Here is a 70,443-nt window from a genome sequence, read left to right as displayed (position 1 = left end):
AAGGGCAGACCAGGTGTGGACCTCTCAGGGCAGGGCTGGAAGGTAAAGAGCTTTCTGTCACCGTGGAGTGCCATCCACAGAAGCTGGCAGGCCCCGGAGGGAACAGCAGAGAGGGCTTCTGACCAGGATGAGGGAGCTGGACAGATGAGGCGCTCCTTGAGGCTGGGGAGAACCCAGTGGCTGGCACCAAGTAGGTGGTCAATACAGCCCGGCTGCCTGGACAGTCACAGAGAAGGCACTCCTGGGACTCCGCCAGCATCAGGGAGCTGCAGGGTCACAGGGCATCTGACCCAGAGGTGCCCTCAGGTGCCCCCTGCTCTGCCAGGAATCCCTGCACACCTCTGCACCACCTCCTCCTCTCTGCCGGGTCCTGGCCCAGCTCCTGTCTCTGCAGCCCCAGACCTCCCCACTGGCCTGCTCACCTCAGTGCCCCCATACCGGAAGCACTCCACCCCATCCACCACCCTGCAAAGCTGCCAGAAACACCACCCTTTTGCCCCCCACCCCACAACCCCCTAAGGTTCCCTGCTAGTGGCCGACCCCTTGGCTTGGCATTCAAGGCCTCCAGCTCTGGGTGTGGCTGCCTATGCCTCCTGCACCTGCCTCCCCGGGCTCTAGTCCAGGGCTTGCTTCTCGAGCTGTGCTTGCTGGAAGAAGGTTCAGTTAAGCCCACTCCTCCAGGAAGCCCTCCTAGCCCCCCTGTGCCAGTGCCTTACAGCCCGCCTGGCAATGTTCATTGGTCCCCCGGCAACCCCTCATTTGTGGCTGGTGTCACCATCTGCGTGGACGCAAGGCAGTGTGGGGGGACAGACAGCACCAGGCCTCCATCAGACACCCCACCAGGCTGCTCCAGAGGTGGATGGAGCTCACGTTGCCCACCCTCGTACCCAGCAGGTGAGGCACGCGGGCCCCCACCTGCCCGGCTCCAGCTGGACCGCATGCTCCTGGAGGCTAGAGCTGGTGGGGCATCTTGCACATGCGAGGCCCCGAGTACACGCCTGCCAGATGTTTGTCGGCAGACAGCCTTAGCATCTGCCTGCTCCTCCCCAACCACAGTGTTCAGGGCAGGCCTGCAGGGGAGCTTTCTCAGCTCGTCCCTACACCCTCAGCATTACCCTGTATCCCATGGCCCGGGACGGCAGGTCTGGGGACAGGCAGGACAGCCGTAGCCTCCTTTACAGCGAAGGGCACTGAAGTTAACCGGACGGTGGCGGGGGGAGCATGGGGCCGGGCTTGAAAGCCCACACCGGCCTCCAGCTCCAGTGGGGCAGGTGAAGGGGGTTTCTTATCTGACTTTTTTCTCCTAAGTGCGGCAGGACGGCAGGACGGTCCCCGCAGCAGGCTTGGGGATGGGAGGCACAGGATCAAATCCTGGCTCCTTCACTTAGGACTGGCCGCTCCATTTCCTGAATAGCTGTCGTGCCCTGGCCGCCAACTGGCTTCATGCTCTGCGTCTCCTTCAATCCTCACCGCCACCTGGGGAGATGGTCTTATTTTGCCCATTTTGCAGATGCGGAGCCCTAAGGCTCAGACAGAAGGTGCCGTGAGGCTACCTATAGCTGCGTACCCCCTCAAGGGCACCGCTGGGGATTCACAGAGCGGAGCAGTTGTGAATTGGAGTGCTGTGCGGGGGTCACAAGCAAGGAACAAGGGGACGGACTGGTCAGGCAGTCGCCTTTGCAAGTCACCCCCCACCTGCCCTGCCCCTGCCCTTAGCTCCGCTTCTCCAGGCACTGGATGTTCTGGGTCTCTGGGGGGGGGGGGGCTTCATGGAGGGGAAGCTTAACAGACCCTTGGGCCCTCCGGGCTCAAGGAAGGCAACTGTGGGGAGGAAGAGAGGAAGAAGAAGCTGGAGGGGAGGAGGGAAGAGGGGAAGGAGGGATGTTGTCCCCTCCTGATCCCACCAGCCCACCTTTCCCCTGCAAACTGGAGCCCTGAGCACCAGGGGGCCGCCTCCAGCTGCATCACACAACCCCCCGCAGGTCGGCGTCCCTCACCTCCAGATCTGGAGACCTCAGAAGCAGCCTGTCCATCAGTCCAACCTGCTTGCCCGAGCTTCCCAAGGTCTCATCCAGGTTACCGTTTGGTGGCTCTGTGTCATGAGTTTGCTCTCCTGGGACCTCCCTGACCTCTGGAGTCTATCTTTACATTCGAGGTCCCCTCTTCCTGCATGAACCTCACCTCCTACTCTGGTGCCCCAGTCCTCTCTCCTGGCCAAGCTGGGTCCTCACTGAGTTCTAAACATGCCGCCTCCAGTGCTCCCCACCTCTTCCTGCGATGAGCTCTCCAAAATGAACAAACATGCCCTTGTGCGCGGGTGCTTATTCTGTGGCCTTTTCCCTTCCATGTGCCGTCACGTCTCCCTGCTATCCTCGTCCCACCAACGGCAGCCTAGCCCTCTCCAACTCCTCCTCCCAGGAGTGGGCTGGGTCAGGAGTGCGTGCAAAGTAAGGGTGACGTGACAAAGGCCTTAGCGGAACAAGGCCGAACCTGAGCCAGGCATTTGGCTGTCCAGAGGCCATTCCTGTCTCCCCGTTGCTGGCTGGCTGGAAGCGGCATCAGGATGCCCCTGAGGGGCCTTGGGTCCCAGCCATGGTGCCCACAGGCCGCTCTCACGACTGAGAGCATCTGTGGTTCCAGTGTCCAGCCTGTCCCTCTGCGGCCCTGTGTGTGCTGAGCCGACAGCTGGCTCCCAATGGGTTCTCAGCTAGGCAGGTTCCCCATTTCCCACTGGCCCCCCTACAGGCCACTCTCCACCGGGCAACCAAAAGCAACATCTGACACGCAAATCTGGTCTGGTCACCCCTCCCCAGCTCAGAATCCCTTAGTAGCTTTCCCTGGCCGGTAGGGAAAGGGGCCCAAATTCCCTGTGGCCTGAAGGCTCAGGAGGGCCCCCCTCCACTCTAGGGTGTCATCGTCGCTCCCCCGACCCTGCCTACCCCCCTCCAGCCCCACCAGCTCCCTCAAAGCCTTCCCTGACTTCCCTGACCAGGTAAAGAGCCCTGCTACTGGCTCTCTTAGGCGCACCTGCTGGGGTTTCTGGATCGCTGTGATTATAGCTTTGGGTTCTGCCACCAGTGGGGGGCTCCCCGTGGAGGCAGCTGGTCCACAAGGCAGGACCATGTCTGTTTTGATCAACAATGTGGTGCCTGGTAGCTACTTAATAAATGTTGACTGAGTGAACCAAAGGTCCTTCTAAATTTTCCCCTTAAAATTCTCTAAGTCAGTTGTCCTTCCAGTGCAACTTTCTGTGTTCCCACCTACGTCAGAATCCAGGGTAGAATGTGCAGGTGGGGTGGGGGTGAGCCCTCAGCTCTGAGTGGACACTGGGGTCAGGCGAGGTTTATTCCTCTAGTCTCTACCTCCCTCCCTGACCATGTCCACGCCGGAGTCCTCACCAACGAAACGCTGAGTCCAACCCCGGAAACAAGTCCTCAGGGCCAATCCCTACTTGGGGTTATAATGTGTCTGATGGGTTTATAGCGCTTGGTGCTGATAATGTAGCCGAAACTCTGGGATCCAGTGATTTGTCTTTTGAAAAGCTGCCCCGAGAAAACAATCCCACATGTGGAAACCTTTATATCCAAGGATGCGTATTTTGCATAACTGCAGACTGAAAACAACCAAATAGCTCAGCACGGGGGCTGCTGGGGGTTGGAATATCACCCAGTCTCTCGGACGAGCGTTATAAAGCCTGGGTATGAATGTGGAAAACGGCAGCTGGCATAACGAGCAAAGGGAACGGAGGACCCCATGGTTTCATGTGAGGAATCACACAGCAAGAAGCACGAACATGGACACGCCTGTGAGACCTGGTGGAACCTGGGGAGATCTGTTCTCCTCTGCTCCCCCCGAGAAGCTTTCTGGACTGGGTCATGCCAGCCTGGCCCCAGGCTCCCACTTGGGGTCTGGGGCTGCTGGCCCTGTCGTGGAGCGCTTTCCTGAGGGCAGGGGGCCCTCGTGTTCCGCTTGGCACCGACTCCCTACCCTTGTTCCAATGTGCGCACAGAGCCCGGGCCCTGGGACACCGCCAGGAGGAAGGGGACGCGGGGCAGAGGAAGAAGGATGGTGCTGGATGCTCTGGGTGCCCAGACGAGGCAAGGCCTATGGTCAGGGCTGGGAGAAGACTCTGGGAATGAATACAAGAGGAGGGCCAGGGGACAGAGACAACATCCTAGAATGGGTAAGAACCCCGAAGTGGGGATGGTGGCAGTGACCCCATTTTGTAGGATCCGGGGGGGGCACCCCAAGCCAAGAATCCAGAGACCGACTTCAAGGCTCTGACAACAAAGAGGCGGGAGGCGGGGACCCTGCGTGGTCATGTCTGGGCAAGTGAGGCAAGTCAACACTCTGGCCCCACTTTGGGGGTTCGCTAGGAGCACATTCTACCCCGGATTCCTCAGGGCTCGGAGTTGGGGGGAGGGTGACTCCAGCAGCAACAGCGGTTCCAGAACCCCTCCCCCAGCCGAAACATGGCTGCTGGAACCAGCCTGGTGGCGACGTCCTACACCAGCTCCCTGCTCTCTGCTGCCCCCTGGGTAGTAATGTCCTCTCTGAGGCTTTCGGGGCCACCTCCCTAAGCTGAGACTCCCAGGGTCTCTGGCCCCAGCCCCATCCTCTCCAGTGACCCCAGGCCCCCAACTCCCTGCCTGAATGCTCCAGTTGGGTCCCCAGTGGCCACCAACCTCAAACTCAGGAAGTCTACTAAGTTCGCCTCCCTGCCTGCCAAGCCTCTCATCTCCCACAGGGCAACCCATCTCCAAGGGGCCCAGCATCATCCTGGACTCCTGCCTCCCCAACCCCTTCAACCAGATACCTCACCCAGTGGGCTAACCCTCCCACCCCTGAAATCGTCCTCACGTCCTCTCCTGCCCCTTCTTGTCACACGCAGGATGGCCATCCTCCCGGTGGTCTCCCTGCCGGCCTGGCCATTCTCTACCTAGCGGCCGGTGTGACCTTCCCAAAACAGCGATCCAATGCTGCCATTCCTGCTAAATCTCTGCCACTGCCCACTGACCCGCAGGCCTGGGCTCCCCTGGGCCTCTGGCCTCAGTCACTGTCACACTGGCCAGCCTGTCTGGTAAGGCCTCGTCTGTCTGACTCCCCTCTACACCTGCATGACAGTCAGGCCCCCGGCTGTGCCTCTGGAGCATCTGTCCAGGGAGCCCGCCGAAGTGCAAGTATTTGTGGAGGGAAGTGAAGCAATGGCCACGTGTATACGATCCCGTGAAGGGACAAACGAGGAGGTCTCTGCGCCTCTCGGTGGCCACATCTCTCATCTGCAAGGCAGCTTGGGGAGGTCGAAACCACACCATCCGGGCAGTCACGAGGCCTGGGGTCTGCCACTCATGCGCTGTGTGTTCTTGGGGAAGCCACTCACCCTCTCCTGCCTCCTCCTCAGTAAAGGGGAGGGGGCGGTCGGGATGAGCCGATTTCTGGGGTCCCCTCATCCACAGCTCTCCTCCCCCACGTCCAGAGCAGACGGCCCCCCGTACTTTCCCTGAGCATCCTTCGTCCCTCCCATATGGCCCGTCCCACCATCCCTCCCCTTTATCCCACCCCGCCCCCAGCTCAGTGTAGCCAAAGGCTATGTTTCTAGTCTCTTTTCTAGAGTTTTCCTTCTAATGAACATGTATCACTTGAATTTTAAATTCTCTCTTCTATTTTTGTAAGTTACACAAGTAACCTATGCTCCTTGTAGAAATAAGTCAAATCATAACAGCAGTGTGTCAAATAAGTGAAATCCCTCCCCCAGTACCACATCTACAACTATAGGTAACTGACTGGAGTGTTTCTATCATCAGAAGGGAAAAAAAAAAAAGAAGAAGAAGAACACCTATCTATTTAAACCAACTAGCAACAAACGGATGCTCTCTCTCCAGCCTCCTCGCCCACAGTGTGCTTACTCCCTGCACACACTCTCCCCCTACTAGTCCCGGGCTCTCTTTTCAGGGTGGCCCCGAAATCAGACTACCTGCATCCAAACCCCAGCTCTGCCACTTACCTAGCCTCTGGAGGCCTCAGTTTCCTCAGCTGCAAAGTGGGGATAATAGTAACACTCTGTTTATATAGCTCTGGTGAGGATGAAACGCTCTTGCGCAGAAAGCCCTTGGAGGGGCGCTGGGCAAAGTGAGCGCCTCCCAGGGACCGGCGCGTCCCCTCCTTATCCTCTGACAGCACAGTCTGTTACTCTCTGAGCTCCAGGAGGCCCTCGCACACCTAATCCTGGCATAATCAACCAGTAAGGCATTCTTGAGCACCGACTCTGTGCCGGGCACTGCGCAAACCAAAATTTAGGTATTGTGTCCTCTGCCTTCTGGAAGCGGACAGAGGTGCGGGGGGCGCACGCGTAGTAACAACCACAGCCCTGCACGAACGCAGCTCTCCACAGCCCTCGAGACAGCCAACACGTGCTGTCCCATCCGGGTCCCAGGACCGTCCTGAGCGGGAGCCAACCCTGGCATCGTAGAGAAGAAACAGGGGCTCAGGGGGTTAAGTGCCCAGTCTTGGGGCACACGGCCAGGAAGGCTGAGCCAGACTGCAAACCCAGGCCAGTGGGATCCATGACCCCACCAAAGAGCCGTGAGAGAGCAGTAACCGCCCAGGGTTAACCCGAGCTGGGTGAAGGGCTGTGCGGGGCAGGACAAGGGAAAGGTCAGCGGGGGCTGCTGGAGCAGGCAGGGCGGGCCATGTGGGGCTGGAGACACTGCCCTTACTATTCCCAGAAGCTGGCCTTGTCCCCACAGCCAGGCCACGGTGTCCTGGAGGGCTGGCCCACGCCTTAGCCTTGGCGCACTGCTGTTCTCGCCCACCTGGCCCCGACTGAACACTCTCCCTGGCTGGTGTCCACTTCATCGGTTCCCCTCACTAAAGCATCCATGATAACCTGCACCGTCACTGGGGATCTGGAAGCAGGTAGAGGGAGGCAAGGCTGTCCTTTGGGCCCGAGACAGGGCCTGGAGGCTGAGGGGCCTGAACACACACAGACAGTCCCAGGCTCTGACTTCCTCTGGGGCCCTCAGGCAAGCCACTGCCTTACTGAACCTCAATCTTGTCATCTACAAAATGGGCAGACTGATACCCACGCCCATGAGGGTAAACGCGCCTGCACTGGGAATGTTCTGAACAGGAATGAGCTAGATAAATGCTCACCAGCATGGAGGGCAGACACTTGAACACCGACTTGATGCACGCTAAGGAATCAATGTTAATTAGCTCACCTGACAGATGGGACTGGCGGGTCACTCAGCTAGAAAGTGGTGGAGCTCAAATCTGAACCCAGGTTCTTCTAAGCTGTTCCACTGCAGAGGGGCCTCCTGGTAGGCAGACAATATTTGCCTCTCGGCATTGTGGGTCATGCCGGGGGAACCTGTCTCAGACCTCAGCCTCATGACCCAGAGCACCAACCACAAAGGCCCCAGCCCCAGAGCCCTCACGCTTGGCCTCCTCCATCTGGTCCCCTCCCTCTGGTCTTCCCGGCTCCTCAGCTCAGGGCCTCAAGGGAGGTTTCCAGCGCTGATGATGCCATTAGAGATCCCCAGGGGTCCCTACCCACCTGAGGGCCAGGGAGCCAGCAACCCCTTGGTCAGAGAGGGGCTGGCGCCAGAGCCCAGCTGGGACCTGGCTGGGGTGAGGGTCCCAGGAGAGGGGAAGGCGCCAGCTCATTAGATGGAGAAACAATGGGGTAAGTCTAGGCCTCCTCTTAGGCTCTGGAGCAGTTACATCCTCGTCTTCCTCCTCTCCAAACGGGGCCAGGATTATGATGGAGGGATATCCATCCCTTCCCCACAACATCCACTGTCCACTTCTCTAAAATCCACCTCCCAATACCAGATAGTGGGCAGAGAGAGGGGTGAAGAGGAGCTCAGAGCATGGTCCTGGGTACTTGATCCAGCAGGAAAACCTTCCACCCAATGTCCTTGGCTACTCCTGGGCTGTCCAAACCAGACTTCCCCAACCAGAGCTGGGCGTGGAGTCTCCTGGTTGAGACTGAGCCTTCTGCACCTGCACACACCTGACCAGGTCAGTGCTTGCTCAAATCTACAGAGCGTCCTGGCCATGCCAGTCTTGGGAGTTAGGCCCCTCTGACCAGACAGGGCTGGGGGAGGGGCCCACGACTTCCTCCTTCCAGCACCAAGGTTGTCAGTTGCCCCGAGAAACTGGGACCCACGAGGCACCCCAGCTTGCTCCCATCTCTATTCAGAAGCTTTCGGACTGGGCATAAGCAAAGCCTTAGCCTGTCTGCCTCCTCCGGGATCTCAATCCAGACCCCAGGCCCTGCCGCAGTCCCAAAGTGGGGGAGAAGGAGGCCTCGGCGCCCCCTCCTCCAATTCCAGCTCGGAATCTCCTAGCCTAGGACATGGAATGGCGGAAAAGAGCTGCACCACTGGCTATGCAGCGGCTATCAGCCTGGACTTGAGGCTGAGGGGGGTTTCTGGGGACTCTGTCCAGGGAGGAGACCCCATCCCCACGCCGCCCTCTCGCTCTCGGGATCGGTGTGTGTGTGTGTGTGTGTGTGTGTGTTGGGGGCTGGGGGCTGGGGGCCGGGGTGGGGGGCGGCGCGGAAGCCGGAGCAGATCAGCCCGGGCTGAAGGGCGGGGCGCGGCGGCCGGGGACTCTCACCTGAAATTGGGCGGCGACGCGATGTGCAGCCCCAGGAACGGGGAGGCGGCTGGCGGGGACGCGGCCCCCCCGCGCAGGCCGCCGCTCTCTCGCTCCGCCATTCTCCGGCACAGCCCTGGCCATCCGGGCGGAGCGCGGCGCAGAGGCGGCGGCGGCGGCGGCGGCGGACGGGAAGGCGGCGGGGGCGCGGCGAGAGGCCGCCGCCGCCGCGGGGCTCCGGCTGGGGCGGGCGCGGCGGGCGCACCTGCGCAGGGCAGGGCGCGGCTCCGGACCGCGCGCCGCTCTCGGGACTGGCGCGAGCTCGGCCGCGCGCCCCCGGGCCCTCGCCGGGGTCTGGTGCGCTCCGCCCCCGCTCCGCCCCCGGCCCCGCGAGCCCCGCCCCGCAGGCGCTCTCCGAGGTGCTGAAGTGGCGGCCCCAGCGGCCCCTGGGCTCGGCCCAGCCCGGCTCTGAGTCCCACACTGACTCCTCTGCCCTCTTCCCCATCCGGCAAGGCCCTCGTGTCGTGCGGGTTCTGCCCCTCGGGTGGGCCTAGCGCCCGGGGAATAAGGGAACTAATGGCGCGACCCTGGTTTCCAGGGCCGGAGTTGGTCCCCAGCAGCAGACAAAGAAGGCGGACAGGAAAGGAGGGCCATTGGAGGAAGGCAGAGAAAGGCGAGATGGTGTCGGGTGTGGGCTCCTAGAGCAAGCCAGGTTTGGAGTCAGGTGGTGTGAAGCCTGGCTTTCCAAGTGAATAGGTGGTGTGGCCTTGCATTAGTGACTTCACAGACTTAAGTTTGGTTTTCTCATCTGTGAAATGGGGACGATAATGGTCCCTCTCATGGTTGTGGTGAGGATGAAAAGTGATACAAGCATGTTGTCACCGGAGGCAGGGAACACCCCGCCTCCTGCTAGGATCCAGGTCTCACCCAATCCTGTCCCCTTATCTTGAGGAGACCCTCTCATGGTCTTTCCCTAGCGGGTCTTCTCGCTAAAGATTGACCCAAGCGCCCCTTCAGCCCCTTCAGCTATTAATGGTGAACTGAACCCTTCCTCTTGGCTTCTCTCAGTTTCTCCTCCCTCACACCAGGACCTTCCCAGATTTCTCTCACTTTTCACTTAGCACCTCAATTGCTTGTCGCAGAGCACCTCTCTTTTGCACCCACAGACACCCCATGGCTGGCTTCTCACATTCTAAGACTGGGAGCCAGCCTTTCTTCCTGCTGCCATAGTTGACGTCTTCGGATTCTTCTTGTGGTTTTTGTTCCCTCCAGCATGTCTAACCTCTGCCAGTTTCGGCCATGGGTCCCTTCTGGTCTATCCCCTAAGAGGGCTAAGCCCGTGAGTTCTTCTACAGAGCATAGACTGCTGGACACTCAAATTGCTGGCCAGGGCTAGGGCCCCAGCTTTGGTGGGTCAAGAGCCTCTGACCAAACCTCACTGGTCTCTCTGGCCTCCCGAGAACTGCAGAGGCCCTGTCCTTACCTCTCTCTGAAGAAGGGGCAGAACAAACTGTTTCACAGCTTGTGGGATCTTATTTGCAAATCTGGACTGCTTACTAATGTCACCCCCTTTTCCTTCAATGTAGCACCCAGAAAAGAGCTGCAGGCACCTGCCCTGCAGGAAACAGCTCCCCACCTCCAACCCAGAGAACATCCTATTACCTAGTGCCAAAGGCTCTTCTCCCTGCCTGTGGGCCCAGAGGAGTGGCCACTTTACCTTTCCTGCTATCCTGGCTCAGCCCCCCCCCCTTTTTTTTTAAAGATTTTATTTATTTATGTGAGAGAGAGAGAACGAGAGAGAGCATGAGAGGGGGGAGAATCAGAGGGAGCAGCAGACCTCCCGCTGAGCAGGGAGCCCGCCGTGGGACTTGATCCCAGGACTCCAGGATCATGACCTGAGCCGAAGGCAGTCACCTAACCAACTGAGCCACCCCGGTGCCCTCAGCCTCCTTTCACTAGGACCAAACAGTAACCACCTTCTGCTCAGATGCCTGGCTTTTGCTCGCAGGAAAGCAGTCTTGCCACTGTGGCTAATAATTGTTGCTTAAGAATGTGTGCTCGCCTCAACTAGGAGCATCCTCAGGTCAGGAGTGTGTAAGACAACTCCATTTTCCAGAATCTTCTGCTCAAGAACAAGGCTATTGTAGCTCCTGAGGCCAAGCCAAAGCCACATTAGAGAGAAGCCAGGAGAAGCGAGAGGGAAGGACAGGTCCAGGTCTTGGTGGGAAGGAGCTTCAAAGCAGAGCTAAGAATGAGATGAATCCCAGGGCCCAGTTCCTCCCTTTTCCCCCCTTCTCACTCTGTGCAGGGCAGTTTGTGTATTCTTGGGCCCTGTCTGAGCCCCTGCCCACATGAAGTTGGGGTGTGGTGTGAGCTAACAAAACTCTTCCAGGGATCCAAGGCTAGAAACCATCGTAGAAAAGCCCACATACACTGCAGAGAGAGGCCACTCTCTGGCCAGATGCCATGAGACTCCTCCATCCAGCCAGCATCCAGGCCCTGGGCTTGGCCGTGGGCAGATCTCCAGGCACCTAGCTAGAGTCAGTGTTTGCCGCTTGCATCCCCTCCACACCACACAGTGCTCGAGTGGCCGAGTTGAGATGAAGGATGGCTTGAGGGCCTGGAGAGAACCCTGCCGCTGACTGAGGTCGGCCCTGGGGCTTTAGGTGGCCCGAGAGGCTGAGTCACTGCAGGATAGCACTCAGGAACTTCATCCTGGGCCTGCAGTGCTCTGTACCATTCTGACTGACTGACCCCCCCACCTCTGGCCAAGCTCTGGAGCTGCCACTCGTCTGTCCTGCCTGCTCACCTAGGGGCCTCCTGCTTCCTACATCTCTATCCATCCCTCTCCTCCCTGCTGAGTCTGAGGAGGGGTGAGAAGCTTCTGGCTCCAGCAGAACCAAGATGGTCTGGCATAAGGCTTCATTCAGGCTCAGCCTTACTGACTCCTTCCCAGACCTCCCACAAGATTGACGACAACACAGCTTTGCTCAGACAGGATCAGACATTTATGAAACAACTGAATATTCACAAACTGTGGGAGAAACACACCTTCCCAGTAATAAGAAAATCTCTGTATAAAGTGCATTTTGCCTGCGACCATCTCTTCCCCATGCTGGCCCTTGGATTAGGATTTGGGTCAATGTTCTGTGGCAGCCCCGGGGACACCTGGGCCAGAAGAGGGGAGGCATGAAGCCATCGTGGAGCTCTGGGCCACTGGATGCACCCTCCCCTTACCCCGACCCTCCCAGCTCCGGGAGTGGACCGCTCTATTCCACTGGGAATGGGCCAGCTTGCCAGGGATGGTGAAGGAGGGGGAGGTGGTCCCGCCGACTTGTACTTCAGGGAAAAGGGCCATCATCTAATAGGCAGGAAAAGGGAAACATCCTGGTATTTGCAGGTGCTGCTAAACAAATCTTGACTCTGGCCCAAGCCCTCTGGCATTCTCAGTTTCTCAAAATAGCCCTTCCAGATTCGCTCTTCTCCTCTTCTGGCAACAGCCCCCAATCCTCTTTCTTCCTGGTTGGGGCTACGGGAACAGAGAAGCCCCCAACTCAATGCTCTGAATAGACACCATCACCCGTGCCCTGCTTCCCCCACATGATTACAGGACATTTCTAGTGGGGGTGACATACATACAACAGTTGGACTCTAAAGGCAGCTTTCTGGCTGAGAAAACCTGAGGACATCTCAGGAAGAAGCCTGTCAAGGTGCTGGACAGCTGAGGGAACAGAGGCCTGACCCCAAGGTTCTGGTCCAAGGACAGAGGAGGACAATGAGGGACAGGGCAAGGGCCAAGGGAGTTAACAGCTATGAGGCTAGGAAAGGTCACAGGGGAGGTAGAGAGGAAAAGGCCCAGAGGCCAGCTTAATGTTACACATGAGGACAAAAATCCAAAGAGGAATGAGCCTCTCAGTTACACACGCACTTGTACGTACACACACACACACTTTGTGGATCAAGTGCAGGCCACAGGGTGGAAGGAAGACTTGCTCTAGCTGACCACACAGTCCTTTTCATTATGTCTTTCTCAACACAGGCCTTCAACAGTGGGAGGGTTGAGGTGGGAGGCCAGGCCACTCCGGGAATGCAAGGCCTTGGCTTCTCTGGGTCAAACCTCCCACCTGCTGCCTCTGGAAGGGTTGGTGTGCTGGGTGAGATCTCAACTCGGACATTTCCCAACTGTCCCTGGCAGTTCCCACCCGCATGCTCCGGCCGGGGTCCTTGGTGTCCAGCTACTGGGAGAGCTGACACGGCAGCTTGGCTGCTGCTCAGTCCCAGGCAGGCCCCAGAAGCCTACAGACCACGGGACAGAATGGCTTTCCCGGCTGGGTGTCAGCTGACCTCCGTGGCAGCGCTGTGGTGTGGCCAGGGGGGCCAGGGGGCTTTCTGCCACCAGGAACCTGGCTTCTTCCTGGTGGAGGCACGGAGTCTCCACAGTCAGCGCTGAGGCTGGCGCTCAGCTTCTGAGGAAGAAACAGCAAAAGCTGGGATTCGATTCCTAACCTGAGGTTTTCAGCCCCAGAAAGGCGGACGCACTTTTCAGGCTAGCGTCTTCAGTACGGTGCATATGGAACACTAGTCAGGTATCTGGGTGTGCCTCCTGACCACGGTGGCAAGTTTTCAGATCTGTTTACAGCCTCACGCTCAGTCCCAGGTGCCTGAGAGGGCTCTGGAGGACCCAGTGGCAGGACATTTTAAAATAAGGAAGAAGCCAGACCAGGTGATTGTATCTGGACAGCATCTGTCCCCTCCAGCCTGCCCAGCCTTCCGCATCATAAAGCAGGAACACTGCAGGGCCCTGGCTGCTTCTAGAATCCTATGCTCTGGACAGAAGCCGGCAATGTTGCCCTCCTGCTCCTCAGTCTGCTGTGATGAGAGAGGGATGGGGTGGGGTGGGGCAGATGCCAGAATCCCAGCTAGGGTCCCGCTACTCTTCTATCCAGACAAGGCAGCTGGCTCCCAGGGGCAGGTCTGGCTGAAAGTCACCGCCAAGACCTCCAGCCTGGTGTCTGGAGGCTGAGGTGAAGCTGCTACATGTACCCCTCCAGCCCCAGCAGTGTTCAGAAGCACAAGAGTGTAAACAGATGCATGCACACGCAAACAGGCACACCTTCCCCCGCACACGCGTACACACACGCACACATGTTCGCTCCGTCTCCGTTGGTGATCAGCTTTGCTGCAGGTCGCACTCCGCTGCCGCGGCGGCTGCTCGGGCTCCCAGGCTTCGCTCACGGAGCTACAGTGCTGTGGCTGAAAGAGAAAAACAAGTGCACAAAGGAGCGCTCAGGAGGCTGCTCGGTTGCCCGGGGACACAAACTCCTCGGGCCGCTTCTCCAGGGACACTCAGACCGGGAACTAGGAAGAGCCTGGCGTGAACTGCATGGGCCACAGTACCTGGGATGCCACCGGAGGCCTGACCACTGCCCCTCAGAGGCAGTGACGCAGGACCAGCTCTCCCTGCAGGCCCTCTGAGCCTCCCTGGCTCCAGGGCTCAGGGCAGGAGGAGGAGGCCATATGGACTCACCTGAGGCCTTGGGTGATACTCGCTCAGAGGACAAGGGCAGTTTTCAAATCGAGGCACAGTGGCGGCTGCCAGAGACACTCAGAAAACAAGCCGGAGGAGAGAAGCCAGCTGGGACCAGTAATTTGAAGATAAAGGCAATGACTGAGTTTAGAATCAGCAGGTGAGCACATTTCCCCATAGAGATAAAAGAACCCTGGCACTGTGTGAGAATACTGGAGGGGGTGGGGGGGAGAGGAGGGGGGTATCACGGAGACACAAGGAGGAGTCATTTTCAGTATTTATAACATCCTGAACTTGGAGCAGAGGGAAGAAATGGCCTCATGCCTGATAACAGAGGACAGGGTAAGCCAGTCATAATGCTGGGTTGCCTGTTTAAATGGTTCTAGTGTATCTCAGAGTGTACAGAGACATGCGGGGTTCCATTAAAGGTTTGTAAGTTTAAATGATGGTGAGGCAGATGATAATAAGGCTCACTGTACATAGGGTCGGTCAGGCACTATACAGTTGCATTTTTTTATTTTTATTTTTTTCAAAGATTTTATTTATTTGACAGAGAGAGACACAGAGAGAGAGAGAACACAAGCAGGGGGAGTGGGAGAGGGAGAAGCAGGCTTCCCGCCGAGCAGGGAGCCCGATGTGGGGCTCGATCCCAGGACCCTGGAACCATGACCTGAGCCGAAGGCAGACCTTAATGACTGAGCCACCCAGGCGCCCCCCCCTTTTTTTTTTGTATTTTTGTATTTTTAAAGATTTTATTAATTTATTTGACAGAGAGAGAGGGCACAAGCAGGGGGAGTAGCAGAGGGAGAAGGAGAAGCAGGGAGCCCGATGCGGGGCTCGATCCCAGGACCCCGGGATCATGACCTGAGCCGAAGGCAGACGCTTAACCGACTGAGCCACCCAGGCGTCCCTATACAGTTGTATTATGGCTCAACTGTGTCCTCCCCCAAATTCATATGTTAAAGGCCTAAGCCCCAGTGCCACATAATGTGACTGTATTTGGAGAAAGGGTCTTTAATGAGGTAATTAAGTTAAAGTGAGGTGATTAGGGTAGGCCCCAATCCCATATGACCGGTGACCTTATAAGAAGAGGAGATTAGGACACAGGCACACACAGAAAGAAGGCAGCCATCTACAAGCCACGGAGAGAGGCCTTGGAGGAAACCAACCTGCCAGCACCTTGCTATGAGATGTCGAGCCCTCCGAACTGCAAGAGAATACATTTCTGCTGTTGAAGTCCCCCAGTCAGTGGCACCTTACTATGGCTGCCCTCGCAATCTAATAGAGCTTGTGATCCTGTTAATCCTGAAGATATGGTCTCCATTTTTACAGATGAGAAAACAGAAGGTAGAGAGGACAAGTGGCCCAGGATGATAGCACCAAAAGTCGCCGAGCCAAGCCAGGAAACCCAGGTCTGATGCCAGCACCCGTATTTTTACCACAAAGCAATCTATCATAGTATTGCTCATCAAGATGTACAGAGGATATAAAAGGAAATTCAGCGTGGTGGCATGAAGGCCAATACACATCCGAGCAACAACGGAACTTCGGAATTTAACAGAAGAGGGAAAAATGCTCTGAAGAGTCAAAGACACTGGAGTCAGAGATTCAAAATCAGTCTTCTGACACATGCAACCCTTTGAAGACAAATGTGAAATCTGAAGAAGATTTTATCTGGATCATGATAAGTTATCTAGAAGCTAGGGAAAATAAAGAGCAAACGTAAGGGCGGGTACCTGAATGGGTTAGTACTGAGTGCCTCATTCTTTAACATATGTATTATTATTATTTTTTTTAAGATTTTATTTATTTATTTGAGAGAGAGAGTGAGAGAGAGAAAGAGCACAAGAGGGGGGAGCAGGAGAGGGAGAAGCAGACTCCCCGCCGAGCAGGGAGCCTGATGCGGGACTCGATCCCAGGACTCCAGGATCATGACCTGAGCCGAAGGCAGTCGCTTAACCAACTGAGCCACCCAGGCACCCTAACATATGTATTATTTTCAATAAATTTTTTCCTTTAAGCTTGTACCATAATAAGCTAGCCATGTTTTTCCTATAAATAAATGTATCAGTTTCTAAAACACGCACATGTTTATTGAGACACGCTGTGATATATATTTCACACATGGGTCTTGCTCTGGCCTCTGTTAAGCCAGAGATGACTTTGCTTCTGAAACTGCAAACTTCAGGATTGGAGAGCATACCGGAACAGGTCCTTTTCCCGATACCTCTGTTTATCGTGTTTTCTCCACCTTTTGGGATGGGGGAAGATAAAGAGTGCATAAAGATTCCTTAGAACACAGGCTCTTACTCTGGGGTTCTTGGACTCTTTAGTGGTCCAAGGATAGGCTTAAGGGGCAATCCATGAGGCCCTTGAAGATTGGTGCACATTTTCCTGTGTGTGTGAATAGCTACCACTTTCTGGGGAGGCTCCACCCTTTTTCAGACTCTCCGAAGCAAGGGTAACACCAATAGGGTTTGCGAGCTAATGCCTACATATGGTTGGAAAAAAATATATTACTAAATTAATTTCACTTATTTCTCAATTTAGTTACTAGAAATTTAAAATTATACTTGGGGCATGCATGGTAAATCTGACAGGGCTGATCTAGAGTTTGAAGCAATGAAGTCTTTGTAACTAGGGAGAGAGAAAGCCTCCTCTTTTCCAGATTCTCTGATCAAACACCTGGCAATCTAATTGTGTAGGCAAATTGTTTAATTGTAGCCAGTGATCTTCAAACCTTCTGGCAAATTTGTCTCTAAGTGCTTCCAATAGTTGCTTATAGAGCTAGGGCTTAGCAACAGAAGATGAGTGGCTCAGAGGATATTGGGTATGTGTTAACAGACTAAGGATTTCCAGGCTCCCTCTCCATCTTGATCCTACAAGGGAAGAGACGTGCACTTATTTCATTGGGCAATGGCACTCCACGGTGGCTGTCCAGGGTCTGTATGGGGCCTTTATGGAAGAGCGGACAAGAGGCCTGCCTTCACTCCTGAGATCATGTGAATAATGGATCCATGTACTTGCTAACAGCATTGGCTTGCTTTTGGTTAAAAATGCCCTTTTCACGGACAGGTTTAATTCAAATACTTAGATGGTCTTTTTACCAAAAAGCATCAAAATCCTTTCTCTCTCTCTCTTTCTTTTTTAGCTGTTCATCTTCATTATGTTTTCTTGGGGGATGGCCTAAGACTTCCCAGGTCACTGAATGTATAGAAAACACTATTTTTTAATCAGGTGACTTTGTGAGCATCTTTAATCAAATTTATACGATTATTTTCTAATATGCTTTGCCTGTCAACTTTCTTGGTGATTCTTGTACACCCCACAGTGAAAATGACCCATCATACAATCTGTTGACGGCATTCACTGAATTTGAATTAGGCTTATAATGAATCTCATGTACTTTAAAGTATGATAATCAAGAGGCTATGCTCTTTCATGTGCAGCATGTCCCTTTTCTATCTGGCATACACTGGTAACGAGTCGGAATTCCAGTCTACTACGAGAGCCTAAGATATACCTGGTTGCCTCACATCTAAAATCCGAGCAATGCATTTGTCAGCTCCTCAAGTATTCCGCATCACAATTCAACATTTTCCAAAGAAAAACAACAAATGCCTAAACTGAGAAAGGAAGCAGTCAGGTGGCTATAAGGCTAACACTTCAGACCCATGCTGACTTGGGCATAATTGTGTTACGGGGCAGGCTCGGGAAGGGAGCTGACAGTGTGTGGCCATGGATAAGCCCCTGTGACCCAAGTCCCTCTATGACCGGTTCAAAACCACAAACACAGAACACCAAGGTTTGGAAGAACCAGCTTGTTCTTGTCCACAAAGTTAGTCAAAGGCCTAGTCAACTAGTTCCTCAAGCTGCTTGATCAGCAGATAACTAGACAGTTCTGTGCTCTTGTTCTCAAGCCAGAGCATAAGTCTGCAGAAAAAAGGGGCTGGGGAAATGAAATGAGGCCCTGCAGGAAAGTGATGACAGCAGCACTAAAAGAAAGGGAAGAACAGCTTGGGGGAAGCACCAAGGGAAAAATCAACTCATGAAACATGCGCTGAAAAATCTCTCTCTCAATTGTCCAACTCTTTCAACCTGTCACTAAACACAAGAGCCCCAGAAGCAGCTGCTGGAACACAGAGTGAGTTAATACTGCCTCCCTCAGTGCACCCAGTGTTAAGATTACCCCCCGGGGACCTGTGTACCAGATGCTAACAAGAAAGCCCAGTGTGTGAGGCCACCGTGCCCCTGATCCTGGCCTCGGACAGGTGTGCGGATGAAGTGCACGCAGGAGCTTGCGTCAGCAGAGGATACGCAACAGCTCAAGGTTGGCGGAAACTTCGTTTGGAGCCTGTAACCAAGTCTCAGGGCCCAGGAGCTTGAAAGGGGCAGAAGGCTTGCGACAGGCTCCCAAGTTAGGAACGGGGAAGAAGAGAGGTGCAGCTGGGCCCTGATGGGCCAGGATGGGGTACAAAGCTGGGCTCTCAGCTCCGTCTCTGTCCTCATGTCAACGACACACTTTCCCTTCCTGCACCATACAAATCCTACAGCAACAGGCAGGCGGCATCAGTCAGCCAACAGCTGCTGGGGACGGGGTGGGGGGCAGTGCAGAGGGACACCACCATGCGTCCCAACTTCTCATTTCCAGGGTGAGAAGTGGAGAGGAGAGGCAGCTTGGCGGGCAAAGGCTCCCAGGCCATAAGCGGCAGGACGGCTGCGCACTGGCTGGCCTGAGCGGGAAGCCCGGACACCACACTGTGTCCACTTCCACTGTGTTGGGTTTCAGACTGCCCACTGCCTTTCACACATGCTGGTTCACATAAGGAGGGATACACAACTGAAGAAGTGCCAAAATGACGAGGTGATCCCAGAGGTCAGGCTTTCTGCAGTCAAGCTCCAGGGCTAACCCAGCTCTGTGAACTGTGGGCAGGGGAGGGGAGGGGTGATCCTTGGCCAGGAGCCTTTTGCATTCAGTGGGGCTTCTCTCAACAGATCGCGGTGTACCAGCTGACGGGCAAATGGATCATGTGAGCTGGTTCCCCATGGTAAAATGTTTGGACCAATAAGAAAAATCTGTACACAATTGGAGGCTAATGGAATCCTGGGCAGTCAGCAGCTTTGGGTATTATGGGGAAGCCTCTGAAATGATAGCTATTTGGGGACTGGCTTATTTTTCTGTTTAGTGAACACTGTACAATAAAATCAGATGCAGAACAGACATCGGTGTGGGTTTTAGGTAAGCATGAAACCTACTGATATCAGGGCGTGTTTTACACTGTAAATCATTGTCTGCCCTGTGAACTGCCACAGGTCTGAGGCACTAGAAATAACAGAACCACGAAACGATAGAGCTCAGAGCTAAACAGGGCCTCAAAAGGTTCAGGATGGAGCCTTCAGGCTGGTAAAGACTGATTAGTCACACTTTACAGATACAGCGTCTCAGAAAGGCTGAGTACCCTGCTCCAAGGCACACAACTAAAACTGACTGAGAGACGAGGGGAGAAGGGGCAAGCCTGCTTCTCAGTATAACACGGTGTCAGCTTAGGCCATGTGGTCACAGCTGCGTGGTCCGCTTAGCCCAGAGTGCTGCCTCTGACAAACGTAACAAAAATACAATCCAACACGCCCTTAGAAGCGTGGGCAAGATGGGAACGTGATTTCATCTCCGTGGTGCATTTATTTGTTCAAAGGCTTTGCGTGCGTATGGTTTTGCATTTTCTTCCCCTGCCGTGTATGCTCGATGCAGGGCAGGCGACGAGATGCTATTCTCACTGTTTTACTGATGGGGATGCTGAACGCCCTGAGGGCCAGGCACTACCAGCAGCGGACCCTGAAACACAAGTATACTCTCTTTGTTCGGGGTTTCCAAAGAACACATGACTTCCTCTCCAGTCTGTCTTGTCCTCTGGCCTCCTGGCCCTCACTTCTTTGCAATTAGCCATGATGAAGGGCACAGTAAGCCTTGAGACTCAGTCCTTAAGATCCCAATAGGCCGAAGAATTATTTCCTGGAGAGCAAGGCCAGAGACAGGCTGACCTCCGCACCCTTGTAATGTTTTCACTTGGGGCCATGGCTATCGCCTCTCAGCTGGCGCCCCCGCTGCCGCCGTTTCCTCTGCAGGACGCAGCCCAATGCTTCCAAAATTCCAGTTTGATCATTTCACTCTCCTGTTCCAAAATGTTCCTTAGTGTCCAGAGTACACCAAGGATTCATCTGCCTGACATTTAAGACCCTTCATGATCCAACCCAATGGTAGCTTTACATTCTTCTAAAATTATAATGATAATAATACCTGAAATAATAATACTGGATACTTATGAACTTATGAGCCAGGCATTGGGCTAATTGCCTTGCATAGTACCTAGACACTGTTACCAGTATCCATACTTCCTCGGTACCAAAACCTAGATTTTATTCAGTGGCTCATGGGCCTGACACAGACAATGAATCATGATTGCTCTAAGTCAGTGATTCTCAAAGTACAGGCCCAGAACAGCAGCATCATCAGCTGCTGGGAACTTGTTAGAAATGCAAATTCTCAGGCCCCACCCCAGACCTACTGAATCAGAAATTCTGGAGGTGGGGCCCAGCAATCTGTGGTTTAACAAATCCTCTAGAGGATTCTACTGCTTACTCAAGTTGGAAAACCAATGGTCTAAGCCAATCCTGACAATCTGGATCCCCACTTCCCGCAGTGGGGGCGGCTTTGTGACTTAGTCTGGGCTCATGAGACCAATGTGCAAAGCGGGGGGAGGGGTATTCTGGGAAAGCTTTTATTTTCTTGGTAAAAAGGAAGAGAGGCATCCCTTGACAATCTTCTTAATAAAAATTGCAAACCTCCACTGTGCCCCAACCTTTACTATCTCCTTATCAACTTTAATTTTTCTTCATCCCACTTAGAGCCTCTTGACTCTACTTGTTTATTGTCTGTTTCCTCCACCAAGATGTACCCAAAAGGGAAGCCCTTTGTCAGTCTTGTTCAGCATGTCCCAATAGCCCAATGAGAACAGTGTCTAGCAAACTGTGCTCAAAAACTTGTTGTGTTGATTGATGAGTAAGTGCAGCTGTCTCTGCTATTCCTCTTCTTTCTTGCTTTGAATGAGGAATTGATGGCTGAGGCTATGGCAGCCACCTTTAGACCACGAAGCAAGAGAATCGCAGAAAAACTGGCTCTGACATTGCTGAACCACCAAGCAATGCCCACCTCAGGGCCTCTGGTTAGGGAAGAAAAATAAATCCCTATTTGCTTGAGCCACAGCAGTCAGCTCTCCTACTCCTAACAGCCCACGCATTCCTATGTGACAGATATATTTAATAAATTTAACTTTTGCAACAACTGAATTTAGAGGTGAGGAGCGAAGTCTCATAGCAGTTATTTGTATAAGATCATGTGATCCTGAAGCTATTTTTCTTGTCTGAAATGCCCTCCTTGTGGCCTAAATCCAACTCACCTTTCAGCCCCAAGTATAAACATCTGTGTCGCATTCCCTGATCACCCCAACCCACCAACAGCCAGCTTAAGGTAAGCGTGTGCAGTCTAGATCATCAGTCTAGGAATTATAAGTTATTTGTCTTCTTTTTCTAAGCAGACTGTTAAATGCTTGTGGATGGGCATCATAACACATCTTATATGCTTACGTTCTTCCTTACACACCTGCTGGCAACAATTTCATTCTGAATTGGATGCCATTAGCTTACTGAGCAACTTTGACCCAGACATTTAACCTCTCTATTCTTTGATCTTCTCACCTGAAAGTCAGAGTACCAGCCTGGCAAGCTTCAGATTTGTAAGACAGAATGAACTTTGCTTAGTATTACAGAGCTAAGAGATAACAAAGAGAGTAGTAGTTCAGATACTATCTAGTAGTATCTAAGGCTGCCGGTGTTTCTAGAACAAACCAGTACAAATCTATCAGCAATGTCTATGACAAAGAGCCTAGTAGGGTAAAGGACACAAGCATCAAACACTCGTTGTCTTACCCAGCACTCAAGCTTAGACACTCAAACCAGATGGCCCCACCTGGCCCTGAAATGGAAGGGTCGGGGCGGGCCGGGGGGAAGAATCAATTGGCTCCACAGAGAAAAAAATCACTCTCCAGTCTAATGACGCAGACATGGTACATAAAGAACACCTGAGATGACTCAGAAGAGTAATTTAAATTTCCCCAAGAAAGGCATGAAAGTCCCTTCCTCCTCTGTGGAAGGAGCCCGTTTTTATTTTTGTTTTTTTTAATGCCATTCAGGGGGCTTCCAAGCAAGCTGAGTGCTGACAGGGAAGTGCAGAGCCACGGCCACGAGGAAGGTGAGAATGGAGGAGTGGCTTTAAGAGGCACAGATGAGGGGCAGCCAGACTCTATTGGTCCTCAGCTGGGGCTGGGCCTACTGCCACACGCAGCCCTCTGCCTTTCTTCCGAAGGTGAGTGCTGCCCTCCGCTGGCCTGCCCATGGGACATAGCCTGTCCCCGGTAGCAGCCGGTCCTGGAGCCTCCTCAGACCCTGCCCCGGGGCCGTTTCTCCCACAGCTTCACCTCCGAGGCTCTGCTTTCTTTTTGTTGGATTTGACTCACTTTGATAAGTAGAAAGAGCCAAAAAACATTTTTTTCCTTCGTTGGTAAAGAAAGAAAAAGGCTTTACTTTTAAATTTCCTTTGAAAATTTAAAAGGTATACAAGTCAGGATGGTAGAAATTTAAAGTTGAAATCCTAAAAAAAATCATGCAATGCCCACCCGGTTTTAATCTAGTTTGCTGGGTTTTAACCTTCAGCTCCGAACCCACCCCCACCTCTCCCACCTTCCTTCCCAAAGGTGAATCTAAGCTGCTGTCACTCACTCTCAGACATCCCTGCTCGGCAGCTCTGGGGCGGGCACCTCTGCCACCCTGGCCCGTTTGCTGAGTTCTTCACCCGGTGGCTCCTCGGCTGCTTCCAACTTGCGCTTGGGGGACGCTGGGCCACTGGGTAGTGTTCTTGGGCCTGCAGGGAAGCAGGTCCAAGTGTCACACAGACTGTGCAGCAAGCCAAGACGACCTGAAACTGGGCAGTGGCAGCTCCTTAAGGGGCAGGGAGCCTGCCTCGAAGCTATGCCAACATGTTCCTCCTCAGGCCTGCCCCTCGGCCTTCCTTTCAGCAGTGACCTTGCCCAGAAATGTCTAAGGAGAGCACGACCCGGCCTGCTGGCAGTATGGCCAGCTTTTGGGCCCCAAGCCCCACAGGCTCCAGGCCAGAGACGGAGTTGGCGTGTGTGCTGCCCTTGCTCCAGAGGTCAGGCATTCCCTCCATGATGCCGATCGGCCTCCGGAAGCAGTACCCTCGTCTGTGGAGCCGCCTGGCTGGGCAAACTGGAAAAAGCCCTGGAGTTCTTGCTGGTCTCATCTTACTGATATTTATCCCAGAGCCGAGGAGTGGGGGAGGTTAAGAATTCAGCCCCACCACCGGCCTGTGCTGCCACCTCCTGCCTGGATGACCACGGCTGCCTCCTTTCTAGCCTCTCTGTCCTTGCCCCTGCCCACACTGTCCCCTCCACACAGCAGGCAGAGTGAGCTTTTGACAACCTAGATCAGATCCCCACACCTCCACCCTGCTCACGAGCCGGCAGTGCCTTCTCAGGGCACTGACGACAGAATCCTACTCCTCCTCATGGGTGTGGAGCCTGGGGATGCTGCTCTGGCCACAGCTCCTCTTACCCAGTACCTCTTACTCATCGTCTCATTCTAGCTCCTCCCTCGAGACATGCCAGCCACACTGGCTCCCTTTCTCTGTTCCTTGCATTAGCTAAGCTCATTCTGTCTCTTGTCTTTTCTTGCTATTCCCTTTGCCTGGAATGCTCTTCTCCCAGTTCTCGGAAAGCCGGGTTCTGCTTGTGACTTGGGTCCCTGCTTAGACTGGTGTTCCCTCACTACTCCAATCTAAAGTACCATCCCCCTTCCCCGGCCCCTCTCACATCAGGTCATTCAATTTTATTTTCCCCAAAAGCACTTTTTATCTGAAATGATCTTGTACGGTTCCTTTACTGTTTGTCTCTCCCAAGCGGAATATAAGCTCTATATATGGGGCACAGACTCATTCCAGCCTTTGTCCTCAGCCCTCAATGACTCAAGTGGCAGTAGGTCTGTGGTGTCCTCTGCACGGACATAGGCCACAGGAGGCCAGCTGCTACTCACCTGCACTGCTCATGCTCCCAGTCTGGCCCGAGCTGGGCTCTGCCACCGGGTTGCTGAGGTCTTCCACACAGGAAGGGACGGACGCCAGCAGACCTGGAAGAGAGGCAGGGGAGCAATCAGAATGCCATCTCACAAGACTGCAGAGGGCCACAGGACAGTTGAAGACAAGATGGGGTGGCGGGGGACAGGGGGTGCTGGGCCATGACTCTGACGTTCCACCTCTCCCCACTGGCCACAATTAAGAGAGGCCTGATCCAACCCAGCCTGCAGTGCCCTGTGCCGTGGGAAGTCAGGTCAACTTAACAGCTGAGAAGAGAGCACCTGGTCTCCCTTTGCAAATGTTGGGAAATCCCCACAGAGCCCACAGGTACGTCCTTCCCTTCAGTGAGCTGGGGGGTGGGGGATGGGAGTAGTGGCTCCTTACAGAGTCCCCGGTAGCGGGAGAGCTGCTGGTAAATCTGCTTCATTCGCTCAATGTTGAGCCGGCTGGTCTCAGCATGGTTGACGATGGGCCGGGGGTAGTCCACACCAATGATGCACTTGGCTGCCTTCTGAATGGACTCGGGGGCATTCCAGGGCTCATAGATGTATCGAGAGGGGAATCCTTTCAATATGGGCAGGTATCGCCTGAAACACACACGTTGGACAACCGGTCAGCACACGGCGACTCTCCTTCAAAGGGCCACGGGTATCTTATCTTAGGAGCCGGCCCCAGCAGCCAGGAGCCAGAGAGCCTGGACCGCAGCCTCACCTGATGTAGTCTCCGCTGGGGTCTGTGCGGCGGCCGAAGCCCACAGGGCAGTAGCAGTGAAAGAACTGCTGGAAGAAAGCACTGCAGGACAGCCACATCCAGCTGCCTGCATTCACGCTGAAATCCGCATCCAGGAGCAGCTCATCAAATACCTACATGGGGACAGGGTGAGACAGTCAGCCTCGATGGGGACCTACTGCCAGGTGCTCCCCAAGATACCACATGCCCCATGGAGAAGAGAGAGCCGAAGCCCTTCTGCTGAGGGCAAGCCAAGAAGGATTTGGAGGGGACCCCCTGGATCCAGGGATCCCACCCCAGGCCTCAGGCCAGAAGAAGGCTGCCCTTGCTGGGCCTGATGAGAGGGTACGGGCTAGCTTCCCCTGAGAGCGCACTCACCCGGACCCCGCTCTCCCAGCTGACCCAGAGGTCCCCGCGGGTGAGGAAACAGGCCACGGCATGCCGGGCCAGATGGTGAATCCAGCCCTCCTGCCTCAGCTGGGTCATGATGGCGTCGATCCAAGGGAAGCCTGTCTTGCCCTCGGCCCACTTGGCCAGGGCTTCGGGGTTGCGGTCCCAGGGGATCTGGATGCAGATGGGGTTCCCTTCCATTCGGTCAAACCTGGGGTTGTTGGTGGCTGCCGTGTAGAAGAACTCTCGCCATAGGAGTTGCCCAAACAGGGAGAGGGGGGGCGTGCTGTTCCGCTTCACCTGGGGTGGGGGCAGCACACAGATGTAACACTGGCCCAGCTCTCAGCGCCATGTCACTCAGGTCTCTCCCACAGAGCAGTCTGGAGCTGCTACCAATGTGGTGGCTCCCCCCCTGGACACTTGGAGGGGACTATGCCCTAGCAGTGGCCCAGCGTGCCCGCAGACTGAAACCCAGAGCACTCCCTGGCTGTGTGCACCGGGAACCAAACTCCATAGGCCTGGCCCATGATCCTCATCCTCAAGGGTGCCTGTTTGGCTCTACTTTCTAGAGTCAAAGGGAGTTTACCCATCAGCATGCATAAAAAATGCTCAGTTTAGATTCTGGTTAAATAAGTGATTACAACAGCCTGGATCTGGGGCCTTGAGGGAATTAAAAGATCAGACCAGGCCTCCAAGCAAATAATGACTTTCCTGAAATCACAAGATTCCAAACTGGCAAAGCCACCCCATGCCACAAAATCCTGCTACAGGCAAGGACAGGGAAACAGCGTGAAACGACACAGATGTAAGGATGACCTGCTGAATGCGGATAGTTGGATGTGTCGCCCTCTTTCCTTCTGGGGGCAGGTGCACTACCACAGGGTTATTTGCCTGTGGTCCATACAGGACAGCCCTGCATTCAGCCCGGGTCACTTCCCTGTTACTGGTAGGCAGGTTACTGCTCCTGGGCTCCCCCGTTAAATGCTCCGCGCCAGCCCCACAGAGGGCTGCTGTGCTCTTCCGCTTGGGACTGGTTCCAGCCTTGCCCTCCCTGCCTCCCAGCCCGAGTGCTTGCCTGGCAGATCTGCCACCTGGAGGGTCACACCCTGAGGTCAGCTTTTTGGCCTGTCCTGTTCTGCTTGATAACCTGGAGTTTATTTAGATCAGCAGTTTGGGTGGCGCTGGGTTCTGCCACCTCTTGGATGTGACTCCTCCCTACCTTCTCTGGACTGTACACAAACATAAGCACCCCCAGAACCCACAACCCGGTCCCCACCACCAGGGCCAGCGGGGAAGGCCTCTTTGCAGGGTGTCTGGCCTGCAACCGGGGGCAGGGCGTGTTGCCCTCGCCGCGCCCTCACCTTTTTATACAGGTCCCACAGGCGGTAGTAGAAGAGACGGCTCGAGAGGCAGCCGAAGCGCAGGTAGGGGCTGAGGCCCGTGGGGCTGGCCAGCAGGGAGTTGGCGTTCATTCGGGGTCTCTCATAGTTGGCAACCCAGGCCTGCAGCAGGAAGAGAAGGCGAAGAAAGGAAAGGCCTGGACGTTGCAGAGAACAACCCCAAGGCACTGGCATAGTGCTTTACCTCGTGGCTCACCGTGGCTTCTCCCATGGGGAGACAATCCTCTGGGCCAGCACTTATCTGTACCTCCTTTTGAAAACGAACCACAAAGCTCAAAGGATTATGTGGCTCTTCTGGGGTTACAGAGGTGCTAAGAGACAGGGCTGGGCGGACTTTGCTTCTAACTCCAGATTCCACCTACAGCTGATAACTGTTTCTACCTCAACTCCTTGCACCCTCTTTTCCTCTTCGTGATGCCTCTTTCACAAACTTTACACCCTCTGCAGACCTCCTCCTCCACACTTCCCCACCACCCCTCAGCAGATGACTTCCCTTCCTTACTGTAAGGAAATGCAAGCCTTCGGCTGAAAAACTCCTCAACTCTTAGCCACCAAATCTACAAACTCACCTGGGTCCACACCTCCCCATCTCCTCCCCACCGCGTCTCTGGTGACTCTGCCCAAGGCCAAGGTCTCCCCTGGCTCTGGAGCTCTCCCCTCTTCCTTCCACTGCACCTTCCATCTCTCCCTCTCCAGTTTCCACTCCAAGAACATTGGGAAAATCATCTCATTTCTTTGCAAAGGAAAAAAAAAAAAGAACCTCTAGGAAGCCTGTGGACCTCTATCCTGTCCACTTTCTTCTCTCCACAGCCCATGTCCCATAGCCACCTGCACTTCTTGGCCCACCCCAGCATGGCTTCTGCCTTCACTGCTGCCTCCAAGCTGGCTCCCACAGAGTGCCTGTGATCTCCGCGCCACTGAGTCCTGCAGGTGCTTGCCTACCATATTTTCGGACCTCTCAGCATACCTCACCCTGCTCTAGTCTCCACACCCTCTGTTCCCTTCGCCTCTGGACTCCACACACTCCTGGCTGCCTCCCACGTGGCTGGCTGCCTCCCCTCCCAATCTCTTCAATGTTGGCATCTCAGGGCTCTGTGCTGGGCCCCTACTCAACTGTGTTCCTGGGAAAGCACGTCCAGTCCCATGGCTCCCAATGCCACCTCTGTGAGGATGATCGACACGTTGGTGGCTCTAGCTCAGACTGCTTAGCTACTGCTTAGCTAGACTCCCAGATCACTCCATCCAACTCCCTGCCAGGATCTCTACCTGATTGCTATCCAGGCCCCTCAAAGTGTAACAGCTCTTTTCTCCAGACCACCCTTCCATGGGCATTTCTAGCTCAGAAAGCGCACAGTCATCTACCTGGGTGTCCAAGCCAGAGGCCTGGCCATCACCTTTGACTTCCTTGTCACCAAGTCCTGTCAATTCTACTGTTCAAATACTCCTCAAATCTGTCCTTTTCTTCCCCTCTTGCTACCAACCTGGTTCAGGCTAAGATGTAGACTAGACAACTGTGACAGCCTCCCAACTGACCTCCCTGCATCTCTTCTCATCCCCCCTGTAATTCCATCTCCACAGTGGGAGCAGAGCAATGGCTTAAGAACACCATCCTGCAGGAACAAACGTGCACTGGGATTCCTGTTGCTGTTAGGATAAAGTCCCAATCTTAAACATGGCTTACAAGCACCCCACTGTCTGGATGAGCCTGTCTTTCTCAAGCTTCATCTCTTGCCACTCTCTTGTAAGCGCCACACTCTTGCGGGCCTTTGCACACGCGGCTCCCTTGGCCTGGAATGCTGTCCCGCTTTTCACTCACTTTCCCTTGGTTAACTCTGACTTTTCCTTCAAGTCTCAACCTAACAGTCACCTCCTCTGCAGGTAACCCCTCAGGTATTAGGTTAAGTGTCTCTGACAAACATTAGGTATATTTGCCTGCTCACGCCCTTACGCACCTCCCTCTGAAAGCCTTTTTATTTTAAGTGAAGTACAGATACGGAAGTAACACCGGTGTGTGGCTTAATGAATTATTCTAAGGCAAACACTCATGCAACAATCACCAAAGTTCAAGAACCGGAACTTTGCTGGCCACCCCAGAAACCCTAGTCACAGTCCCTTCCTGGCCCCACAAGTGACCACTCACCGAACTTTTATAATAATCACTTCCTTGCATTTAAAAATGTTGATGTTTTCCTATTTTTGCAAAGCATATTTGGGAGGGAGGGCTTTATCTTTTTAGTTATTCCTTGCATTTTTTAGAGGGGGGAGGAGCAGAGGGAGAGGGAGAATTTTAAGCAGGCTCCATGCCCTGCAAGGAGCCTGACTTGGGGCTCAATCTCAAGACCCCAAGATCATGACCTGAGCCGAAATCAAGAGTTGGACACTTAACCGACTGAGCCACCCAGGTGCTCCTATTCCTTGCATTTTTAAGTGGGTTTTTTTCCAACCACATGTGCATCCCTAGGCACTATAGTTTAGCCCTGGCCATTTATAGGGCTTTGATGTGTTATTTAAGTTTCTTTTAATCTATGTATCTCCGGTCATTTCTTTCTTTCCCTTGCTTTATGGAAGAATCCAGGCCATTTGACTTGTACTGATTCTCACAGTCTGCATTTTGCTGATTGCACACTGATGGTATACTGCCTGCAAATTGGTGGCTGGGACCAGAGACAGGATTGGACTCAGGTTTGATTTCTTTGGCAAGACTATGGGGGGACAGAATGCCTGCCTAGCTCTCTTCATGGAGTTAGCAGTCATTAACGTACAACATGTCATCATTGAAGGCTACAAAATGCTGGTATTCTAATTCTATCATTCCGTTTTCATTTAAAAATGGGGATACTTGGGCGCCTGGGTGGCTCAGTCGTTAAGCGTCTGCCTTCAGCTCAGGTCATGATCCCAGGGTCCTGGGATGGGATCGAGTCCCGCATTGGGCTCCCTGCTCTGCAGGAAGCCTGCTTCTCCCTCTCCCACTCCCCCTGCTTGTGTTCCTGCTCTCGCTATGTCTCTCTCTGTCAAATAAATAAATAAAATCTTTAAAAAAAAAAAAAAATAAAATAAAAAATAAAAATAAAAATGGGGATACTTTTTTTTTTTTTAAAGATTTTATTTATTTGACAGAGAGAGACACAGCGAAAGAGGGAACACAAGCAGAGGGAGTGGGAGAGGGAGAAGCAGGCTTCCTGCAGAGCAGGGAGCCCGATGCGGAACTCGATCCCAGGACCCTGGGATCATGACCTGAGCTGAAGGCAGACACTTAACCATCTGAGCCACCCAGGCTCCCCAAAAATGGGGATACTTTTAAAAAGAGATGCTTGCCCTCATCTACTATTTTGGGTAACCCAGTAGTAAAGATCATATGGAGTCTCCCCTTTTTGGTGACAGCACCTAATTTTCTTGTGGTGATCCAGCCTTCCCTAATCTCAGTCCAAGTGGGTGAAGTGCAGCTAAGCTCACCTCTGACTCTGGGAGTAGGCTCAGGGTGCAAGTCTGACCAGGGAGAGCACCCCTTCCTTGGCCATGATGACTGAGTCAGGGACTGTCGCATGACCCAAGCCAGGCCAATGAAAACACTCCTCGGGACTTTTCCTGGAGGTTTTGGAAAGAGGCATACCACACTTCCGCTGGTGTGCTAAGCAGATTGAAAATAAGCTGCTGGTGACCACTTTGCCACTGTTTAAGGAAAGCCTACCCGAGAATGAACTAACAGAGACAAAAGCCGAGCTCAGAGATGGAGAATGTATTCCCGGTAGCATTATTTGGACATCTGAGTCCAGCTGTGCCTAAAGGCTACACCTTAGACTCTTAGTTACATGAGCTCAAAAACTTTTCAAAAGTTTTGAAAAGGTACTTTTTCAAAAGCCAGCTTGCAAATACAAACTGATTAATGAAAAAAAACTCTCTTGCTCTTTGCTCTCCTAACCCTTTGAACCACTCCTTTCCTGACCCACAGTACATTGTAATTTCTTGTTTCATGTCTGTCATCTGCAATAAACTACTCTCCTGGAGACAAACTCCATACTTGCCTCATTGGGCAGTCTTTCCAGCAGCTAAGCCATCTTGACATGAGTAGACAGATGCTCACTTCAGTGTTAGAAAATGGAAGACTGAAATAAACCTCCTCAGAGCAGGTTACACTCCTGCTCACAGGCCCCTTTTCCTCTCCCAGTCGTAGGACACAACGTTCCCGTTGGCCACCAGGGAGTCTGAAGGATCCTGACACAAGGCCCTATGACAGACCAGACCCAGGGATATGTGGAAAAGGACCCCCTGACTTGGTGATAGAAGGGGCAGCCCTCCACAAAGTGCTTTTAAGGTGATGATAATCCACAAGGCTATAAGTTAGCTCTTTATACTTGTCAGTCTTATTCTACTCCTGCCATCCTGTTTGTCACCTCCACCACTCTGCCCCCTTGGCCTGGCCTGTGTCCCCAAACTGATCCCAAGAATCTCTGGGTAAAGCTCCTGATGTGGACAAGGACAGCTGGTCCTCCCCAAAGCCCTTGGACATCAGTCTCATCCTTTTCAGTTGGTGGCACTGGCTGAAGGTAACACCCAGATAGGCCTATGGGTCTAAGGGAGGTGGGATCTGACGCACATTTTCACCGCTGGTGAGGCACCTCCAGGGCTGGGAAGCATTTTTCCTATGTAGGTCTGCCTATTTTTCCTTGTTCCATAGTTATCACCTGGCTGCTGGGCCAAATGCTTACTTATCTGAGAATACAAAAGGTTGTGAACTGGTCTACAAACCAGCAACACCGGGCAGAAAACCAGCAACTGACTCAGTCATGAGAACCTTCTCTGCTCCTCTAGCCCCAGGGTCATGGAAGCCATGTGACCTTGTTAAGGAGTGCCTTTGGGGCCTCCGCCTCTTTCCTTCCCCTTGCCAATCCCCACTTCACTGGGAGTGGCTATTTGTTCTCTGTGTCCAAACAAATGGAAATCAATGCCTTGGAGGGGACCCAGCAAAAGGTGAGGAGGGGACACATAAACACAAAGAAATTAATCTTATGGACTTCATTAACCAGATACCCTCTCAGTAAGGGGAGCCTGCATAGAGATGAAAGAAAAGCAATCTAGGGTAAGTTCTGGAATCACACAGAACAAGATCTAAGTCTACTATTTCCTAACTGTGTGACCTCAGGCAAGTTACTTATCCTCTCTAAACCTTAATTTCCTAATCTGTCCAATGGAGGGCTTAACACCTACCTGGTAGGGATATTGAAAAGACGACAGGAAATCGTGCAAGTAGGTACTTTACCCAGGGACCAACATGTGGTAAGCACTCACTAAATGGTAGCTACTATTACTGCTGTTACTGCCGCCAGGAAGGTTTTTCACTTTCAAGCACTTTGAGCTAAGAGGCACTAAAAGCCGTGAAGCTGACCCTCACATCCCCTGCCACCTGGGCGCTAGCACCCGAAGTTCTGTGTCCCAGAAGTGGTGGCCATACCTTCCGTTCCAAATGCTTATCCAGGCGGGCCAGAGCTTCTGTCTCTCCTCCTTGCCAAACAGCTGGGCCCAGTCCTTCGGTAGGGAACCCTACGCGAGAAGGAAGAGAAGGTCACAGGACCAGAGGTCAGGCCATTTCAGTGATAGCTCAGCAAGTCTTGACACATCGGTATGTTCTTTGAGCTTCGTGGGAACTGAACCCTGTGTTCTTGGTGCTGCTGGAGCTGAGATCATCTTAACATTTCAGCGTTTGCCAGGTCATTCCAGTTCTCTTTCCGACGTGACTTTTTTTTCTGTCCTCTCCCTTGCCTTCCCTAACCCTGCCACTCCTCATTCCAGGCACACGAGAACATTCCTGTCCTGCCCATCCTATCGGGTTGGCTGGCAATGACTGCTGTTTTCAGGTGAGAAAGGTTAACTTTATTCAGATAAAAAAATGGGGGGTGGGGAGGAAGGGGAGAAAGGGTTCAGTCAGTAACCTGAGGGGCTGACAGACCCCCTCTCAGTGGAAGCAACACTAGTTAACTTGGTATTGAGGAGCCCATTGATGCCAGCACTATGCTGGGCCTGTATCTTCTGAGAGAGAAAGGTACAAAAACAGGAGCAGGAATTAGAAACATAACATTATGTACATGAGTAGGAACAGAAAAGAGACTGGGAAGACATGCTCCAAAATAAGTAGTGGCTATCTCTGGGTGGTGGGGTCATAGTTATTGTTATTCCGATTCTGGTTTCACTGTATCTTCAACACCGGGTATAATAACATGCATCACTTTGACAAAGCAGAAAAAACCTGGTCAGTTATTTTACAAAATAGGGGGCTCTGGGCAGGAAGTACGCACCCAGCTCCTCGAGGGAGGGCACGCCATAGGTGTCATCGTGGTTCTCCTGGATGTCGGCCCTGCAGCTCTCCATCTGCTGGCTCGTCACGGAGCCCACGGGCTTCTTGGGCAGCTCCATGCGGCTGATGATGGCCTGAAAGCGCTTGTAGGTAAGGGGCGGCTTCTGCCCATTCAGCTCAATAATCCTGGGAATCCCAAAGCACACCTAACGTCATGCACGAGGCCCTTCATTTCAGGTCCCTGCCCGCCCAGAAAAGAGCCCAAACTTTGAAGGCTTGGAGGGTGGCTTTCCTCCTCCACTCACAGGTCCCACCCCTAAGTGGAAACGAAGGGGCAAGGGAGGCTACATCTCCATTTTACCAAGAGGGAAAATGAAGCCCAGGGAGCTGGAGCAGGTGCCTCGGGTAATGGAGCAAGGCAGGGCCAAAGCTGGGACTCAGTTCCAGGTTCCCTGGTGTCGCCGTGGAGCCTCCTCAAGACAGAGACTGACCATATCTCTCTAATCACAGAAAAATCCCCACTAGCCTTCTTGGTACTCAGCCTGTGTGTCCAAGTCATGGGAATCCCCATGGCGCCTTCCTCTCTATCCCAGCGTAAGCCTTCAGGAAGTTCTTTGATAAGAACTGCAAGCAAGTTCCCTTGTTGAAAAATCATTGCCTTCTTGGCCCCAATTTATTAGAACAGAGAGGTGGAGAACAGCCTATCCTTCCTAGATCAGAGACTGGGACTGGGATTAATAGCAACAACTATTTAAAGGGTGTTTGGCAGCTTACAAAATCTGCTTTCATGATCAAGGGAAACAGAGCCGCATTCAGGTAAGAAAAGAAGATACAGGACTGAGGAGGAGAATCGAGGCCGTTTCTATAGAATGCCTTGGGGTGGTCGGGAGCCAGATTCCCAGGGCTTTTCTTGTTGGCCGAGCGGCAGCTTACGCAAGACCTGGCTGGCTGGGTGAGTTCACTGTGGGGATATAAGGTTGGCGGCAGCCCCTGCGGTACCTCCCCCGTCCTCTGGCACGCGGCAGGAGGAGGAGCTCCACACCCAGCAGCTCCTCCGGAGAACTAGCTCACGTGCAGAGACGTGTGACCTGGCCTCCTGGCAGCCACCACTGGGTCTGGGAGAGGGGGGCAGGGAGCAGTGACGGCTGCCGGCTTGGCAGCAACAGCAGCAAGAGGGTGACAGCTCTGCCAGGGAAGGGGAGGAGAGGGTTTCCTCCTAGACGCTCTGAAAGCAGAGGCCTGTCCCTAGGGAAGGAGGCTAGTCTGTAGTGATGGGCCCCCTGCAGGGAGCTCTAGAGCCTCCTGCACAACATCTAAATGCATGGCCTGGAAACCCAGATAGGCAGAGGAGCCCAGGGAACCCGTATTAGGTACAGAAACAGGACCTATGAGAACAGAGCTCTGTCGGGAAGGGCATAACAGGCAGGGTCCACTGAGGTCAGAAGACAGCCTTTCAGGAGCAGGACAGAAGTGGAAGCATGAGGAGGGGATAGGACAGCAGATCCTAATCTAATCTGCTCCTAAGCAGATCTATGAAGATCTTGCATGGGGATCCTCACTGTTCTCACCCCTCGGCCCTAGTAAGCCTCTTTGCACCCAAATTGGGTAAAGCTCTTTGTGATCTGTTCCACAGGCCCCAACTCTGGCCCATTCCCCTCCAGCTTCTAGAAAATGCCATACTTCATGTGCCAGGTGGCTCTATTGGTAAATCTCCCAAAGTTCTGCTCAGCAGGGGCCCAAATCACCAACTCCCACAATTGGCAACCTGACCCCTGGGACCCATGTCTTACTTGTCCAGGTCATAGAGAGTATGAGAGTTCTCAGTCACCACCTCCACACCGGCCTCCTTGGCCATCTTCATGATGGCTGCATCCCGTTCTTTCCCAAAGGGTTCGGAGTCATATTCAAAGGTCAAGCGGGTCACCCCCCATTCCTGTGGGGAGAGAATCTGTTATGCTAAACACTGTTTGGGGAGAAGAATGCAGCTGAGGACTCAGCTCCTTCCTAGGAAGAGACGAGTCTAGAGACCTGTCAGAATGGGCTGCAGAACAAACTAGGGACAAAGATTTGAACTGGAAAGCAAACAATCTGAGGTTCCCAAGGGTTGAGGAAAGCAGGCCTTTGAGGTGAGGCCACCAGCATGGCAACAGTGGAGCCTGAGGCTAGTGGAATTAAGAGAAAGGTGGGTAGCCCTGTACATTTGCTGTGTCCTGGGGTAGGAGAATGCAGCAGGAGGCTATAAATACAATGCTCCGAGGGGAGCCCCTAGTCCCAGAAAGAAGCACTGACTCACTGGTGCAGACAGCGGGGGAAACGATCACTGCCTCCCTCCTGCCCAGCATGCCTTTCCCAGAGCTCCTCAGAGCCCTACAAACTTCTGGCTTAGTTTTTTTGGCAGACTTGCGCTATGTGAAGTGTCCTAATGGTTTCCACAGCAACACTCCTGAGGCCAGTAGCAAACAGAGCTAATAGGCTCTAGCTCTCAGAAAAGCTGGGGAAGGAGGAGCAATCCTTAGTCCAGAGGTCAGAGAAATCAGACCAGAAGGGCCACATGTTAAAAAAGAAGGGAATTCTTTTCCAAGCCTTTAGTCTTTTCTAGTAGAATTTTCTAGATTTCCTTGCAATGCTGGGAGAAAGCTGGCCCAGTAAAAGGTTGTACAGATAACCCACAGAAAGCCCTAGAACATGACTAGCAAAAAGAAAACCGCATTCCAACCAAAGTCTCTGGTCATAGCCCCTTAATACTCTAAACACCTAGGGCAAATGTCCTGGTCATGCGGGACCTAATTCAGTCCTGCCTGTGGTGTGGGTCCTGAGCAGGGCTGGCTATCCCTCATCCAGGATAATGGGACTAAATATTTATTGAGCCCTTACTACGAGCCAGGTACCATGCTTAGCAATTCATATAAATGACATTAACTTGGTGAATAATAAAAAAAATATTATTAGATGCCACTTTCTCCAAGAAGCTTTCCTTGACCTTCTCTTTCAACAGGATTTTTTCCTGCATGTTGCCCTTTTCCCATCACAGCATTTATCATATGGCAGTGAAGTTGCCCATTACTTGCCCGTTTCCCCCATTAAGAGTGTGAGCTCTCAGAGCAGAAACCATGCTGTCTCATCATTATCCTAGTACCTCACTGGGGGCCTAGGACATAGTAGAAGCTCAATAAATATACGGTAGTCGCCTCCTGTCTGCAGGGATGTGTTCCAAGACCACCAGTGGATGCCTGCAACTGCAGATAGTACTGAATCCTACACAGAGTGCTATGGTTTTTCCTATACATACTTACTTAGGATAAAGTTTAATTTATAAGTTAGGCACAACAGATTAACAAGAGTAACTACTAATAGAATAGAACAACTATAAAATATACTGTAATAAAAGTTACGTGAAAGTGGTTCTCGGTCGTAAAACACCCCTTGCCGTACCTTACACTGCACTGTCCCTTCTTCCTGTGATAACATGAGACAATATAATGCCTACGTGAGGAGGTGAGTGAGGGGAAGGACGCAGGTGTTGCGATGTGGTGCTGAGCTACCCGATGACCTACTGACTCTCTGTCAGAGGAGGATCCATCTGCTTCCAGGCTACGGTTGACAGCAGGTGACGGATAAGGGGAGAGGGGGACTATTATATGCTAAAGGACTGACTGACTGATCTCTCTGTACCTCTGGGCCATTGCTGGGTTGGCCTCTGAGGTGCTAGGGGGAGAGAGGGGAGACAATGCAGAGGAGGAGAAGAGGCCACTGTGTTTTGTGGTGTGCTGGTTAAGGACACAAATCTGGAGCCAGAGAGCCGGGGCTCAAATCTTTGATCATCACCTCTCGGCTTCACAACCACGAAGTTATTGTTCCCTCATCTAGAACAGGGATAGCAGCACATACCTCTGGGGCTGCTATGAAAATTAATATATGTAAAGCATTTACTTAGAAGGGCTCTTGACTCCTACTCTGTCCTCAGTGAACATCGGCTATTTCCAGCATGGTTGATTTATATGTGTGTGTCTGTGTGGGGGTGTGGGGAGGTGAAGTGAATGATGAGTGAATGATGAGGTATTTCCTAAGCTGCTTGCCTTGACAGCAGACCTTTCCTCTGGTCTTCCCCCCGTGGAAGGGTAGGGAAGGGAGTTGGGGTGGAAGGGGCTATGAAAATGACCCTGCACTGCTGAGGATGAGGAGAGACTGTCCTAGAGCCCTCTGTCCACGAGTAGTTCTGCTTTATAAAGAAAGGGGTTGGAGCGGGGGCGGGGGAGCTGGCTACCTGATAGAATAGACAGAGGCCTACATAGTACCCAAGTGAAGATTTTATCAACCATTTGCCCCGGGAGAACGGAGCTCCCTCAAAAAGGCTGATTTTTTCCCCAATAAACAGCACATCGCAAGACAGGAAATGCCCCGTGCTAAAAAGGAAAACTTGTCCTCAAACTCCTGGCATAGGAAGAGCCCTAATAAATCTTGTTGGCTGCAGCCAAGGAAACATCTGAGGAAGCCAATGGCATGCAGGGTGGGATAACTTGCCACATCCCTTGTCTGGACTGAGCTGGGAACTTTCCAACAAGACACTGGTTTCACAGACTTTTTTCCTTAACACAGTTTCCATTCTGTCGGCAAACTGATCGGCTTTGCTCCCAACTCCTCTACAGACCAGCACTGACGGGTTCCCGTTTCTGAGTCAGAATATCACCTCATTCAGTCTGCGGGGAAAGTCTAGAGAACAGAATCTCCCTGTCTTCTCTAGGAGTCTGCACACTTACCTTGAATAATCTTGGGAATACGTCAGCGGGCTGTCCCCGGACTACAAACAGGCGAGAGTTCAGTTTTCTTAAGCTTGTATCCAAATCTTCCAGAGACTGAAGTAGGAACCTGCAGAGCCCACACAGGCCTTTGAGGGGTAGCGTTACGAAAGAGGCACTCTTCTTCCTGACAAAGCAGGGAGATGCTGGGACCCCATTAGTACTCCACTCCGGCCAGGATGTGGTGGCCCATGAGCACACCCTCCACTGAAATCCTGACTTGGCCACTTCCTAGCTGTGTGGCTTTAGGCAGTTACTTAACCTGTTCAGTTTTTTTTTCTTTCTGATCTGTAACATGGACTTGATGTTAGTACCTAGCTCCTAGAACTGCTAAGAAAAGAAAGTCAAATAATGCATGAAAAACATTTAGTACAGGGTCTGACATACAGAAAACCTGGAACAAATGTGAGCTGCTCCTGGGCGCCTGGGTGGCTCAGTCGGTTAAGCGACTGCCTTTGGCTCAGGTTATGACCCCAGGGTCCCGGGATCAAGTCCCGCGTCGGGCTCCCGGCTCGGCGGGGAGCCTGCTTTTCCCTCTGACCCTCTCCCCTCTCATGCTGTTTCTCACTCTCTCTCAAATCAATCAATCAATCAATCAATCAATCAATCAATCTCTGGGCGCCTGGGTGGCTCAGATGGTTAAGCGTCTGCCTTCAGCTCAGGTCATGATCCCAGGGTCCTGGGATCGAGTCCCACATCAGGCTCCCTGCTCTGCAGGAAGCCTGCTTCTCCCTCTCCCACTCCCCCTGCTTGTGTTCCCTCTCTCACTGTGTGTCTCTCTGTCAAATAAATAAATAAAATCTAAAATAAATAAATAAATAAATCAGTAAACCATAAAAATTTGTATACATACCTAAGCATTTTAACTTAAATGAACATTCATTTGCTAATGTTGTAAGATAGGGCCAGGCCTTTTGTTTGGATCTACACCTTAAAGAATGTCCAAATGTCTTTCATAAATTATAACCATAATGCACCCTCTACCATTTCCACTTGTGACTTTTTTTGTAGTTTCAAGTTTTTATTTAAATTCCAGTTAACATACAGTGTAATATTAGTTTCAGGAGTAGAATTTAGTGATTCATCACTTAGAAACAACACCCAGTGCTCATCACAAGTGCCCTCCTTAGGGCCCATCACCTATTTCACCCATCCCCCCCCCATCCACCTCCTTTCTGGTAACCATCAGTTTGTTCTCTCTAGTTAAGAGTCTATTTTATGGGGCACCTGGGTGGCTCAGTTGGTTAAGCGACTGCCTTCGGCTCAGGTCATGATCCCAGGGTCCTGGGATCGAGTCCCGCGTCGGGCTCCCGGCTCAGCGGGGAGCCTGCTTCTCCCTCTGACCCTCTCCCCTCTCATTCTGTTTCTCTCTCGCTCTCTAAAAAAATAAATAAAATCTTTAAAAATAAATAAAATCTTTAAAAAAAAAATGTGAGCTGCTCCTACTCTGGTGGTTTTTCTGTGATCTGAGGCAAGGCACTTCCCTCTCAGCCTCAGGCAGTGTGTGTAAATAGCCACCTATCACAAGGCTGTTGTGAAAATCAAAAGGGAGAACAGGGGAGAAAGCCGTCTGAAAAACAAAAGCAATACCTTGGTATAGAAGCCTGAGGTCCTACTAGAGAGGAACAAGACTGCAATAGCGCTGGCAAATCCTACCTATCTTGTCCACCCTGCCTCTCTCTATTCACGATTTGGGCTGCACATACGTCTACTGCCACAGCCCCACAGCCTGGGCTGGGTCCCCAGTTCCCAGCATTTCATTTGGCAGGTGGCTCATTCTCCAGGGCTCTGGCCACCAGATTCTCATCCCAAAAGGGAGAAGGCCTTAGAAGGTATTTCTCTATAGGATATCTTCACATGCTTTTGGGGGTAGAGGGCTGGGGGGGGCACCCCCAGATACTCAAGAGACCTAGTCTTGAGAGCCGATCACTGTGGAGAAGGAAACGGCATTCACTGAATGCCTTCGGTGTTTTATTTATTTTTATTTGACCACAAACATTTATTTACTGTTCAGGTAGGCACAACCACCTCTCTGAGAAATCTATCAGTACATTTTTATGACATGTGTTTTATTTTTAATTTTTTTTAAATTTATTTTTTTTAGTAATCTCTACACCCCATGTGGGGCTCGAACTCACAACCCCGAGATCAAAAGTCACACATTCTACTGATTGAGCTAGCCAGGTGCCCCTGACATATGTTTGTTTGTTTGTTTGTTTGTTTTAAAAGATTTTATTTTTAAGTAATCTCTACAACCAACATGGGGCTCAAACTTATAACCTCCAATCAAGAGTCGCATGCTCGGGGCGCTTCAGTGGCTCAGTCAGTTAAGTGCCTGACTCTTGATTTTGGCTCAGGTCATGATCTCAGGGCTGTGAGGTCGAGCCCCATGCCCAGCACGGAGCCTGCTTAAGAGTCTCTCTCTCTCAGGGTGCCTGGGTGGCTCAGTCAGTCAACTGCCTTCGGCTCAGGTGATGGTCCCAGGGTCCTGGGATCAAGCTCTCTGTCAGGCTCCCTGCTCAGCAGGGAATCTGCTTCTGCCTCTCCCTCTGCACCCCTCCCCCTTCTCCACTCTTGCTCTTTCTTGTGCTCTCCCGCTTGCTCTCAAATAATAAATAAAATCTTAAAAAAAAAGATTCTCGGGGCGTCAGTCAGTTAAGCGGCTGCCTTCGGCTTGGGTCGTAATCCCGGGGTCCTGGGATCGAGCCCCGCATCGGGCTCCCTGCTTGGCGGAGAGCCTGCTTCTCCCTCTCCCTCTGTCTGCCGCTCTGCCTACTTGTGCTCTCTCTCTATCTCTGTTAAATAAATAAATAAAAATCTTAAAAAAAAAAAAGATTCTCTGTCTCTCTTCCTCTGTCTCTCTTCACTTCCCTCCCTCTCTAAAAAAAAAAAAAAAAAAAGAGTTGCATGCTCTACCCACTAAGCCAGCCAGGCATCCCAACATGTGTTTTATTTATTTATTTTTTTTAATAAAGATTTTATTTATTATTTGACAGAGAGAGAATGAGAGAGAGAGAGCACATGAGAGGGGGGAGGGTCAGAGGGAGAAGCAGACTCCCCGCCGAGCAGGGAGCCCGACGTGGGACTCGATCCCGGGACTCCAGGACCACGACCTGAGCCGAAGGCAGTCGCCTAACCGACTGAGCCACCCAGGCGCCCCCAACATGTGTTTTATTTTTAAATTAAATGAAATTAGCATTTTAAACAGATAATTATGTAATTTAAAATTCAAGTTATAAAAAGGTACCTCGTAAAAAGTCTTCCCTTTATCCGTCAGGAATTTAATTACCCTCCCCAGAGGCAAACAGTGTCATCAATGTTATTAACTGTCTGTTTATGCTTTTTAAGCATGTTTTCTTTTTAGGTCTTTCAATACATTTTGAAGGGAAATATTGTCTTCATTTTATAGAAGAGGAAAATGAAACACAGGATAATTAATTTGCTTAAGATCATAATTATTAAGCAACAAAGCTGCCATAGGAAGCTGTGCCCCATATTTAAAGCCTTTTAGTGGCACGCCAGACACGACTCCAGGGGCTGAGATTCTGCCAGACCTCAAGTGTTTGGAATCCCTCTCTGACAAACACAAACCTGAATATAGGTAATCCGTGGACATTCGGAACTTCGTCAGGAACCAAGCCCTGACAGGTCAGCCTGGTTCACACATACCCCTGCTATCTACATTTTGCCATCCCCCACCCATCTCCATCAATGATGGAAATCACGAGATTTTATTCTGAACACAATGAAGCCCCATGCCTCTTCTGCAGCACATTGCATCCCCTGACTGCTGCTGGCTTACAGGAGCAGCCCCTGTTCCCAGGCTGCCAACTAGAACCAGTCCCCCGCTGCTGCCTCTGACGTCAACAACATGACACTCCCAGGGCAGCAAATGCTACAGACCCACATTCCAGCAGGAGCTAAGTCCCACGCTCAGCCCAAAGCATCCTGCTAGCCTGCAGAGACTCTCCGAGAGAGGCAGAGATGGGAGACTATTGCTTTCCGAAACCCCAAGCTCTGCCTCTGTGAATTTTTGTTTTTAAGAAACTGACACCCTCAGAAAAGGAAAGCTAAGCCGGGAGTGACGCACTTGCACTTGTGTTGGCCTCTTCCCAGGCCACACTGTTCCTCTCAAGAGGAAAAGAAGAAAGGCCCCTGTGAACAGCCTTCTACCACCATGAAACCTGGGCCCTGCTGGGGAGAATGCCCAGAGGTAACTGGAAACTTAAATTCCATCACCTCAGGGCACTGGGTCCCCCATCTGAGGCTCTCAGGAATGTCCCTGCCATGCACGGTGGTGGCCTCCTCCCTCACAGGCCACCAGGCTGCACAGGTTTTCAGTTTGAAGCTATAAATAAGGCTGACGTGAACGTGAAAGCTAGGCTCCAGCTGCCTCCCCAGAGCTGTATTTCTAGACCTCATTTACTAAAAGGAGAAATTCTAAACTAAGCATCTCTGAAGTAAGATGAGTAAGATAACCCCACGAGAGCCCTTTTCTTCTTTGACAAGAGAAGTCTACAGCTGAGGCAGGAAGCAGAAGGCCCGACTCTGAACTCCGCAACCAAATGATAGTAACGGTAACAGCAACAACTAATATTTAATCAGCATTTGTAATGAACCCAGCACTGGTCTACTTATTTTGCATACATTATCTCATTTCCCTCTCAAACAGATCTGTGAAGTAGGTACTATGATTATTCCCATTTCACAGATGCGGAAACTAAGGCACAGATTGATTAAGTAATTTGCTAATAAGTGGCCAGAATTCAAACCAGGCAGTGTGGCTCAGCGTCTGCATTCTTAACCACCAGGCTCTACTGCTTCTTGAGCAGGGCCTCCCGCCTGAGCACTGAGGCTGTGCTGTTCAAGATGTAGCCGTCAAGGGGAACCGCAGCCAACACCTTTGGCCCCAGATCCTTGGTCCTCTGAGGCTCAACAGCTGTGAATCACCCAGAAGCTTGTTGAAATGCAGAATCACAGATGTCCAGGATCAGAATCTGCATTTTAGCAAGAGCCTCTGGTGATTCCTTTGCACACTGAAGTTTCACAAGCACTATTCTAGAAAACTGAACTCCACTTCTAGCTTCTGTTTGTAAGTTGCCTTTCTTTACCTCTAATTTGTTTCTACTAAAATTTTTCTCTTTGAGATCCTGGTTTCTGCCTCCTCTTTGATGCTCTAGATATGCTCTGTTACTTCCAACTTCCCTCCGGAGTCCAGCCCTATAGGGCTTTTCAGGAAGGAGGTTTAAGGATGGCCCCCATAAAAGGCAACAGGCCCCCAGGAGCCCCAGCCGCCAGGCAGCCAGAGAAAGAGAACCCACTGCTATAGCACCTCACCTGCCAGGTGACAGTTTTGCATTACACCAAAGAAACAGGGAGCAGCATTACTACTGGGCAAATGCTTGCTGGGGCAGGGGTACGCATTCTTTCACTGGAGAGAATTTGGGGCCTTTTGCCCTCTCTTAGAACACTCCTGGGGCGCCTGGGTGGCTCAGTCGGTTAAGCGTCTGCCTTCAGCTCAGGTCATGATCCCGGGGTCCTGGGATCGAGCCCCGCATCGGGCTCCCTGCTCGGTGGGGAGACTGCTTCTCCCTCTCCCACTTCCCCTGCTTGTGATCTCTCACTCTCTGTCAAATAAATAAATAAAATCTTAAAAAAAAAAAAAAAAGACCCAGTTTTCATTAAAAAAAAAAACAAAAAAAACAAAAAAACCCCACTCCTCTCCACATGGCCAGTTTCTCTTCACTCCAATGAGGGTGGACTCTAAAGAAAACGGGCCTGGGCATTGGAGATGGTGGCATTTGGGGCTGGCGGCTCACCCTTGGCAGCTCCAAGCTGAGCTCACATGGCCAAAATTCAGAGCACACGGTCCTGTGCGAGCAGTTAAAGCTCACCCTTAGGATTAGACAACATGTGCAACTGAATTACATTATGTAAGTGCTCTGGAGCTAGAGGCGGACAGCACTGGAGAAGACCAAACATGGATTTCCAAAAACACAGAAAGGACTCTGTAAATCAGGCACTCCATGCGGCTAGCCCTTCAGAATAAGACAGGCGGATCTTTAGAGAAAACCTTCCCTAGAGATGGCAGATTCTGCATTGAGGAATGTTTTATTTGTTGTTAACAGGAGGAGGGATGATAGTGAACTCTTTTTTGGATCCAGATTGCCCTTGACCAAGTCTCTCTGCATCAAGCCAAGGTTATCTAACTATATGATGATATCATAGGCTTGCCCAGACTGGCTACATAGGATATTAATAGAAATTAATTTATCCTAAGTAAGAGAGCATAAGCCCCATGGAAAAGGGTGGCCCAAACCCACAATCCATAGCAGGGATTGATCTCTAAGTATCACTCACTTAAAAATATATTTATTCTTTCCTAATTTCAAAGAAAAAGATGAAGATTTTCTTCCCTTTTCGGCACATGGAAACATTTCCTCAGCAGCAGAACAGTGAAGTGATTCTCTTGGGTACCAGTGTGAACAGCTCAGAGAAACTCAGATTTCTCCCCCAGTAGACTACAGTTCTCAATCCCCTGCTTGCTGACCAAGTCCCAGGGACGAACCAACCAAATCGACAGTCTCATAATGATTAGCTCCCAGCACCGGGATGACAGACACATTGTTCTCACCAGGCATCCTGGAGTTCCCAGTTCACCTCATTTATTAATTCTGAGCTACATGGACTGATATTTTATTTTTACCAACTCTCCCTGTCCTGGAAGCTCCTGAATGCAGGGGCAGCACAGAGCTAGGGAGAAAATGATTTAAATAAATGGCGCAGTGAATTATTGCCAACACCAATCGAAGTTGCAGGAGCAAGAGGAAGGCAATGAAAACCCACTTTGAGTACCCATTTTTATTTTTATTTTTTAAAGATTTTATTTATTTATTTGACAGAAAGAGACACAGCGAGAGAGGGAACAGAAGCAGGCAGAGTGGGAGAGGGAGAAGCAGGCTTCCCGCGGAGCAGGGAGCCCGATGCCAGGCTTGATCCCAGGACCCTGGGATCATGACCTGAGCCGAAGGCAGACGCTTAACAACTGAGCCACCCAGGCGCCCCTTGAGTACCCATTTTTATTTATTTATTTATTTTTAAGATTTATTTATTTATTTATTTGACAGAGAGAGAGCAAGAGAGGGAACACAAGCAGGGGAAGTGGGAGAGGTAGAAGCAGGTTTCCTGCAGAGCAGGGAGCCCGATGCAGGGCTCGATCCCAGGACCCTGGGATCATGACCTGAGCCGAAGGCAGACGCTTAACAACTGAGCCACCCAGGCGCCCCTTGAGTACCCATTTTTAAATCTAGAAGCTGATCACTCCCCCTTTCTCGGGTGGTTCTCACTGCAGTACCTCCCTCCACATGCAGCATATCTGGGCAAGGTGGGGCTGGGAAAAATGGCAAAGGGCTTAGCCAACTAGTGCTTGACAAAAAACGTCCTGAGGCTCACTGAGCTACAATTAGCCCATCAGCTTCCCACTACCACCAAGGCAAGGAGTATGCCAGCCTTTCTGCTCTGCTAATATACATACTTCTTGGTTGCCTTTCTCTGTCCTCTTTGACTCTTAGAAAGTGCCATTTATGGTTATTTTAATCTGATTCATCTGCTGAAAAATGCAGTGCAGCAGTTAGTGTAAGACGTGCAGGAGGAGAATAAACATCTGAGATCTTGATTCCCCCCACCTCTTGCAGATGGCCCACGGCCCACCCTTTCTAGGGAGGCTTCTCAGAGGCAGCAATTGAAGTATCTGCAGAGCTAGGATGTTATGCTGCAGCACAGTAGTCCCAGATCACTCCCAGATCTAGAAACAGCCACCGGAAGATTACACAGACCGTAATTATGCAGAGGTACAGCTGGCTCCATCACTGCCCCAACCCCCAACTGAGTGTGTAAAACAGTCTGCAGCTCTGCTCTGGATCTGATCACGGGAGCAAAGAGTATGGTGGGGGTGGCAAGTGGCATATCTGCTTCCAGGCCCAGGAGCAGTTATCATATTCCATCTGTTTTGTGTTTTTTCACCTCTTTTTCTTCTTCTTCTTTTTTAAGATTTTATTTATTTATTTGACAGAGAGAGACACAGCGAGAGAGGGAACAGAAGCAGGCTTCCCGCGGAGCAGGGACCCAGATGCGGGGCTCGATCCCAGGACCCTGGGATCATGACCTGAGCCGAAGGCAGACGCTTAACGACTGAGCCACCCAGGCACCCCTCACCTCTTTCTTCTGAATGCCAAAGCTAATTAGCCTCCCTGACAAAGCAGCACTGCAACACATTTCCCAAGATGTCAGGCTCAAGTCTGGGGTTCTCCAGTCCAGTGCTTCTCAGGCTTCACTGCACATGAGAGCTTTGAAAATTCTAATGCCCAGGCCATAACCTAGAACCATTAAATCAGAATTGGGGGAGGACAGAGTCCAAGCATCTTTTAAAGATCCTTTAGTGGTTCCCATGTGCAGCAAGACTGATGCCGCTCTAGTCCGTCCCCCTATTTTATTTATTTCATGGCACTCAGTTCTACTAAATTATGGTTGTTTACTTGTCTCCCTCCACTAAAATGTAGGCTCCAGGAGCTCTGGACACAACTGCTTGTTCACTGCTGTGTCCCTAGCAACACCCAGATCAGTGCCTGGCAGATACTAGGCACTCATTAAAATCATTGTTCAATTAATATCTACATTCCTACACGGCCTCTGACTTCAGGATTTGACTAAGGCATCTGAGCTGCCACATTCTTTTTCTCCTTCACTTGCTCAAAAGCACTGTCACAAAAGAGTGACCCACAAAAATCCAGAAACACCTAGATCCTAGCAAATCTGAGTTTAATAAGCAACAGAGGTTTTGCTGATTTTTAATCTCCACTACCACAAACGAGTAGACAGTCCTATGCAATGTCCCCCCAACCCCGGTAAAATAAAACCTCTTTCATGACAACGTAACAAGCAAGTAGTAGTCAGATTTATTTACTCTGCTCTAATTGGCACACTGCCATGAACAGAGGGCAAAGTCTGAGGCTTGGTTTAATGCCCATGCCAGGGATGGCCATTTGAAGATGTTTGTCAAACCCAACCTCCTATCTATAGAAACTGGAGCAGAGGCAGAGCAATAGAGCACCCTGAAAACTGTGTGGGCAGGCTCTCCACAGGACTATCTTTAGTTGTTCTCTCTATATAAATGGGGCAGGAGGGGGCATTTAATAGACCCACTGCTTGGGCTACTCACTCTCCTAGCAGGGCACACACCTCGGGGAGGAAAAGAATGGTGTACTGAAAGCCACCGTAGCCTGGGAATAACACTGCCCATCAATGCAACATGGCCACAGGCAAACATCCCCCAGAACAATGCAAACAAGTCAAAGGACAGCTGTGGGGTGTTTTAAAGAGAGAAGGGTACAGGATGTTTCAAAACTCCTTGGTTTTATTTTTTTTTATTTTTTTATTTTTTAAAGATTTTATTTATTTATGTGACAGACAGAGACACAGCGAGAGAGGGAACACAAGCAGGGGGAGTGGGAGAGGGAGAAGCAGGCTTCCCGCAGAGCAGGGAGCCCGATGCGGGGCTCGATCCCAGGACCCTGGGATCATGACCCGAGCTGAAGGCAGACGCTTAACGGCTGAGCCACCCAGGCGCCCCACTCCTTGGTTTTAAACACTGATTACAGAGAAAAGACATCAGCTACCTACCTGTTAATCCTTTCCCATGATTCTGTCGACTGCATTTCCTGGGAATCATCAAAGAAGGATCTCCTTGATATCACAGCTATCCTGCTCGCTAACTTCAGCATATCAGTTGATAAAAGTCTAATCTATAGTGGCTCAACTGTCCCTTAAAATCAATCTCATGAGAAGAGAAGGAAGGAAGTGATATTTTGGTCCCTCTTTCTTTCTTTCTCTCTCTCTCTCTCCTTCTTTCCTTCCCTCCCTCCCTCTCTCTCTTTTTTTTCCTAGCAAGCTCAACCTCAAGCTAGCGGTTGAGGGAATTCTTCAAAATGGGTTTAAGTACTACTTTCTAGCTCAGGACACAAAGTGCCTCTAACTGGACAAGCTCTTGGGGTCTTCATAATAAAAGGGAGACGACACCTGCCTTATCTAATGCTAAGCCAGGGTCTCTAGGCACCTCCAGAAGCAGGAAGGTCTTGGTGGAGGGAAACCAGGATGGCTGAAGGGATGGATTCAAACAAACCAGAAGCTTAGCGATGACCTTCTGGAGCCCAGCAATAGGCTCTTTTCTTGAAGAATGCCAGAAGCACCTGCCGTGCTACCGACTGGGAAACCCAGAAACGCGTCCCTGCCTTCACATCCCAGTATCTCCTTTCTTCCCCTCCCTGAGCACACCCCTAAGAGCCCTGGACCAGGACCAGGAGTCCCTGCTCTGCCACTCCCTGGCTTCAAGTCCTTGGGCAGGCCAGCTCTGCGTCTCTAGGCCTCAGGAGTTCCACCTGCACAATGGGGAGTAAGATCTCCGTCCCACAGGAATGCTGTGAGGCCCCCAAGGGGCTAATACACAGTGCGAACGCGCTGTCAGAGGTCCAGCCCTGGCCCACCCAGGCCATTACTAAGATGACTAATTGCTTCCCTCGTCCCGGCTTCTCCCCTCTGGAGGCCCGGCTCCGTCTCGCTGTCCCACCTCCCTCAGGCCGGGGTCTTTCGGCCGTGGGGCCTGGGGGGCAGAGCCTCCCTCTCTGTAGGGCGGGGGCGACCCGGGCTGTTCGCCGGGCGCGCTCGAGGCCAGGCCGCTTCCCCCGGGCCCACGACCCCGCTCTGGAGCCCCCTTACCTCCATCGGTTGATCCCCACTGAGGAGGAGGCCGCGAACCAAGGGTCCAGGATGTAAACGCAGCGTACGCAGCGCGCCCCGCGCACGGCCGCCAGCAGCGCAGGGTTGTCGTGGAGCCGCAGCCCTTTGCGGAACCAGTGCACCGAGGAGGCGCCATCCACTCCGGCTGCCGAGGCCTGGGCCGCCGCTACCGCCGTGACCACAGCCGCCGCCATCACCTCTCCGAGGGCTCAGGCCTCCGCCGCTCCGCCCCCGTCGGCCCCGCGGGCCCCGCCCCTGGTCCGCCCAGTGACCTACGACGCCGCCGTTCCTCTCTGGGGCCCCACCCCCGAGGCCCTGGAGCGCCTCTGCCATTGGCTGGGCGCCTCCCGCCGGGCGATTGGCCCAGCGACGCAGAGTCTGGCCCCGCCCCCTCACGTTCCCACCATGTGTCGATCGGCCTGAGAGGAGGCGGCGGGCTGAGCTGGTGACGCAAGTTGCCGATCCCTGCAGAGGTCTGGGCGTGGAAGGAGTCTCAAGGGACCGAGGATCTCTTTCATGCGTCCTGTTGTAAGCCTGTCGCTGGAAGCTGTCTGGGCTGGTGGGGGTTGCTGTGACTCTAGCCAGTGACTTAACTGGCATCATCCACTTCTACCTCTAGTCTACCTCTAGACATCATCTGCAACATTCTACTACAGCTACTATTTATTCAGTGCATTTTATATACCAAGCAACGTGATAATATCCTTACATAGACGTCTCGTTTACTATTCTTAGCCCGGTTACGTTCACTCAACAGATCCCAGTGAAAGAGCTGTTATTATTCTCATTTTAGATACAGAGGAATCTGAGGCTGCCACAGCTTGAGTGACTTGCTCTGTATCAGAAAGCGAATAAAAGGATCCCACCTAGATTATTCTGAATCTGAAGCTTCTGCTTTTATCCACAAAGCTATACTTTTATCTGCGTGGAGCTCCTTGGCATTTGAAAGTGGCAGAGTCTAAAGAGGGAGGAGGAGTGCCCTGATGTGCCGCACTGGAGGGGTTGGGGGTAAGGATGGGCAATGCGGAGGATGTGGGTCGAGATAGTAATTACGCCATCAGATGAATTTTTCTTTTTGTTCTATGTTTAGTAGAATATAGAACAATGGTACCTCTGTGCTCCCAAAGCACTGAGCTGGATTCGGTGTGGGATTCAGAGATATGGAAGACACTGCCTCCACTACTCCCCTGGGGAGCCAACTGGAGCCCTGTTATTCTTCTGGAATCTAGCACTGGCCTTGCTGATAGACTGATTGAATGGCAAGAGAGGCATATGAACACCTGCAATGAAGTGTTGATGGTGGGCTCAGATAGCCTAATTTAGATTGGAGCTCTGTGGTTATCAAGTAAAGAGTTTGTTTGAATTTGGCCCAAGGTTGTGTCCATACTCACATCCCTTCCTGAATTTGGAAATGAGCGATGAAGGATTTTAGCAAATTAGGGGCATTATTTGGCACAACTCTATAAACCACTGAATGGTTCTCAGTCCCAGGTTCTCTCTCATTTGCATAAATTGTTCCCTCAAGCCTGAATCACACTCCTCACCCTGTCCCCCCCTTTTTAATTTTTTAAAAGATTTTATTTATTTATTTGACAGAGAGAGCGCCAGCTAGAGAGGGAACACAAGCAAGGGGAGTGGGAGAGGGAGAAGCAGGCTCCCCAAGGGGCAGGGAGCCCGATGCGGGGCTCAATCCCAGGACCACGGGATCATGACCTGAGCCGAGGGCAGATGCTTAACAGCTGAGCCACCCAGGCACCCCACCTGTTCCCCCTTTTTAAAAATTTTTATTTTTCTCTTTTTTTTTAAAGAATTTATTTATTTGGGTGCCTGGGTGGCTCAGTTGGTTAAGCGACTGCCTTCGGCTCAGGTCATGATCCTGGAGTCCCTGGATCGAGTCCCGCATCGGGCTCCCTGCTTCGCAGGGAGTCTGCTTCTCCCTCTGACCCTCCCCCTCTCATGTGCTCTCTCTCATTCTCTCTCTCTCAAATAAATAAATAAATAAAATCTTTAAAAAAAAAAAAGAATTTATTTATTTGGCAGAGAGAGGGAGGGAGCACGCGCGTGCACACACATACAAGCAGTGGGAGGGAGAGGGAGAAGCAGGCTCCCCAGCGAGCAGGGAGCCCCATGCGAGGCTGGATCCCAGGGTCCCAGGATCATAGCCTGATCCAAAGGCAGATGCTTAACTGAGGCACCGAGGCGCCCCTACCCTGTCCCTTTTTAACTCCAGTTTGTTCTGTGTCACTGCTCAGTATAGATGTCACTTTCTTGCTGTCTGGTCCCAGCCCGCATAGTGCCCATCTCATTCTGTGCTGCTTCTTATCACTGGCTTTAGTACAGGGTACTGGAATTTCTTGTCTCTCTGTGCCATTAGACTATAAACTGATGGAGGGCAGGGGCCTTGGCTTATTCACAGGTGAATTTTCAGAGTTTAGCTCAGTGCTTGGCACTATTTTATTGAGGATTACTTGAGTAAAAGGTGAACAGAAACTAGTCTCAGGTTGGCAGGAACCTTAAAGGTCTATCCAGGCCTGACTCTGTCCTTGTTTTTGAATCCCAAATGCTTGCTGGAAGAATAGATGCCACCTCTCATCACTTTTCTCTTGAGACTTTGTGTTTCCCCTTCTCCTATCCCCTTTTCTCTCCACAAGGTTGAGGAGGAATGGAACAGAGAGTGTAAGGAGGTGGTTCTTTCCCCTAGCCTCAAAGATGGGTACTCTTTCTCTGCTGAACTGCTGTAATGCTTTCTGCGTAGACTGTGGGTCCATGAGGGCAGGGACTGTGCTTATCTTGCTCATCAGTATATTCCCAGCACTAGTTTGGTACTTGACATGTAGTAGCTGCTCAATAAATATTTGATGAATGATTTTTTTTTTAAAGATTTTATTTATTTATTTGACAGAGAGAGAGAGCGAGAGAGGGAACACAAGCAGGGGGAGTGGGAGAGGGAGAAGCAGGCTTCCCACTGAGCAGGGAGCCCGATGTGGGGCTCGATCCCAGGACCCTGGGATCATGACCTGAGCCGAAGGCAGATGCTTAACGACTGAGCCACCCAGGCACCCCTTGATGAATGATTGAATGTCATTTATCCCTATCTTATTAGGCTATGATGAGAGGCAGTGTAGTATGATGGTTAAGCCCAACATCTTGCACATCTGGAGTGGCTGGATTCAAATTCTGCTTCTGCTTTTATTCTGTGTGACCTTGGTAAACTAGTTGACCTCCCTGTTCCATATTTTCTTAAGCTATACAATAGGGATGACCATAGTAGCGAGGACATAGTAAGCATTTTATGAGTCAGCTACTATTATTCTGAACAGCAGGATCTGTGTCTGCTTTTATCTTCCTTGCAACACCTTGTTCTTGGTCTTACACATAATGAGCAATCCATAAGTTGCTGAGTGAATAAAAGATTTTAATCAGTTTTTTAAAGACCTCAAAATTGGGGCGCCTGGGTGGCTCAGTCATTAAGCATCTGCCTTCGGCTCAGGTCGTGATCCCAGGGTCCTGGGATCGAGCCCCTCCCTGCTCGACGGAGAGCCTGCTTCTCCCTCTACCACTCCCCCTGCTTGTGTTCCTGCTCTCCCTGTGTCTCTCTCTGTCGAATAAATAAATAAAATCTTTAAAAAAAAAAAGACCTCAAAATTATACCAGTAATGAAAAACAACAATCCCCCAAACCAGTGCAGTGTTGCATGCATTTTTAAACAAAATATTAAGTATATTCTATATTGCTATGTCATTGTCTTTGTTATTTTAATGACTATATAATCCTTCATCGTGTTGATAAGGATGAATTATTTTATTGAATGATTGCATATGGTTTGAGTATAATAACAGGGTACGTAATATTCAAGAATCAATCAGGAGTAAATCTGGCCCTGGATAGAATACTGGAGTGCAGAGTTCACTTTTGAACTTCACACTTTAAAATGGACCTAGAGAGGGGCGCCTGGGTGGCTCAGTCGCTTAAGCAGCCAACTCTTGATTTTGGTTCAGGTCATGATCTTACGGTCATGAGATCCAGCCTGGCTTTGGCTCTGTGCTGAGTGGGGTGTCTGCTTCTCTCCCTCCCCCTCTGCCCCTCCTTTCTCTCTCTGTCAAATAAATAAATAAATCTTTACAAAAGAGAGACATAGAGAAATTGAAGACAGACCAAAGAAACCTGTAAATTGCTAGGTAGGTGAAATGTAGCCGAGTACTATTGTATCTTTGAGAGAAGTAAGAAGGAGGTTTGACCTCATAGCTGTATACCTCGTAATTTAAAAGCATCTTTGAAGAGTGGTTGCCATGAGGATGCCAAACGGTTGCTCCTTGTTTCCATTAGGGGTAGAGCGAAAGAATCTAGTTTAAGAAAAAAAAATCTAGTTTATGCCAGGAAGAGTAAGAGATTTAAGGAGGAACTTAGTATTCAGTGGTTTAGGAATGAGACAAATTAGTCAGGTAGTGGGAGGTTTCTTTCTTCGCTGAGGATATTAAGAAGACAGAGGTCAGTCCTGGGTTTTTTGTTGTTATAGTCTTGCATGGAGACTGGATTGGGCAACTTTTTACATTCCCTTTGAGCGGCGCTTTGGGTAAATATTTGATGATTGGGTGAAAGGTAACTAGGGGCGGGAGGGAGGGACGTCCTGGCGAGTTTAAGTTACCCGCGCCCTCTAGTGGTAGGACTGGGAAAGAAGCGGCCGTTCAGTGTCGGGCCGAGCTCCCAGCGTCTGGGCCCTACCCTCCTCCCTTTTGTTATGTAGACCCACGCCGTGTGCAGCCGTGGCATTCCTATTCCCAAGATTTCGCACAAAGCCTACTTTGATGTTCTTTGAACCCTTCAGCTTGAGAACCTGTAAAATTTATGGGGATTTATGGATCGGGAAGCCAGACTCCTTGTTCCGTTTCCAGCTCTGCGGTGAACTAGCAAATTACTTGGACAAGTTACTTAGCCTTTCTGTGCTTCAGATTCCTCATCTGGAAAATGCGGATGATGGTGATGGTGATGGTGATACACGTGCAGCGTGGAACTGGAGCATGATAAATAGGCAAAAGTCTCAGAATTGAGAGTCCAGGAACAGACTTTCACATAGCTGGGTATTTATTCAGGACAAAGATGTCTTTATACGGAAGTGGGGTAAGGTGGTTTTTCTTGTAATGGCAATCAAACAGATACCCCAATGTAAAAAAAAAGAAAGAAACTTGACCGCTATCTCAGAACATACACATAAATCAATCCAGGTAGATTATAGGCTTAAATGTGAAAAGTAAAACAGTAAACAAAGCTTTGGGAAGATTATTTGGAGAAAATCCTTATGACCTTGAGGGTAGACAAAGAATTCTTAAATAAGACATGGCAACGTGTTAACCATAAATGAAAAAAGACTGATAAATTGAACTACATTAAAATTATGAACTTCTTTTTTGGTCTTTTTTTTTTTTCTTTAGTTGAAGTATAGTTGACATACAATATTATATTAGTTTCAGGCGTATGGCATAGTGATCCAACGATTCTCTACGTTATGCCGTGCTTACACAGTAAGTGTTGTCACCATCTGTCAGCGTACGAAGTTATTACAGTATCATTGACTATGTTCCCTGTGCTGTACTTTTCACCTTCATGACTTATTTATTTTATAACTGGAAGTTTGTACCTCTTAATTCCCCTCATCTGTTTCGTCCACCCACCCCACCCTCTGGTAACCCCGAGTTTGTTCTCTGTAATTATGAGTCTGTTCCTGGTTTTGCTTGTTTGCTTGGGTATGAACTTCTGTTTATCAAAAAACATTATTTAGAGAGTGAAAAAGCAAACCACAGAATGAGACAAGATCGTTGTAACCGTTAAAATTCTTTTTTTTTTTTTTTTAAAGATTTTATTTATTTGAGAGAGAGAGAATGAGAGACAGAGAGCATGAGAGGGAGGAGGGTCAGAGGGAGAAGCAGACTCCCCGCTGAGCAGGGAGCCTGATGCGGGACTCGATCCCGGGACTCCAGGATCATGACCTGAGCCGAAGGCAGTCGCTTAACCAACTGAGCCACCCAGGCGCCCTTTTTTTTAGTTTTTAAAAAAATTGGGGCAAAATATGTTTCACATAAATATATCATTTTTTTATTTTTAAGTATACAATTCATAGCCATTAGGTACATCCACAATGTTGTGTGACCATCACCACTATCCCTTTCCAGAACTTTAAAAATCATCTCAAACAGAAACTCTGTATCCATAAGCAAGAACTCCCATTCCCCGTCCCCTGTCCCCCGTTACCCAGATTCTATTCTCTGTCTCTGTAAATTTGCCTTTTCTAAGAACCTCATTTAAGTGGAATCATGCAGTATTTGTGCTTTTGTGTCTGGTTTATTTCACTTAGCATAATGTTTTCAAGGTTCGCCTACACTGAAGTATATATCAGAATTTTATTCCTGTTTGAGGCTGAATAATACTCTGCTGCATACATATATGCCACATTTGTCTCTCCATTCATCTATCCTTGGACCCTTGGGTTGTTTCTACCTTTTGGCTATTGTGAATAATGCTGCTCTGAACATTGGTGTACTCTTTTTTTTTTTTTTTAAGATTTTATTTATTGGGTGCCTGGGTGGCTCAGTCATTAAGCGTCTGCCTTCGGCTCGGGTCATGCTCCCAGGGTCCTGGGATGGAGCCCCGCATCGGGCTCCCTGCTCTGCGGGAAGCCTGCTTCTGCCTCTCTGTTGAAAAATAAATAAAATCTTAAAAAAAAAAAGATTTTATTTATTTATTTGACAGAGAGAGACATAGTGAGAGAGGGAACACAAGCAGGGGGAGTGGGAGAGGCAGAAGCAGGCTTCCCGCAGAGCAGGGAGCCCGATGCGGGGCTCCATCCCAGGACCCTGGGAGCATGACCCGAGCCGAAGGCAGACGCTTAATGACTGAGCCACCCAGGTGCCCTATGTGTACTCTTTTTTTAATTTATTTTTTATTTTATTTTTTAAAAGATTTTATTTATTTATTTGAGAGAGAATGAGATAGAGAGAGAGAGCAGGAGAGGGGGGAAGGTCAGAGGGAGAAGCAGACTCCCCGCTGAGCAGGGAACCCGAGGCGGGACTCGATCCCGGGACTCCAGGATCATGACCTGAGCCGAAAGCAGCCAACTGAGCCACCCAGGCACCCATACTCTTCTTTTTAAACAATCTTATTGAGATATAATTTGCATACCAAAAAAACCACACCCATTTAAGTGTGCAATTCGATGTGTTTTACTACATTCACAGACTGTACACCTACCACCACAGTCTTATTTTGGAACATTTTTTCTGACTGACTCCAAAAAGAAGCCCCCAAACCCATTTGCTATCACTCCCCATGCCCTCACTCCCGACCCCAGCCCTGAGCAGCCACTAATCTCTTTTCTGTCTCTAGAGATTTGCCTATTCTGGACATTTCATATAAATGGAATCATACATTATGTGGTCTTTTGTACCTGGCTTCTTTCATTTAGCATCATTTTTCAAAAAAGATTTATTTATCTGAGAGAGAGAGAGAAAGAGGGGGGTGTGGGAGAGGGAGAGAGAGAATCTCAAGCAGACTCCACACTGAGGTCAGAGCCTGACCCCATGACCCTGAGATCATGACCTGAGCCAAAATCAAGAGTCAGATGCCCAACCAACTGAGCCACCCAGGCGCCCCCCATTTACCATGTTTTAAAATTTCCTCCATTGCTAGGTGTTTTGCAAGTAAAATGTTATTAGAACCCAGCCCCGCTCACTTGTTTACGTATGGTCAATGCGTGCTTTGAGCTACAAGGCAGAGTTGCCACAGTGGACACTATGGACAGAAAAGCCAAAACCAGTTACTATCCAGCCCTTTATAGAAAAAGTTTGCAGACTCCTGACTTAGGGCCTTTGAGTTGTGACTTGGGCTTTTTTGTTGTTGTTGTTGTTGTTCGTTATTTTTTGGCATCTACACTGAGAAACGTCCTTAAAGAGAAAGAATAGAAGGAGGAGAAATTGATGCCAAGAACCCAGGTCAACAAAAGCCACACTCTTGGGCCAGACTGGTGAGACTTCCTTACAGCAGTCTCCCAACCAGCTGGGCAGAGAAGCACCGTGCAGGCAAACCCCCAGGGCCTGGGAGCCAGGAGGCAGAGCCGCTCAACAAAAGTGATCTTTTCTATCAGGCGATGATCGCTTGGGGCTCTGAACAAATGGTGAAAGCTACAGGGGAGAGGTTTGTTATGGGAACTGCACTGGCCTTTCCCGTGGAAAAATAAGCAGAAAAGTAAGTGAAGGTTCTGTTAAGGGCAAGAGCTTCTGCGGACCCCGGATGCTGGAGCCTGAGAGGGGGCTCGGCTCAACATCTGGGTGAAATTTGGAACATCCTGAAACAGCAAACAATTCCCCAGGGCTCTCTTATCTTCTTCCTCTGATGCTATCCGCTGCTTGCAGGCTGGGGGTCATTTACATGATACTTACGAAAGGCCATCTATGCCAGAGGCGCTTTGCCAGGACTGGGCATTCAGACAGGAGCTGGAGAGGCTCCATTGTTGCCAGTTGAGGACCTTAGAGTCCGGAGTTGGGGGGCGGGGGGGAGAAGCTTTCCTCCCTGTGGAGGAAGGGCATAGGGGCTCAGAGATCATGTCCCAAGAGCAAATGTTTATTAAGCACTAACTGTATCCCAGGGACCTGCTCAACTCACGTGGTCCTCACAACAATTTGTGAGACGGATCATTTTATTATCGCTGCTTTACGGATGAGGAAACCAACACACAGAAAGGTTAAGGAACTTACGTAAGGTCACACAGCTAGGCAGAGCTGGGATTTGATCCAGGCAGTCTGGTTCCAGCATCCATGTTGGGTGGATAAAGGAGGGCTTCTCTGAGGAACTGATGTGGACCAAGCGTTCACAGTTGCCCATTTCTTACTTTCTGCTTTGTCTTGACCAAACTTCAGTCAGGCTTCTCTCACCTACAGCTCCGTGAGCTCTGCTTGTCCCAAGCCTGAGCAAGCGCAAAAAAGTAGAACGTGTCTCCCCTTATCAGCTTCTGGAAATGTGCTGACCACGGCCAAGATCCTGTTCCTATCAGACCCCCATGGGTCATTTCCCATTGCCTGTCTGGCTTCCCCTCTAGAGATTCTGCTTGCCTCCTCCTTTATCCTATAAAAGAAAAACTTTTTTTTCTGCTGGATATTGAGATGCTCACAGATTTCTGAGACAAAAGTGTGCTCTCTTTTGCAATAGTCTCTTTCTAATAAAAGTATTTCCCTATCTATGTCCAGATTTTGTTTTTATTGGACAACGTTTGAGGTGAGATCTGAGGGGGTAGCAGGTGCAACTCTATGAAGAAAGGAAGAATAGTGCTTCAGGTAGAGAGAATAGCATGTACAAAGGTCCTGAGGTGGGTGGGAGCATTGAGCACTTGAGGAACTAAAAGATTAGATGTTAAGTGAAATAAGCCCCTGATCAAGCACCCAAGTTCCCCCTATCTTTCCGCTCATCTGTCCTCAGATGTTGGCTGCTTCCTTCATGGTGGCAAAATGGCTACAGTGCTCCACACACCTTCTGGAACCCTTCCTCTTGCTCCTTTGTAACAAAGGAGAAAGTCTTTAGGGAAGCACCCCATCAGACCTACCCCCAGGTCTCACTGGTCAGAATCACACACATGCTCTTGCTCAGACCTCTCCATTACTGTAAATATTTAGACCAATCACAATTCGCCCTTGGGGTATGGACTCAGGGAGGCAAGAGGTCGCCGGACACTTGAACAAAATGAGGGCTCTTTTGGCCAGGAAGAGCGGGTTATGGGTGAACAACCAGCAGTAGCTGCCATTTACAACTGCTGTGAACATGATTATAAACCCTGAGGAATTTTTGGAGGAAGCCAATGGGACGGAATTGACTCTTGCAATCTCTCAGAATAAGCTATGAAGCCTCATGCAAATGTTCCTTACAATAACAGCCGGCTTTGTTAGTGGTATGACTGGTATGTAACCATCGCTATTATTTCTAATAGCAAAAGCCACCCCAGAGCCCACTAGATGTGCTCCACCTTCCCTGTCCTTTGGCAGAAACACACTGGGGGTGGGAGGCGGTGAAACCTTCCACATACTCCAAGGCCCCTAAATGTTTATAATACTCATTGCCGCTGGGAAGTGGTGAAAACAGCCAGAGAGACCCTCTTCAGGAAGCTTCTCTTGGGGGAGGTGGAGAAAGGATGCTTTAACTGGGACAGGCAAAGGGGCAATGCCATCAGCTCTGGTTCACAGGGATACTGCCGTCTCGGCCCGTGGATTCCGTGTCCTATCAACCTCTCGCGGATGTGACAGGCTGCTAAAGAAGTTATGCTCTAAGAAAGAGATGTGAAAGATGGCCCGAGGCTGAATCCAATCCATGTAGGAGCCACAGAGCCGACGTGGTAGCTTATAAATTTGAGCCATTGTTTAAAAATCAGGAGCTTGCCCATAAAGGTTCCGATTTCCAGCTTCTTTGACAAGATTAGACATTCTAGCGATACAAGCCCTCACTCCCCAATGGCAACAAGTGATGGGAACTGAGTTGCGAATCCCTTGTTTACAACTGTCCACCACAGTGCCCCCCTCCCCCCTCCCCAGCTCCCCTTCCTCATTTACGTTCCTGCTTGTCCCTATTGGTGTTTTCGTGAGTTCATTCCTGTGATTAAAAAAAAAAAAAAAAAAAGATTTTCATCTTCTCTGCAAATGCAGCGGGAGGGAAGGAGCAGAGATCCACTGAGCAGATGCAGGCAGCAGAGACGGAGGCAGCCCAGATTTCTGGCCTCTCTAGCTCCTGCCAGGGCAGCCCTCTCCCACCCAGCAGGCTGCAAGGCTGCCGTGGGCCGGCCTCGGAGCTGAATCCACAGGCCCGTGTGGCAGAGGGACAGAGTCACACCCTTCTTTCTGGGGCGAGCTTCCCTCTAGCGATCACATCTGCTGGGTATGTACTAGACGGTGCTCTCAGCATGCAGTATGCATTGTCTCATCCAATTATCGTAGTTCCCTCTAGGAGTAGCAACTATTATATCCTCACTCCACATATTAGGCCAGCAAGGCTCAGAGACATCAAGTCATTTGCCTAGGGTCACACAGCAAGGAAGTGGACAGGAAGCTGAGTCGAGTGAGGTTAACTCACTCAGCTGAGGACACCCAGCCAACAGATGGCAGACCTGGGGTTCCAGCTCAGGTCCAATTGACTCCAAAGCCTAGAAGTTGAAAGCTGGTGGCCAGAGGGGCAGGCTGGTTTGGCCAGCAGTATTTTTGGAAATGAGAAGTTTTTTACCCTTTGCTGGGCTTCCTGGTCCCCAGTTTGCCACAGGTCCCACCAAACTTATTGATTCACACCTTGGCCTCTTCCCTCACGCACGGTACTTGCTTGGCCTCTGGAGAAGATGACAACCTTCATGTCCTTTCCATGTCCTCTTGCCTCCCTGCAGAGTCCAGCCCAGATGACTTTGAGCTCTTAGTTCCAGGACAGAGCTGGAGGTCCATGTTTGCCTTTGTCGAGCCCACCCCACCAGGCATTATGGGAGTTGAGGGCAGAGATCAATGAACTATGGTTAGAGTTCAGGTTCAAGTTCAGGTTCAGCTCCATAATCATGATGCTCCATGCCTCGGTTTCCCCATCTGTGAAATGGGCATGCTAATAGTACCTGTCTCAGATGTTAATACATGTGAAGTGTTTAGAAGAGTATCTGGTATGTGGTGAGTATCCAACAAATATAATAATAATAGTAATTCTTATTGAAAAGTTATTATGGTGGTGCTCCATGGGGGGCACTAGCCTGGATTCTGCCCCATGACACTGTGACCTTGTGCAAATCAGTCAGTCTCCCAGCCACAGGCTTGTCTGTGGAATCTGGGGCTGGACTCTCATTTCTGTTATAAATTCCCCACTGGGAGCTCAGCGACAGCCTGCTGTCGCCTCCCCCGCCCCCCCCCGCCCCCGCCCAGCACCAGGCAGTGCCTCCCTTCCCCCACACCCACGCAGCCTTCCTCTCAGCACACCTGGGCCAGGTGCTCCAGCTCAGTGGGCTCTGCTGGCCCCATTTCAGCTAGTTTCAGACCCTAAATTTGGCCCTTCCATGGAAGCCACGGTTTGTGGTGGGGGCAGGGCTAGAGTGAGGGCTGGGCCTGGAAAGGCAGCTTCCCCACCTGACATGTGCCTCGAGAAGCAAGCAGGGTCAGGAGGGCTGAGAGCCATGCTCGACCTTGTCATTGGCCTGGGCATGTCATCTGACCCTAATGGGCCTCAGTTTTCTTATCTAGCAACTAAATTTCACGTATGTTGACTCCTTAAATCATCATGTTATCTCTTCAGTTAAAACAGCTTCCTTTTCTTTCATATAAGGAAAAGCTCAGAGAGGTTGTGATTTAGCCGAGCCCACACAACTAGTGTGTGATCTGAGTCATCTTTTAACCCCAAGATCTAGTCTCCTTTGATCTTTATTTTTTTTTTCCTTTTATCTTTAGATGAAAGGTAAAAGCCATGGTTTTATGGTTGAGAGACAGACTGCCTGGGTTTGAATCCTAGTTCTGCCACATATTAGCTGTGTGACCTCAGACAAATTGCTTAACCTCTCTGTGCCTCAGTTTTTCTCATCTGTGAGATGGGAGATGATAACTGGACCTACACAGTGTTGTTATGAGGATTAAATAAATTGACATGTGTAAAATACTTTCAGCAGTGCCTGACACTAAGTAAAATTTATTTAAGTATTGCTGAATTAATAAAATAGCTCCCCTGTCCATCAGGCACATGATCTCAAGCATGTAAAAAAAAACACTTTAGATCCAGACCAGGAGACCCGTGTTCCACTTTGGGCTCAGCCACTAATTTGTTCTGTGCTCTCAGAGACCTCCTTTAAACTTTCTGTGCCTTAGTTTCCTTAGCTACAAAATGAGGGTCTTAGACAAGTTCATCAATGAGCAGCATTTTTTGAAAAACATCAAAACTTTTTTGGTCACATTTTCTTATCTATTTCTATCTGTCAGGAAGAATATTCCAGTGTAGTGGGTGCTATCTGGGCTGCTGTCCCAGCACCCCTGGGGACCACCCAGGGGCCCTGTAACAATGGTCTGGGTGATGTATGTGACTTTACCTGACCCAATCATACCTTCCTCCCAGGAATTGGGGAAGTGGACCCCAAAGGGAGACTGAGCCATATTACAGGTAGCACTCAGGCAGGAAGGTCATGAATTCCTGCTCAGGTAGCTGTAGGGTTCTGGTTCCTGCTCCTTTTTTTTTTTTTTTTTAAGATTTTATTTATTTATTTGAGAGGGAGAGACAGAGATAGTGACAGAGAGCACAAGTGGGGAGGAGAGGGAGAGGGAGAAGCAAGCTGAGCAGGGAGCCTGATGCGGGGCTCGATTCCAGGACCCTGGGATCATGACCTGAGCCACCCAGGCACCCCATGTTTCCTGCTCTTTCTGAGACTTGACCTGTTTTGAATTCATGAAATTCAAATATCACCCCTCCCCCATTTATAGGTATCTATCGTATCGGCTAAGTATCAGTTATCTATCACCGCATAATCAATCACCCCATAATTTAGAGGCTTAAAACACCAATTTCCTGTTTCTCTAGATTCTTCCAGTTGACTGGGTGGCCCTTTGGCTGACCTTAGGGTTACTCGTGTGGCTGCACTCACTTGGTGGGTAGGCAGGGGCTGTTGGCCGGGGTGCCTTCGTTCTCTTTCCCGTGGCCTTCCCATATGGCTAGCTTAGGTTTCCTGAGGATGGTCTCCGGATTGCCAGGGGGAGAAACAGAAGTCCAGTTAAGGCCTGGCCTCAGAAGCCCCAGAATATTGTTTTGTCTGTATTCTCTTAGAGCAAGTCACAAGGTCGGACCTGATTCAAGGATTCAATAGATTCCACCTCTTGATGCGAGATGCAGGGTGTGCATTGGGGGTGGGAGGAATGGAAGGTGCTGGGTATGCAGACAAATACCACACCAGTTGCAGTGGATTTCTTAGATGCAGACAAAAGAAACGTAAGTGATATACCTTGTGATTTACATATTTCCACCTAGCACACTCTGATTTCATTTCTCACCACCTCTCAGCCACCTGGGCCTTGCCTTTTCACTTACACCAACCACACTCTCACCCCAGGGCCTTTGCACTTGCTGATAGCTCTGCCTGGCACATTCTGACCCCAGATCTTCTTCTGACTGCTCCTTTGTTACTTTTAGATCTTTACTTACATCTTTACTCAGAGAAATCTTTTCTGATCCCCTAACTAGTCATACCCCTGACATTACCAGGGCCCTAATTACGCCTTCTCTTCTTTGTGGCACCTAGTATGTACTATTTATTTTTTGCCTTTTGTTTACTGTTATTCTTTTCTCAGCAAGGTCCAAGAATGCCAGGACTGTGGTCTGTCTGGATCTCTGACGTATGCCTGGCTCATGGTAAGTCAAACAGTTACTGAAAGAAAGAATGAATTTCATGCTTTTTAGATATTATACTATTAATATGCAAAAAGTTGTGATGAGAGGCAGCTTAAATGACAGGACAGATGATTCCAGGAGGTGATGCAGGGAGCTCATACCAAGGCTGGATAATCTCAAGGACTCTTGCCCTTTCCAGTTCTGCTAGTCCATGACTATAACCACTATTCAAAGTGCTTTGAAGATCTAAAGGCGCGATATAAACACCTAGTTATTACTACTGAGAGCGTGCTTGGGAGTTCTGTGAAGGACGGGGCTTGGGTGTTCATTATACGTGTGATCGAATGGGGTTCCTCACTGAGCTGCAGGATAAACGCTTATGTGTGTCATCTGTATTCCCTACACCTCATGGGTTACCAAGGGACTGTTGTCAACAGACAGCCATAAGAAGGGCTGGATAGTGGTAATGCATACCCCCAGTGGTCTTGGACTCTCCTCCCATGGGAAGTGTGGACTCTGTCTCCTACCCTTGATTCTGAGTGGGCTTGTAATTTCTTCAACCAATAGAGAAAGGCAGAAGTGACATGACGTGACTTCCAAGGCTGGATCAGAAAAGGCCAGCTAACATCTACCTACTCTTCTTGGGACATGAACTCTGGTGGAAGCCAGTAACCAGTAAGGGGTCCAAACACCCTGAGACCACTATGGTGGAGAGATCATGCACAGATCAATAGTAAGTAGAATAGGCTCTTTTTTAGTGCTTTCTTCTATACAGAAACTTCTAGAGTCTTAATGTCCCACACTCTACTTGACATTTCACACTGGATGATGTCTCATTCCAACCAACCACCCGACCTCTCGGACTTAACATGCCCCCAAATAAACTTTTGGTCCCAAGCCCACCTCTCACCCCTTAGTCTTCCCGGTCCAATAAATGGCACTTACTTCCCCAGTTCTGTAAGCCGGGGTCTGGGCATGATTCTTGAATTCTCCCTTTCTCTCAACCCCACATCCAATCCCTCTGAAAGGTCTATTGGCTTTACCTCCGAAATGCATCTCAAATCTGTCCCGTCCCCTTGTCTAGGGCCACCACCCTGGTCTAGGCCAGCATCATTTCTTCCCTGGCCACCACTGCAGCCTCCCGACCGGTCACCCTGACTCCCTGACTGTGCCTTTGCAACCCTTGGCTTTTGCGCCCATCCATTCTCCTCATAACGGCCAGAGCGATTTGTTATTTTTAAATTTTATTTATTTATTTGTCTTAGTATTTTATTGCGTTTTTAATTTTAATTCCAGTGTAGTTAGCCTACAGTGTTATATATAGTTTCAGGTGTACAATATAGTGATTCAACAATTCTATATATTGCTCCGTGCTCATCACGATATGTGTCTTCTTTAACCCCCTTCACTTATTTCTCCCATTTCCCGACCCAGGATTATCTTAACACATATACCAAGTAATGGCGCCCCCAGTGGCTGCCCTTGGCACTGAGAAAAAAATCTAACCTCACCGTGGTCCGTATGGTGCTCCCTGGCTGGACCTTGGCCTCTGACTCCTCTCTTTCCACTCCTCCCTGGGGTGAGTGGAACCAGAAGGAACAGCGTTTCCCAGTAATGTCAGGAAGCTGCTAAATCTGCTTCTACCCCTTTTCCTATTTCTGGGATTTTGTCTTCCTCCCCCCACTGTGAGGAGGAACCCAGTGGGAATGACCAGTTGGGTTCCCTAGCTCTGTTCCTGCCACCCTGGCCTTCACATTGGTCCTTGACCACGCCCAGCTCTTTGCCCTCCTCAGGGCCTTTGCATGGGCCGCAAGCTCTGCCTGAACACCATTTCTCTAGCCCTTCCTTTGGCTGGCTCCTTCCTATCATTTGGGTCTGAGGTTAAAAGTTGTGCTCACAGGGGCACCTGGGTGGCCCAGTTAGTTAAAGCGGCTGACTCTTGGTTTCTGCTCAGGTCGTGATCTCAGGGACTCATGACATCTAGCCCGGCGTCGGGCTCCTCGATCAGCACGGAGTCTGCTTAAAACTCTCTCTCCCTCTACCCTGCCCCTCTGCACTGCTCTCTCAAATAAATAAATAAATCTTAAAAAAAAAAAAAAAAAAAAAAGAGTTGTGTTCACCGAGAGGCCTTCTCTGACTATGCTATCTAGAAGTTTCCTCTCTGATAGTCACCATTTTGGCTATTTGTTTGTCTTTTTCATTGTTCTTACCCTACTTCGTGTATCTGATTGTTTACAGTGCCTTGTCTGCTGCTTATCTCCCTAGTGCATGGGGCATGGTTAGCACCCAATAAAGAGGTGGTTGTTGGTTGATGTTGATAACAGTGTTAAAACAAAGAGCCCCACAGGCCCAAAATGATGTCCCTATCTAACTGCAGTTTCACTCAGTCCTCCCTGCCCCCCCCCCCCCCCACCTGCCAGAGATGTAACCTTAACCCATCAGGACATTTTTCTTCCCATCAGTGCCAACTGGTCTCTGGGTCTTCCCCGTATCCCAAAGAAAGATGAAGTAATCTGCATGATAGGACACTTTGCTTTTCACCTAGCAAACAGCTTCCTCTGGAATAATCCTTTTCCTTTGCTGATAACTCTCTTGCCCCCAACCTCTGCCTAGATCAACTTGCCATTTTGTACAACTCCTCTGAGTGCCTGTCTCCTTGCTACATGGGGTGCTGCTCGATTTGTGAATCATTTAATAAAGCCAATTAAATCTTTCCATTTACTTGATTGAATTTTGTTGCTTAACAAGAGCAATAACTCACTGTATTCTCAGGACTAGGCTGAGCACTAATTCACCACCATGTCGTGTGGCAGGAAGGACAGGATTATTCCCGAATCGCGGATTGGAAAAGTGAGGCCCTGAAGCATCAGGCCAGGTCCTTGTTCCTCTTCTTCATCTTCACCCACCAGGTTTTTACTGGGAAGTCTGACTTCTACAGCCCTATCTTCAGAAAGGGAGGAGAGAGAAGACGGACAGACTGGGTGCTGGGATAGCGGTGGGGAGAAGCACTACTTCTGCCTTCTTGCGGGGGGGAAACATTCCTGGAGGCCATCTTGTTCCCTTTAAATTCCATAGAGATCAGCTGGCGGGGGGGTGGTGCTGACTGTGGGAGCAGGCTGGGATGCGGGTCAGCTGTTCCCTGGGCTTCATCTGTATCCAAATTGGGGTCCATGGCAGCGTGTGGATCCAAACCCATCTATACACACTGGCAGTTCTTTGTACATGTGTGTGTGGGGGGGTGTTGCAGTGAGGTGGGCTGACCAGTTGTGTTCTGAGAGTTGGGGCTCCTCTGAAATTTTTTTAAACTTATGAATTAATTTGATACTAGAGATGAAGCCAGAGGCCAGGCACCTTTTTGTCTGCACTGTAAAATTTTTGGTAAAAGTTAAAAGTAGAATTTCTCTTGATTCTTATTCAAGAAAGTACAAATAACATTAAGAATGTGGTCTCAATGTTCTGATCATGCAAAGGATGCAGAAATGATCATGTCCTTCTGTTGAAGGAACCTGGCAATGGCTTAAAAATTGATAGGATCAAGTTTGTTTATTTATTTATTTTAAAGACTTTATTTATTTGACAGATAGAGACATAGCAAGAGAGGGAACACAAGCAGAAGGAGAAGCAGGCTTCCTGCCGAGTAGGGAGCCGGGTGTGGGGCTCAATCTCAGGACCCTGGGATCATGGCTGAGCCAGAGGCAGATGCTTGACTGACTGAGCCACCCAGGTGCCCCGATAGGATCAAGTTTAGATTGACCATTGCATTCGAGGCCAAAAAGATGTCATTTAGAATTTGATTTGGGGAAGTTTGTCTAAAATATCAAAAGGTTTTGGACACTTGCCTAAATAGGATCACAGATCATTATGAAACAATACTTATTTATTTAACCGAAGTGACCATAAAAGATTTTAAAGGCAAGTACAGAAGTTATACAGTTGTGAGCAAAATTTAGCTCTTTTAATATTAAGAAAACTCAGTTTTCCTAAGTAAACAAGGACTCGATGATAAAGAGAACATGAAATACAGGAAATTATCCTGATAAGACAAAAAATCTTAGCTTTCTAGACAGATGACTTAAAAGGTAAAGAAAAACTTTTTATAATCTCTTATCAGGAGCAGATCAATAGTCTAAGAAAACTTTGTTGTTTTAACAGATGAAGGAAAATTAAGTTTTACTTTTACATAAGTACATGACTGATTTTGAAGGTCAATTTTATAACCCTTGGAATAAATTCATTCAATTTTAGCCAACTTGACCCTACAAGGTAAGATTCTCTCTCTCCTCAACTTTTTGTATCATTTTGTCCTTTATTTGCCTCTTTCCCATTCTGAACTAAACAGTTTTACTTAAGGACAAATTTGCTTTCTTTTCCTTTAACAAAAATGTATCTCCCTACTTCATACCATTTCTTAGCCAAAAACACTTCCTACTCTTCTTGCATAGTTTCCCTTATTATTTCTAGTAGCTTTAATTACAAATATTAATTAGAATTCTTCACCCTTAGGAGCCCTAATTTCCAGTGAAAACTAAGAAGTAAGCAATTATGAACTGTTGCACTAGTGTCCTTTAGATTGGCAATTTTGTGACTATATTTCAAAATTTCTAGAAACCCACATTTTCCCGTGACACAAGTTTTCAGTGTGGCACAAGACATCTTTACTAACAGACCCCAGTACCTTCAGTTCCTCTATAATAAAGGGTCAAAAGCAGGCAAACTTAGGCTTGTTTAGGAATTAATAATTAACATGTCAGTATTTTATCTTGTTTGGAAATGATCTAGACATTAAATGAATTCCCATCATTTAATTTAACTTCACAAAATCCTAAGGGTGAGAGCTACCAAAGATTTGGGAAACTATTTTTAAGTAAACATACCATAATACATAACTGTTGCTGGAAAGTTCACCTAAAAACTCATATCCTGCTTACATCTCTGAAAATCTTTTTCTCCCAACAATTATGTTTAGACTACCCACAAAAACTTCAGTAGACACTAGACAAGGTCAGACATCATCCTAAGCTAACTTTTCTTGCTGACACATTTTGCAACAGAGATAACGTGAACGTATTTGATCTTTAGTAAACCTAGTTAGAATAAAATTATTGTATTTAATGCTGATCACTCTAAATGTATTTTTTTTTTTAAGTAGTCTCCATGCCCAGCATGGAGCCCAAATGCTGATCACTCTAAAGGCATAGCTGTTCTAATTAAATAAAAAAAACTTGAAAAACAGTTGGGTTAATTTCTCTTATATTTCTGAGAGTTTTCAGAATCCTTAATTTACAAATGCACTTTTTTTTTTTTAAGATTTTATTTATTTATTCATTAGAGACAGAGAGAGAGAGGCAGAGGGAGAAGCAGGCTCCCAAGGAGCAGGGAGCCCAATGCAGGACTCGATCCCAGAACCCTGAGATCATGACCTGAGACGAAGGCAGACGCTTAACCATCTGAGCCACCCAGGCGCCCTACAAATGCACTTGTTTTTTAGCCAATTGAATAGAGCTCTTTACAAGTTAATTTTGGTAAAACCATACAGAGGTAGAAATAGATTTCACATTTACAACATACACATGGATGTATCTTGCACTCCCCTAATGATCTCAGGGTCATGAGACTGAGCCCCGTGTAGAAATGTAGAAATGCCCTATGTATAAATAATAAGGGAAACTATGCAAGATGAGTAGGAAGTGTTTTTGGCTAAGAAATGGTATGAAGTAGGGAGATACATTTTTGTTAAAGGAAAAGAAAGAAAATTTGTCCTTAAGTAAAACTGTTTAGTTCAGAATGGGAAAGAGGCAAATAAAGGACAAAATATATTTACTTACAACATGCACATGTATGTTGTAAATGTGAGATATAGACACATGCAAACATACAGACAGACACAAAACAGAGACCTTACAGCTTTTGTTTTAAACTTTTAGCCCTGAGATGGGTACAATAATGCAGAACTCGCAAATTTACAAAAGAGCAGTTGGATCCAAATTTTGTTTGTCAGTTACAGTATGAGTTCACCTGCTCAGATGGCTAAAGCTTTTTTTTTTTTTTTGATGGAGGGGAGGTGCAGAGGGAGAGGGAGAGAGAGAATCTGAAGCAGGCTCCACGCCCAGCGAGGAGCCGGACACGGGGCTCAGTCTCACGCCCTGATATCATGACCTGACCCGAAATCAAGAGTCGGAGGCTTAACCGACTGAGCCACCCAGGCGCCCCAGATGGCTACAGCTTTTTACTAACATTTGTGGAGAGGACATTTAAGATTTGTATTTGTCCTTGAGAAGTAATGTCTAATTACCTCCTAGGGTATTTCCATGCCAACACGGTAAGATTTACCTATTCAAGGGACAGAAAGAGAAGGTAAGTTTTCTTCTAGGAGATTTAGCACCTTTGGGTGGTGACCGCAGTCCCAGTAAAAGGGAGTACTGTTGCCTTGTCATTAGGACAGCGCCCTGTAAAAATACTTCTCTGGACTTAAGGTTAAATGGGGCCTCTTCAGGGTTGGAAATGGAAAAGGGGGTCATTTGGGTCACTGTGGTCATGGAAATGATAAACCCATTGGATCATGTCAATTTCGTGCAGCAGGAGATGGGCTTCATCTCGATGTTTTCCACTCGCTGTGAACCTTAGCAGTGATCACTGTGATGGAAGGATGGAGCACAGTGCCAGGCAATCACCATCCAAGTGAGAAGGAGGGCCCTGCTACAAATATGGGTGGCTTTAGGGGCTTATGCCTTCCCATTTCCCTCTTCCTCCTCACTGGAGGCCCCGATAACCCTGCCAACTTTCCCTTTGGTGCAGGGATGCCTTGAGAGGTGAGCTTTTAGTTCTGCCCAGTTCAGGGGAAAGCCAAGGGGGCTCAAGATCTGTGGGGTCTCTTCCAAGCATACCGCCAAGATGGATCTTTAAGAAAGTTATGGATTTGGGGGTTTTTAGAGATAATTAGGCAGTTGACACCTTTTGGCAGCTGTAACAATTCAGAGCCTATTCCAAACGAATAAGAAAACCCACAATAGCTGATTATTTCCCCTATCTCCTTGTGCATAAAATCCTTAGGGAAGGTTTGAATTTCAGTTCGGGTATAGTTTTTGGTCTCAGTTTCTGCTTTTTTTTTTTTTTTTAAAGATTTTATTTATTTGAGAGAGAGCACGCGTGAGAGAGAGAGAGAGAGAGATCACAAGCAGGGGGAGGGGTAGAGGGAGAAGCAGACTCTCTGCTGAGCAGGGAGCCCGATGCGGGACTCGATCCCAGGACCCTGAGATCATGACCTGAGCTCAAGGCAGACACTTAAGTGACTGAGCCACCTAGGCACCCTCTGTTTCTTGTTTTTATCCTATTACCTTAACCTTATTTGTTGTTACTGGACAATT

The 70,443-nt window shown here is 50.0% G+C and overlaps 2 protein-coding genes across 7 annotated transcripts in view; both read right to left on the bottom strand.

Annotated features, from left to right (window-relative positions):
• The window catches only part of MAPK8IP1 (mitogen-activated protein kinase 8 interacting protein 1), an 18,840-nt gene extending 10,086 nt beyond the window's left edge, over window positions 1–8,754 (bottom strand). Inside the window, exon 1 of the mRNA XM_035012641.1 lies at window positions 8,623–8,754. Within this exon, the coding sequence (XP_034868532.1) occupies window positions 8,623–8,723 (101 nt within the window). The 5' untranslated portion in view covers window positions 8,724–8,754. The remainder of the gene's footprint in view (window positions 1–8,622) is intronic.
• A 2,832-nt stretch (window positions 8,755–11,586) lies between these two features.
• CRY2 (cryptochrome circadian regulator 2) lies at window positions 11,587–48,937 on the bottom strand. Of its 6 annotated transcripts, none has more exons than XM_035012642.1 (12): window positions 48,704–48,937; window positions 37,895–38,060; window positions 34,928–35,070; window positions 33,139–33,323; window positions 32,298–32,386; window positions 26,810–26,950; window positions 25,437–25,748; window positions 25,041–25,192; window positions 24,714–24,916; window positions 24,290–24,382; window positions 22,961–23,102; window positions 11,587–13,854 (listed from the first exon to the last, which is right to left on the bottom strand). In XM_035012642.1, the coding sequence occupies exons 1-11, from the start codon at window positions 48,916–48,918 to the stop codon at window positions 22,963–22,965; spliced, it is 1,839 nt and encodes a 612-aa protein (XP_034868533.1). In that variant the 5' UTR covers window positions 48,919–48,937; the 3' UTR covers window positions 11,587–13,854; window positions 22,961–22,962. The 6 variants fall into 6 exon arrangements, with proteins under 6 accessions (XP_034868533.1, XP_034868536.1, XP_034868537.1 ...); XM_035012645.1 differs by having other exon boundaries at window positions 37,895–38,003; XM_035012646.1 differs by lacking the exon at window positions 48,704–48,937 and adding an exon at window positions 47,612–48,687.
• Between the last annotated feature and the right edge of the window lie 21,506 nt (window positions 48,938–70,443).

Source organism: Mirounga leonina, unplaced genomic scaffold (assembly GCF_011800145.1).
Source record: "Mirounga leonina isolate KUSES-001 unplaced genomic scaffold, KU_Mleo_1.0 Mir_166, whole genome shotgun sequence".
Lineage (NCBI taxonomy): Eukaryota > Metazoa > Chordata > Mammalia > Carnivora > Phocidae > Mirounga > Mirounga leonina.
Note: the sequence above shows the minus strand (reverse complement) of the source record. Positions and strands in the feature narration are given on the sequence as shown.

Coding starts and splice junctions, on each gene's coding strand:
- CRY2 (XM_035012642.1), bottom strand. CDS start 48,918: ATGGCGGCGGCTGTGGTCACGGCGGTAGCGGCGGCCCAGGCCTCGGCA. Junction 32,387..33,138: donor GCCCTCCCTCGAGGAGCTGG/GTGCGTACTTCC, acceptor CTTCTCGCGTAG/GGTTCCCTACCGAAGGACTG. Junction 25,749..26,809: donor TGTGGGACCTGTATAAAAAG/GTGAGGGCGCGG, acceptor CCCCCACCCCAG/GTGAAGCGGAACAGCACGCC.